At 37.0% G+C, this 72,089-nt stretch overlaps 5 protein-coding genes and 1 long non-coding RNA gene across 9 annotated transcripts; 3 read left to right on the plus strand and 3 right to left on the minus strand.

The window, feature by feature from the left end:
• Window positions 1-457: 457 nt before the first annotated feature.
• On the minus strand, window positions 458-4,815 carry oser1 (oxidative stress responsive serine-rich 1). Of its 2 annotated transcripts, XM_039691905.2 has the most exons (5): window positions 4,659-4,815; window positions 4,452-4,567; window positions 3,931-4,036; window positions 3,702-3,812; window positions 458-1,632 (listed from the first exon to the last, which is right to left on the minus strand). In XM_039691905.2, the coding sequence occupies exons 3-5, from the start codon at window positions 4,014-4,016 to the stop codon at window positions 945-947; spliced, it is 885 nt and encodes a 294-aa protein (XP_039547839.1). In that variant the 5' UTR covers window positions 4,017-4,036; window positions 4,452-4,567; window positions 4,659-4,815; the 3' UTR covers window positions 458-944. The 2 variants fall into 2 exon arrangements, with proteins under 2 accessions (XP_039547839.1, XP_039547838.1); XM_039691904.2 differs by having other exon boundaries at window positions 4,452-4,757.
• Window positions 4,816-11,611: 6,796 nt separating this feature from the next.
• LOC120493358 (uncharacterized) lies at window positions 11,612-13,975 on the minus strand. The gene is made up of 3 exons (XR_005625704.2): window positions 13,632-13,975; window positions 12,070-12,159; window positions 11,612-11,974 (listed from the first exon to the last, which is right to left on the minus strand). It is a non-coding gene; the product is annotated as an uncharacterized LOC120493358 (long non-coding RNA).
• Window positions 13,976-16,225: 2,250 nt separating this feature from the next.
• rbpjl (recombination signal binding protein for immunoglobulin kappa J region-like) lies at window positions 16,226-32,327 on the minus strand. The gene is made up of 12 exons (XM_039693155.2): window positions 32,137-32,327; window positions 30,149-30,218; window positions 28,727-28,861; window positions 27,829-27,899; window positions 27,638-27,753; window positions 25,933-26,107; window positions 24,376-24,513; window positions 21,759-21,871; window positions 19,501-19,641; window positions 19,254-19,409; window positions 17,675-17,778; window positions 16,226-16,897 (listed from the first exon to the last, which is right to left on the minus strand). Exons 1-12 carry the CDS (start codon window positions 32,168-32,170, stop codon window positions 16,624-16,626), a joined length of 1,527 nt encoding a protein of 508 aa, XP_039549089.1. The 5' UTR covers window positions 32,171-32,327; the 3' UTR covers window positions 16,226-16,623.
• matn4 (matrilin 4) lies at window positions 29,886-54,915 on the plus strand. 3 transcript variants are annotated; one of them, XM_039693146.2, is made up of 18 exons: window positions 29,886-30,153; window positions 35,663-35,779; window positions 37,130-37,693; window positions 38,649-38,771; window positions 38,861-38,983; window positions 40,045-40,167; window positions 41,105-41,227; window positions 41,916-42,038; window positions 42,495-42,617; window positions 42,883-43,005; window positions 43,297-43,419; window positions 44,224-44,346; window positions 44,812-44,934; window positions 46,050-46,172; window positions 47,565-47,978; window positions 48,681-48,833; window positions 49,065-49,169; window positions 54,078-54,915. In XM_039693146.2, exons 2-18 carry the CDS (start codon window positions 35,677-35,679, stop codon window positions 54,134-54,136), a joined length of 2,751 nt encoding a protein of 916 aa, XP_039549080.2. In that variant the 5' UTR covers window positions 29,886-30,153; window positions 35,663-35,676; the 3' UTR covers window positions 54,137-54,915. The 3 variants fall into 3 exon arrangements, with proteins under 3 accessions (XP_039549080.2, XP_088990599.1, XP_088990600.1); XM_089134473.1 differs by lacking the exon at window positions 54,078-54,915 and having other exon boundaries at window positions 29,890-30,153; window positions 49,065-49,247; XM_089134474.1 differs by lacking the exons at window positions 29,886-30,153; window positions 54,078-54,915 and having other exon boundaries at window positions 35,291-35,779; window positions 49,065-49,247.
• A 4,403-nt stretch (window positions 54,916-59,318) lies between these two features.
• On the plus strand, window positions 59,319-60,269 carry LOC120494062 (odorant receptor 131-2-like). Its single transcript, XM_039693157.2, has one exon. It carries the CDS (start codon window positions 59,319-59,321, stop codon window positions 60,267-60,269), a length of 951 nt encoding a protein of 316 aa, XP_039549091.1.
• Window positions 60,270-71,037: 10,768 nt separating this feature from the next.
• On the plus strand, window positions 71,038-71,988 carry LOC120494267 (odorant receptor 131-2-like). The gene has a single exon (XM_039693500.2). It carries the CDS (start codon window positions 71,038-71,040, stop codon window positions 71,986-71,988), a length of 951 nt encoding a protein of 316 aa, XP_039549434.2.
• The last annotated feature ends 101 nt before the right edge of the window (window positions 71,989-72,089 follow it).

The raw sequence follows: 72,089 nt of genomic DNA on the forward strand, positions 1-72,089 counted from the left end.
GTTTTGACTAAAATTCGACTACCAATTTATTACTTAAAATTAGGGCTGGGCAAGGATAAATCACAATTAATCCAAAATAAAAGTTTGGGTTTATATAATATATGTGTGTGTATAATTATTTTTCATATAAAAAAAATCACACACATGCGTGTATATATTTAAGAAATATTTTCATGTATATAGATTTATATATAATTTATATTAAATATAAATATTCATATTTTATATACAGTATTAATAACACATTTTTCCTAAATATATACATGCACGTGTGTGATTTTTTAATATACAAAATAATTAAACACAGTACACACACATATATTATGTAAACACAAACTTTTATTTTGGATGCGATTAATCATTGTCCAGCCCTAATTAAAATACATGTAGCAATATAGTTGATTATTTCTTTCCTACAGAAATAAAACATCTTGGTAAATCAGTCACAAAAGCCAAGCAGCAGTAAGACACAAAGCAAGATGTCCAAGACAACAAAGTCATGAACAATCCCCAAAATGCCGTTTTATTGAAAATTAAGATGACATCACAGCCTCGGTCATGGTGAACAGAATTATTACATGGCAATGGCATTGTGGAAGTTTGCATATATCAGTGAAATCAAACCTGCAGTCTCTAGAATAGACCTTTGGCAACTTTAAAATGTAAACCAAACATTACAGTTATCAAGATAAATCAAACAAAAACAAAGAAAAGTTAGCAGTAAATCACAGAATGAGTCATGCTCCCATGATTCTTAGTCAGCACGTGTTGTCCGGATGTTCTGGATAAAGAACAAACATCAGAAATCCTCAATGCAAGTAGAACTGCTTTTAGATAACATCTTCATTACTATTTCTTATTATTCTTTTTAAATAAATCAATGTTTTTTTTTCTTAAAAGTACCCATTATCCATCTTTAATGATACTTCGTTAATTTTCGTTTTTCAGGTGTACATCATCTCGGCCATGTGCGACATCTTCTTGGGGATGTAAAGGTAATATTCCATGTATCCGGAAAGGTCCTCTATTGTGATGTCATCCACGTAGGCGCGGGCCTGTTCGGAACAAGAACGAGGGGAGCTGGAAGATCCGTTATTACTCCCGATGGAAGTTCTGCTGTTCGGAAGTTCACATTCGGAGATCACGTCACGAAGGCCGGTGAATGAGTAAACCTCGACCCCCTGCCAACCAGGACAATGGCATTCTCGTTGCCCACACGGGCACTGACCGGCTTCCTGCAACTTGGACAGAGTTTTAAAGTCAGGCGGAACAGCCTTACCTTCGCCCGCCTCCTGAGACCCCGGCCCACATCCTAAAGCGGGCCTGTTTTCGGGAGAGCTCTCGTCATCCGACGGCTTTCTCGGACTGAGGGGCGATTCCTGACCCTTGGGATAAGGGAGATGGGTTTCATACCCAACGACCCCGAATACAGTGGAGCACGGGGCGGAGAACGCCACTTCTTTCTTGACGCCGCTGGTGTCGTCGGGCTCTGGCGGGGTCTTGTGTTTCAGGTGTCCAGGAGGAGGGGACATTTTGCTGCAGTAGGTAAACTTCGGAGGATGAAGGATCGGAGATTTTGATCGTCTGCGTCGCTGGCTTCTCACAATTCCTCTGGATGACTTTCTCGTACATCTATAGTGAAAAGTAAAAGGTGAAAACATATATTTTTACTAGTATATTTTTTATATTATCTGTAAAGCCTACTGTATCATATACGATACATGAATTTCTAATGTCTCTAACATTGATCACATGATCTACTACATGCCTTCTACCCTTATTTTTCAGTAGCACCTCATTGCAGTCCACGAGATCAAAACGCAGACATAAATGCCTGAAGTATCAAATATGATAACCAAACCTTTTACTTTATATTTTTAAATAAAATATCATCTTAAGGTTCAATAAGCTCTATTTAAAAACAAAAATTCAAACTGAGGCCATCCTTAAAAATATTTTGGTTTGCAGTAACAGCAATTTTTTTTTAAAAAAAGGGTCGGTAGGTAGGTCTATATTTTTTTTTCTCCAGGATTCAGTGTAAAAAAAAAAGTAAAATTTTGGTCATGGTGATCATGAATTTTTTTTTTTTTAATTGCATAGGCTACTGTGACGTCACTGACTGGGTCTTCAAACTGTGCATCCACCACTAGGTGTTATTGCAACCTACAACCGGTTACGTTTTTAGGCCAGTCACAAAATGAATAAATATCTACTGTATTTGTTATGCAGCAGTGTGCAGGCTTTTTTTCCCCAAATACATGAGATATAAGCAAAAACAAGTACAAACACATGGTGAAACAAAGAATACAATTAAACAAAGATAAAAAATAAGCCTATATACACAGTGCTTTAATTTCAGAAAGGTCTAAAATTAGCTACTTTTCAGTTAAGCGTGTTGCGCTGTCTGAAAAGAAATTTAATTTTGTAAATCAAATGTAAAATGACACTGCATGGTTTATCATAGTTAGATTAATGCTTATTAAAGTTTAAGTTAATAATTCAAGAGCTGCGAGTGATTTTTCTCTGCCTTTTGTTGTGTTTGATTCCCATTACTGGCTCAATCGTCACATGTTTATTAGACTACTGCCCCTTTAAGACCGAGTGCGGATCTAACAGATGACTGATGCACCACCATATCCTCCCAACTATTCACATCCATTTAAGACATAAACTGTGTTTAAATGAATCTCAGAGCAGGTCATTTTAGATTTTATGTATATTTGATAGTTTAGCTGCGCACATGAAGCCCAAAATGAGGCTATAGCCTACTTTTCTTGTCCCGTTGCAGTGCATTTCGGAGCACGCATCACCTTGTGAACAGCGTCTCTTGCGCAGACTTTTGTGCTTTTAATAGCTCTTTTAATGATTGAACCCGTACGCAGTTTAGCAACAGTACAGACTGCATTTTACAACAATTACCGATCGTGCTGATTCTGACGGTACGTTTGGGTTTTAGGAAGAAATGACAGCGCAACGCTGTGAAGGGAGAATGCGTCTGTAATGGTTTCATCTCAAATATCTTTTTATAATCTTTGAAAGCGGAAATCTAAAATACAATTAGAATAATATCCCAGATCTAAAGTGTAGGTAACCACGTTCTGTCCTCATTGTCACTCATTAAGCAGGGCTGTCATGTTGTTCGCGCTGTGGCTCCGGGTGAGAGATCGCTCTCTCTCTCTTCTGGACTGCGAATAGCAAAATTGCATCAGACAAATTGTTTAATATTATTATTATATATAGAAATGGTTGATATTCAGCCCATTTAATACCGGGTTTACCAAGCGGGAACACTGAATGAAACGAAGCGAACGTATAAGCCTTATAGACAGTGTGACACGGGTAAACCAATCGTGTAAACATAATCAGATGACTATGACGCCACGGGTTTTTATTTAAAAGAAAGAACGTAGCCTACGTTTGTAGACATAAGCAACTTTCACAATACTAACTAAAATATCATTTTATGGAATTTGAATTAGTCGTTTGAAGAGTAAAAAAAAAAAAAAATCGGTCGGTCTGAACGCAAGTTACAACCGGCAAGTCGGTCGGACTAAAAGGGAAAAAAAATAAAAAATTGGGTCGGCCCTAAATTGACAGGGTCGGTCGGGTTACGGCAAACAAGAATATTTTTAAGGGTGGCCTGATTTTTCATATATCAGGCTTTTTTAGGGTTGATTTGGGAATCTTTAAGAGGTTCCTACCCAAGCCAGTTATCTTTCGAGGAGGTCATCTTGGATTTGGCTCCGTCCGGACTGCCTCGAACAACCAATCTGGAAGCCAAAGACTCAGAGACGCGGACTGTGTTTGTGGAACTGGAAAGAAAAACGTGCAATTATTCGCAGAGTACAAAAACCCTCTCTGCCAAAATTATGAGCATCCACTTCACTTGTATGACAATCTGGAGCTGAAACAAATGAAAAGGCAACAAACCTTTCAGCATCCACACGCAGTTTCTTAAAAGCGGTCTGCAGGGTCTCCTCCTCACACTCCTTTTCTACTTTCTCCACAGCAGCCATAATGTTAGACAGCCTTAAAACTGAAACCAAAACCATAGAGAATAATACAAGTGAGCAGTTATCATGACAAACGCAAATACTTGTATTAAGTTACTACCTATAGATCTCAATAACATTAACACACTATTTCAGGTACTTTTTAAATATTTGCAAAGGTTATAAAAACTATACTATACAATATTAACTTAATTGCTTTTTTCAAATACACTCCAACATTGTATAATTTCCTCTAACACAAATTTTTCACCACACTGCAGTAACGTAACGTTAGTTGACAGGTTTTGTCTCATGTTGTGAAACGCTGATAACATACACACAATTCGCATAATGAAGTTTAGCTTAGCATCGAGTCCATCAAGGTGGCGCGGTTTACATCGTCAATTTTGCTTGAATAAAATACATCAACAAAATGGACCATTAGAGAAATATACTCACGGCCAAAGGACCAAACCCCGTGTAAAGCCTAGACATATAGGAGCTTGTTTCTCCTGTTATGAGGGTCTGTGTGCTCACAAAGCTAACGTTAGCCAGTTAGCATGCAGAAACGATATCTGTGAAAAAACTCGCATTAAATCGACCGATAACAGGCTGTCGTCGGGCATAACTTGACCTAGATACTACGTAAATGTAGTAACTACTCACAATTATTGGAAGTATTCAATAATGCATACACAATATTCTAGATTTTTCTCTCGCTCGTCTCATGTTTACACTCAACCCAAGAGTGACTCTGCAACAACGCAGATCTTGATGACGTACTACACGTACGCACAAACGTCACTAGATTACGAAAGTGCTCCTAGAAGTTTCTCGGGTTGTGCCTTTTAATTGATTTTTTTTTTTTTGTAAAGGATGCAATAACATTTCAAATATATAAAGTGGAATAATAAAATATGTATGTGCAATAATATAAATATATTTTTTTATAAAGAACTAAGACCATTTTCTACACTGCTATCTCAGCCATTATTGTGTTCCTATAATCAGAAGCAGTGCGCATTGCTGACTGGTGTCCTCTTGTGGTGATCAACTGAATTGTCTCTTCATTTGGGCTCCTTGCAAAGCCTGCTTGCAGTTGAACAGGAAGCTTTGAGTTGTAAAGAAGCCAGACACAAAGTGTATCATAAAGCTGGAATTTATAGCAAGGCTGCCATGGAAGAACCACTTATACTACTGTACAAAAAAACATTACCAGATGCAAAGCACATTAAAGCCAGATCCCTGAGGAATGGAAAAAGTTTGGTGAGCTCTTGTCTTGTTTACTTTTTTCCACACATGCATGAGTTTATGTTTGGAGAAAGCCATAGGAAGCCCTAAAACCCCAATGTCATGTGTGGACAGGATCTCACATGCAGACCAAGTGTTGCGCTTGTGGCACAAATACTCCTTGTAAAAAAAAAAAAAAAAAAAAACCTTTTTATCTTCCACTTTCCTCATCCCTCTATTCATGATTGGGTTTGATCTTGCAGAAAACATAATAATATCTTAAGGGAAATGAGCTGTGAAATTTAAATTGTAATGGCTAATGCCAAGACTTTTAGAGTTTCACAGACAGGTCTTAAGCCAGGATTAATCATTTAAGTAGCTTTTATAAACATGTCATAGAAAAAAGATGTAATATACACATACACCTATATTTTAGGTGCTAATATGTACATTTCATGAGCTAATATGTACATTTCAGGTGCTAATATTTACATTTTAGGTGCTAATATGTTAATTTTAGGTGCTAATATGTACATTTCATGAGCTAATATGTACATTTTAGGTGCTAATATGTACATTTCAGGAGCTAATATGTACATTTTAGGTGCTAATATGTGCATTTCATGAGCTAATATGTACATTTTATGAGCTAATATGTACATTTCAGGTGCTAATATGTACATTTTAGGTGCGAATATGTACATTTCCTGAGCTAATACATTGTATGAGCTAATATGTATATTTCAGGTGCTAATATGTACATTTTAGGTGCGAATATGTACATTTCATGAGCTAATATGTACATTTCAGGTGCTAATATGTACATTTTAGGTGCTATGTACATTTCAGGTGCTTATATTTATTTTAGGTGCTAATATGTTCATTTTAGGTGCTAATATGTACATTTCAGATGCTAAAATGTACATATTAGGTGCTAATATGTACATTTCGGGAGCTAATATGTGCATTTCAGGTGCTAATATTATGTGCCATTAAAATATGCAGCCTTTAGGTACAAAAGTGTATCTTTTGAAAAGGTACAGCCCCAGTGACAGCTTTTGTGCCTTTTTAGCTGAGAGTGTATACACGTATTAGAGGCTACATTATATCATTACGTTGGTCTGTTCAAGAAAAATGTACGCAATTTTATATTTGTAATATTTTATAGTTTATTTGAAAGCATTAAAAGACCAGGTTCATGTCTATCCTTCTATTGTTCAACTGGTGGAGGTTGGTATGTGATTTATAAAAGTAACTTAAATTTATGCAACAGAAGAACAGCAGTGGCAGCTAGAGCAACCACTAGGGGAGACTGTGTTAGCCTACCGTTTAGACGTAAGTTTGGCCAGTCTTCTCAATTACGGGCCGAAATCATTGGAACCGTCTTCCTACTGAACTCAGAGAAAGCACCATCTATCTATCATTTAAATTCACATTAAACAGATGAATTAAAAATAATCAAAACTGCAATTTGCCCTTCTTTACTGTACTTATTTAATTATTCTATTTGCTTCTTTCTCTTTTATCTCCCCTTTTCTGTCTTAATTGTTTCTATTTCTCATGTAGTCTTTTTATTTATTAATGTAATATGATGTGTTGACCTGCCAAGGGACAACAGATGAAAATTCGCTTTTCTGCTAACTCTGGCGCATTGACATTTTCAGTGTAAACAAAAAATGTCAAATGATGTGCATTGTCCCTTTTAAATAAATAATACAAATTTAAAAATATTAATAGTAATCCAATACTTTGGGGAGAGTAATTAGTATCAATCTAATTACACCGTTTAAGATGTTAGTGGCTAGCAATTAATGACTTTTTTATTTACCCAACACTGAAATTAATGACTTTTTTATTTACCCAACACAGAAATGGACTGCGTTTCTCAAAAGCAAGTAGATTGTAGAACCACTAGCTTCATATGATCAACTTAGCTCAATGTGCTTTTGAAGAAACGCAGCCCTGGTTGATACAATTTGATTATTTGCTTTTTTGTTGACCATTAAAATTGTCTGTTTACTAGATTTTGGACAATGCTGCAGTTTCTCGCTATGGCCTGCAGATGGCGCTGTAGTGCACGTGTTTGCCTGTGAAGAGCAACGTTTAAATAAAGGAGCCTTTTGCAATCTGTCATGTGTTGAAACGATGATCTGTTCTCTGCAGTAATCAGGAACGAGGTTCCTCCCAATCGAAACAAATTCCTCATCTTATTGAATTTTACCCCACATATCACATTACATTGTTAAACACAAACAGGAATTCTGGGCTTCACAATTACAGCTGATGGACGACAGTTTATCCGAGCTTGAAAGATTGAAGCCCAAACAGTACCACTGAAAGCCCAGTGATGGGTAATAATGAAATGTTTAGATTTTATCTTTCAGTTTAGTCATTTCTACTTGGCCAGGCAAAGACAAACACTGCATTGTTGAGCTCTTGAGGTTCTTTGAGGAGCCTTCATTCTAGTCCAAATGCTTGTGAAAACAAACGTATTGGCTTTATAAACCATCATTTCTCAATTTATAGAAATGTCAAAGCATGGTGCATATTACAGGCCTCTATTCATTAACACAATGGCAGCCTTTTCTTCCAGCGCTTTCACTCTGGCGCCCGTGTGATGGGCTTGCAACGGAGGAGGGATTTTACGCAGCTTTCTTTAAAATCATCAGATTTCAGCTCTCTCATGAGGTTTTTATGGATGTTGAGGTTGTGTGCTGAAACGTAAAGGCTTTCCTGCCCACATACTGTAGATTTGAGATTGTTGTGCTGCTTAAAGACTTAAAGGGATAGTTCAATAATTCAAATGAAAATTCTGTCATTATTTACTCGCCCTCATGTTGTTCCAAACCTGTAAGACTTTCTTTCATCTCAATCAATTTCGACTCAACTTTGAATGAAACCCTAAATTAAATCTGTTCATCATTTACATTTAAACATTGATCAGCAAACATAAACAAGCTCAACCAAACCTGCTTGGCTCGTGCAAACAAACCTCATTGGTTCTTGCTGAAGCTCAAACGTGATGCGTAACATGAGATTGAACCTCATTGGTTCTTATGGAAGCAAAAACGTGATGTGTAACACAAGAATGAACCTCATTGGTTCTTGCTGAAGCTGAAATGTGATGCGTAACACAAGAATGAACCTCATTGGTTCTTGCTGAAGCTCAAACGTGATGCGTAACACGAGATTGAACCTCATTGGTTCTTATGGAAGCTCAAACGTGATGTGTAACACGAGAATGAACCTCATTGGTTCTTGCTGAAGCTCAAATGTGATGCGTAGCACAAGATTGAACCTCATTGGTTCTTGCGGAAGCTTAAATGTGCTGCGTAACACGAGAATTAACCAGATTTAATCAAAAATATATTCATTTGTGTTCCAATAATGATTGAAACTCTTACGGGTTTAAAAGTGATAGTAGACAGAATTTTTGTTTTTGGCTGAACTATCCCTTTAAGAGTTTTGCTGTGGGGTAATTGCTAAGGTGTTTGGGTGGTTGCTAGGGTGTTCTGGGTATTTGTCACGACGTTGCTAGGGGATTGCTAGTGTGGTATGCCAAGTTCCCTAAGCTTACGTATGAGCAACAGTAGTGAAGTTTCTTCAGCAAGCACCACTAATGAAATGAAATGTAACCCCAGTCACTAGGCTAATGGGCTATATGCACGCATAAATTCCGCATTTGACGCAAGGATGCTCGTCCATTTCCGGTTGTGGAGATTAAAGCGGAGGAAAACCGAGGAAAACGGGATTATGGCAGAGTCTTCAAAATTTACTGTCCTCCAGTCTTTGAAATGAAACGTACGTTTAGATGTAATTTTATATATAGCCTAGTTATATTTATTTAATATAATTTTAAAAAGAAGCATAAACACAACGAGGGGTGTCTGTTTTATCTGTTTTTGTGACTAATGTTTCTTTAGCATAACCATGGAGTATAAAATTCAATATAAATTCTCGGTATTGCATTGGACTCTACGATCGGCGGAAGTTATCGAGCATCCCTAATGCTTCACCGGAAATACCGCCGTGCATAGAGCCCATTGGCAGGGTTAGTAGGTTTCCATCTTTTATCTGGGTGTCTGATGATTCTTAGTGTCTGCATACCTAAATAATTCGGGTTTATTAAATAATTTAATTTATATAATAATAGCTGAGGAAGGTTATGAAAACACTGAAGTAAGAATGTGACTTAACTGCCTTAAATGGACAATTTCAGTGCAAGCCTTCTCCACTAGCTGGAATATTCAGTTATATTATTTTTGGCTGCTGGGGGGGTATGAGAAATAAACATTAAATGAAAGATTACATTTTACAAGCTTGTCCTGGGCACAGTCACAATTCACTTGTGACTCTTTATGCTTGGTTCCAAAGCGAATAATATTGATGGTCATGCTTTTCAGATAACAGGATGGGAAAATATTCAATCTTGGTCCATCCTCTAAAGCTTGAGATCCATGGTTGGTGGAAAAAGTGACTTTATGCATTTATGAGAGTCACCAATCCATATATATATATATATATATATATATATATACATATACTGTATATATATATATATATATATATATATATGAAGAGTTCAGATGCAAAAGCCTCTAAGTGCCATTTGAAATTTTCTATATATATATATATATATATATATACTGTATGTCACAACACATCAGCATGTTGAAACTTTGCATGCATGTTCATGATGATAAATGAGAAAAACTCACAAAATATCAAAAAAAAAAAAAAACAAATGTTAACATTTACTAGAAAATGTAAACGGGTCAAATTGACCCGCAACATAACACAAGGGTTGTGCAGTGCTTGGTGTCAATAATTGGGTTTTAAGCGTCTAGCTGCAACAATTTTAAATCATACTCGTTAAATATTTTGCTGCATTTGCTAAAATCAAAGTTATGTGCTATTATCAAGACAGAAGCAGTGGTAGTTTTAACAATAGACAATAGACAAATTATAGCAAATTACAATAGACAAATGATCAAACTCTATCTTTTGTAGGAGCATTAATAGTGATGCTTGCTTTGTTTGATGGCTATTAATCTGTAGTTTAAATAATGGAGTATTTTCACTACTCTGTGCTGGAACAAAGCAGTTGATGGTGGAATGTCCTCCAACCCTTCAAACAAGCGGCTCCTAAGAGCCCACACACCCACAGCTGCCGGTCAGACCTACGCATACACACTGCTGTACATGTGAGTGCACACGCTGGGCTGGGGTCTGAGCAGAAAGGCTTATTGACTCTGAAAGGAAACCTGCTTCCTGAGAGGAAAGAGATTCCCACAGGAATACCAGCATACTGCCGCAAAGAGGAGGTACAAGGAAAGGAGAGCCACGCTGGGAGATGAGGTTCTGCTCTGGACTTAGATGTTTCTCCCTTGAAATCTCATTTCAACCCACAGGAAAGGAAAATCACAAATGGCATCTCATATCTGGTTTCTGCCTGATAGAGTAGCGCCTAAATGTATTTGGACACTCACCAGAAATGATCAGACCAAGTCAGACAACTTGAACATTTCTCATCAAATTCTTCCAAGACTAAATTATCTCTGCTGATATCCACATTTTTTTTGTACACTCTTAAAAATAAAGGTCCCAAAAGGAGTTTTTTTTTACCATTGAAGATCCCGTTTTTGGTTCCCCAAAGAATCTTTAAAGGAGTAATTCACTTTAAAAACAAAAACAAAAAAACTTTAGCTGATAATTTATTCACCCCCATGTCATCCAAGATGACTTCATTGGGAACCAAACGGTTCAAGGTCCAAAAGACAGTTTCAGTGCAAACTGTTCAAAGGGCTTTAAACGATTCATTTTGATGAACGAGTTTGAACAGGAGAGTCATGTGCATCACAGAACAGAGCAAGGCAAGCATTTGAGCTTATAAAACGAAATTGTTCGTTTAAATGCGCGATCGTTTCACGTGATACGACCCTTATTCATCGTCTGAAATCATTTAAAGCCCTTTTAACAGTTTGCACTGAAACTGTCTTTTGGACCTTGAACTGTTTGGTTCCCATTGAATTCCATTATATGGAGAAAATCCTGGAAAGTTTTCATCAAAAACCTTAATTTTTTTTCGACTGAAGAAAGAAAGACATGGACATCTTGGATGAGTAAATTATCAGCAAAAGTCTTTTGAAAAGTGAACTACTCCTTTAAGTAAACTGTTCTTATAAAAGGACTTTTTTCCTTAGTGTAAAGAACATTTTAATAATCTAAGGAACCCTTTTCCACTATAAAGAACCTTGAAAGGTTCTTCATGGAACCATAGATGCCAATAAAGAACCTTTATTTTTAAGAGTGATGTCAACATTTCTCTCATTTTCTCAGTTTCTTTCTTCACATACATTTTAAGAAAGAAAAAAAAAACACTGGAGACTTTGTTGATTCTTGAATGAGATCTAAAAAGAGCAGACTCTTGCCATTATAACATGGGAATGCTGGTGTTTACACCCTATGCTCTTAAACAAAACTTGGATGCTGGAAAATATTCTCATTCTGCATGAACAAAGCGGTGTTCTTTACAAAGTTCTGGGCTTTCTGCCCATGTTTTTGATCCAATTGGATTTAAGACATTCTGACAACATGGAACATTTGTGGGATTGCTGTAGGGAGCGATTCAGTTCCGGATGGCGGAAGGATGCGAGGTCAGCTGGTTCCCCTTCAAGTCAGGCATCATTACAGACGTCCTGCGGAGGCAGAAGGGCTTTCTAGAATGGACCTTTTCCAGGTTCTCATGCAGTCTGAACAAAAAGAGACTCCATCTCACACTTAGACACCTGCTATTAAGATACATTTTGATCGATCGCAAGTTTACGAGGGAGACACATAGGCCTACCTGTTCACGCCTGGTGTTTTAATCCATCTTTGTCCACTTTCAACCACCTAATTTCTTTAAGGAGGACGGGTATATGTATGGGTTTTCCATCTAATGGACAAAATAATTTTCGATTACCTCTGGAAGTGGAGGAAAGTGAACAAACTCAAAACGTTTTAGACCTTGCTTACACCTCGACCTAAACATATCTTAATACCAGGAGTAAACAGGGCCTTAGAGAGACAAATAAAGGCAACTACTAAAAAGCAAGCATTAATTCATTCAGTATCCTCTAAAGTGTGCATTAAAATCACCTCATAACTTTTTATGGCTTTCTCTAAGTTAATGTCTCCATCTTGTTGGTCTGGCAAATATGCCTCATTCTTTGCTGTCTAGTCACATAGTCTGTTTGAAAAATCTGTCAAACATCTGGAATCGGTCACTACAAGGGTGTCATGTCAACCTAAGTAGCATGTTATACTAGAGAACAGAATGTGGGTCATACATACCAGTCATGCTGATTAATGAAGATAATAAGGACTGAATGAATCATATTGAGTTGTTCAGTCAGTCTGCTAATAAAGTAGGGTTATTATTAACTTGTAATATGTCCTAGCAGGTGCAAAAGAGCGAGATGAATGGCTTAGTTCTTTGCTTTTAATAGGCATTGAAGGGATAGATCACCCAAAAATGTAATTACTCGCCCTCCTGTCGTTCCAAACTCGACTTTCGTTCAACGTTCGGAACACAAATTAAGATTTTTTTTTTTTTTAATCTGTGTGATTTCTTTCCCTCCATTGACAGATCCGCAACTACTACGTTGTCGTTGACACTTCAAAAAGTTCAAAAAGAGATCATAAAAATAATCCATATATGAATTGAGCAGTTAAGTCCAGATTTTCTGAAGAGATGATTGCTTTATATGATGAACAGATTGAATTTAGGCTTTTATTCTTAATTTTTGATTCATTTTTGGGTGAACTAACTCTACAAATGCCATATTTTACTGCAGTACAAGGGTAATATCACGGTAAAACACAGACTTAGTTGAACTTACAAAATTTATTGTTGTAACACTTTACAATAAGCTTTCATTAGTTAACATGAACTAACATTGAACAATACTTCAACAGCATTTATTAATCTTAGTCCATGTTAGTTAAACCCAACATTTAATCAATTTTTAAGATAATTTCTCCAGGCTTCAGTATTACATGATCCTTTGGGTATCATTCTTATTTTCTGATTTGCTGCTGAAGACACATTTCTGATTATTATCTGTCTACGTTTACATGCAGCCAATTTTCGGGTTATGGTCGGGTTAAGGTCACTATTCGGGTTTCTGAAACATTAGGAATAACCTGTTTACATGCGTGAGCAGAGAGAGTTACTCCTGTATACATGGAATTGCAATATCCCGATGTAAACGGCGACGCGCGGTTAGCGTCTAGACGTCAACGTACGGACATTTCAGATTCTTCTTCCTATATCCAAAGACAACAACAGCAGCACGCCGGTTTGAATAGTCCGGGGAAGATAGCGATCGCCTTTGTTTGCGCTCTGATGCTGGTAATGTTACTGACCTCGCTCCAAAAGTGTGCTGTGCTGTGTCTCGCCTGGTCTCGCCATGTTTACTTCCGGTATACTGCACGCGGATTTTTGTATGCGCCGAGAAGTTTCTCTACTCAAAAGACCAAGATTCCTTGCGAATAGAACATGCGCAGAACACAAATCACTATGGGGATATGCCGATACGTGTTTACATGACAAAAAAATCGGGTTAGAAAAGGGGTACCCCAGGTATTATCCTGGATTTTAAAATCCGGGATATGAGCATATTCGGGTTTTTGCCGGTGTTTACATGGCCGTTCGCGAACGGGTTATTGCTAATATCCTGGTTTTGAACGGGTTATTGGCTGCATGTAAACGTAGTTGAAAACCTTTTTTCAGGATACTCTGATGAATAGAAAATTGAAAAGAACACCATTGATTTGAAATAGAAATGTTTTATAATAGGCTATTATATGTCTTTATGGTCAGCTACCTTACTTCAACAAATACTTTGAAATTAGGCTGACTTTCAAGTCTGAACTACCCGTTGCACATGTTTTGCCTTTGAGCACTGTTCAGGAAGAAAAAATATAGAGGGAAATTCTATGTTGTCAAACATGACAAATCCTTCAAAGCATTTTTACTAATCCATTTCTTACCGTAGCAAAGGGTTTGATCTACTCCAAATATGTCCACTCTACCTTGTAGCACTAATTGGCTCACATTTGGCCCCTGAACACACAAGTCCTTCGGAAACAATGAGTACAAACATATTTTTCATACTTTTCCCATCTTCTCTGCCCAGGCACCGGCCTCTCGGACCTTAAAGGGCCCTTCTCAGAGCGGTAAATGAGCTGTCAATCACAGGCTAGATCACTTCACCGATTGAAGCAGAAGGCCGATCGGGGTGGAATGATGGGTGAGTGGTGATATATTAGACAAATGCTGGGCCAAAATAAAGGGACAGAGGTTTCTTTATGCTCCGAGCATAAGGAGACTGTTGATGCGCCACGTTACGTACGCATACCCGAAGTTTAAGTTTAAGCCACTCAGAGAGTTTCATTTCAAGCAGGAAGCAAAAGCTGAAAGAAATTTCCTTTTTATGGTATTGCATACTATCCGTCCTGTTACATAAGAGGTGTGAAGAACGGATAGATAGAAGAATAGGTCCCTTCATATCTCTTGTCTCAGAGCGGAATGGATTGATGTGAAAATAAATTCCGGGGGCCCGTTGGCAATGGTGGACACATGATAAAGATTAGTTGATATGCCGGTCCCTCTCACGCATATTTTCTTTTGTAATTAGAAGGAAACGATCCAAAGACCTCTAAGACCCCTAAAAAGTATGCGCAGACACGGTTTCACACTTTTCAACACAATTTATGGAGTATGTTCTGAGCTTTCATCCTTTGAAGATGATCTTGGATGTGATAGTGATGCTGTATAATAGGTGCTTTGTGTAAAGTTATGTGCTGTGTTGTGTAAAAGATATCGAGATAGACGACATAATAACATCAAATACTACAATAACTACATCATTGTGTTTTAGATAGAAATTCTGATCTAACTACTCATCAAAATATCTTTTGTTATAGTTTAAAATTCATTGCTATTTAATTCATGCTGGACTCTTGCACTGATGCACTTCTTGATGACAATAACATCATTTCTCTTATACAGCTCATACTTGTCGAATTGTACATTCATATACACTACCGTTCCAAGGTCTAGGGTTAGTGTTTTTAAAAAAAGAAAGAAATTAATACTTTTATTAGGAAGAATGCATTAAAGAAGTAGTTCACTTTTAAAAAAAACATTTGCTGATAATTTACTCTCCCCCATGTCATCCAAGATGTCCATGTCTTTCTTTCTTCAGTCGAAAAGATATTAAGGTTTTTGATGAAAACATTCCAGGATTTTCTCCATATAATGCACTTCAATGGGAATCAAACGGTTCAAGGTCCAAATGAGAGTTTCAGTGCAAACTCCAAACTGTTCAAAGGGCTTTTAACGACACCAGACGATGAATAAGGGTCTTATCTAGCAAAACGATCGGTAATTTGACAAATAAATAACAAAGTTTAAGTTTTATAAGCACAAATGCTCGCCTTGCTCTGTGCGTTCGTGACTATCCTGTTCAAACTCTTTCATCAAAACAAACAAATCTTTATTTCGAGTCATTTGGTTCATTCAACAAACGAAATGACACAAAAAAGATTCGTTCATTTTGATGAACGAGTTCGAACAGGAGAGTCACGAACGCACAGAGCAAGGCGAGCATTTGTGCTAATAAAACTTAAACTTTGTTATTTATTTGTCAAATGACCGATAGTTTCGCTAGATAAGACCCTTATTCATCGTCTGGAATCGTTTAAAGCCCTTTGAAGCTGCACTGAAACTCTCATTTGGACCTTGAACCGTTTGGTTCCCACTGAAGTTCATTAAATGGAGAAAAACCTGAATTTCTTAAGTTTTCATCAAAAACCTTAATTTCTTTTCGACTGAAGAAAGAAAGACATGGACACCTTGGATGACATGGGGTGAGTAAATTATCAGCAAAAGTTGTTCTTTTAAGTGACCTAATCCTTTAAATGAATCAAAAGTGACTGTAAAAATTTGTTGATGAATAAATGTATTTATTTGAAACTGAAATCTTTTGTTACATTATAAATGACTTTACTGTCAAGGCATAGAAAACAAACTGGTTTCCTGAATTTAAACTATTGCTACGACACACTCTGACATGCGCATCCATTGACCGATGAGAACCTGTCACGAATCTAAATGAACTGTATTCCAACTTTATTTCAGACTGACTAGCCTCTCTCCACAGCCTCAATACAAGGGTGTTGTGCATTCATACATGTCAAACGCTCCATCACAGCGCTCACTAGTGTGTAAGCTCCATGTGATTCCATGCTGGGAGAGTTTTTCTTGTTAGCGTTAGTGTTAACAACTGAGTAATCTGACATAAATATTCGCCTGGACTAATCCTTGGTTCACGGTGTGTGTGTGTGTGTGTTGTCAGCTCTGCATAAATAGGTGAAAGTTCATCCGAGTGAACTCCTGGTGTATGGTGTCAATGAGCGAGTCCGAGTCTGCAGATCTCTCCGCTGTAACGATTGCTTGAGAGGGGGCGCTGTGTTCTGGTGTGTAAGTAAATGAGTATGAACTCCTGTAGATCAGCCCGTCAAATCGGATCAGAGATAAGGGCACTGTGATTGGTTGCCTCATCCATCTCCACTCGCCACTCAATATAGACACATCAGGAACGACACTCAGCAAAGACCTAGAGGACCTGAGATGGACAAAGTGTCATATTTAGATGTTTGCTTTGATTAAATACCCTTATTGTACATTCTGTAAAAATATATAGTTATTTAGATTGATTTTGTTTTTATTTATTTCAACTTCAACCTCAGTTTATTGCCAAGGCATATCATTTTAATAATATTAATATTTTATTTAAGATTTATTTCAATTAAAATAGTTTAAATAGTCTAATTTAACAATATTTTGAGTGCGATCACTGTCAAACTTTGACGTATTAAATGTTTTCCTCCTGAAACTTAAGATGAAGGAAGTTACAGCTCACTGATTTGCAGATTTGCAGATCACCCGCTGACCTTCCTGACACTCGACTACAGCGCTAAGTACCTCCCTACAAGGACCTGAGAGAGACCATCATTCCCCTCCAGCCCGCTGAGACAGGAATGTCACACCACGGCATCCCTGGAGCCTTGGCAAGGTGGACACAACAAACTAAATGATTGCACAGGGAACCGTCTAGTATGAGTAGGAAGTTTGTTTTTTGTCTTGCTATGAACCCTCATGCTGTATTATTTACATAGTGAGTGACTAATTTCAATTTATTAAATAGATACTAATTCTAAAATAGTTATAATAAATAGGTCAAAGCCATATAAAATATCTGCACATCAGTTTGTTTCAGTTTTTTATTTCGGTTGTTATCTCAGAATAAACCCAGACAGGTTGATCAGCGGAGGGGACTGAAGGGGTTTGTTCTGACATAACAACCAGCAGGACGCACATTATATTTATGAAACATTCTTACCTGAACATGGTCTCTGCCTCCATGTCACCGAACCAGACCTTTAAGTGTGGACTGAAGTTTTCTCCGTGAAGCTCCAACATGGCCACATGCCCCCCTCCATTTAGCTAAATCACAAAAATCACTTGTTAGTGTTGTTTAGGTAACCACAGCTGATATTAAATTACACTCTTCGAAAGAACTTGTAAACATTTGATCATTAGAAATAAAAGTATTATGGAATCATTTAAAGGGATACTCCACTTTTTTGGGGAAATAGGCTCATTTTACAACTCCCAGTCGGGTTTTAAACAGTTGGGTTCTCTTTACTGTCACTTTTTATTAATTTAATGTGCCCTTGTTAAATAATAGTATTATTTTTTTAGCAGTATATATTTTAAACCTTTGAATGGCATTTATCATGATTTCCACAACAACAACAAAAAATTAAAGCAACAATTAAGAAATTAAGCCACACAACTGTTTTCAACACTGATAATAAGAAATACTGATATTAAATTACACTCTTCGAAAGAACTTGCAAACATTTGATCATTAGAAATAAAAGTATTATGCAATCATTTAAAGGGATACTCCACTTTTTTTGGGAAATAGGCTCAACAACTCCCTCAGAGTTAAACAGTTGGGTTTTACTGTTTTCGAATCCATTCAGATGATTTTCTGATATTTAGAAGAATATCAGTAACCAGACAGTTTCTGGTACCATTGACTTCCTGTATATGGTATGGAAGTCAATGGGACCAGAAACTGTTTAACTCTGGGGGAGTTGTAATCAGTGTTGGGTGTAACTAATTACTAAGTAATTAGTTACTGTAATTTAATTTCCCTTAAAATGGTAAAGTAAGGGATTACTCTTAATTTATCTGTAATTTAATTACAGTTACTTCTGATGTAATTGAGGTAAATAGCTACTGTGTATAGATCAATCCGATCTCAGGGATTCGTATGCATTTTATGAGGTGTCTAAATATTACGACCGCACTCGTACAAATTCGTATGAATTATTGTAAAATATGTATGAAAGAAGTGTGAAATGTAATGAGATCAGACATAAAACAATAGTGGGTTTAACATCAAAATGTATTGTCTGATGCTAAAAAGTATGTTTTTATAATGTAAAGGATAATTCATGCAATTTTATAGAATTTATTTGAAAGAATTAAAACAGATTCATGTCTATCCTTGTATTATTCAGCTGGTTGAGATTGATATGGGATTTTGAAAGTAATTAAAAGTAATTACATACTTTTTAGAGAGAGTAATTAGTACAGTAATCTAATTACACTGTTGAAGAGGTAATTAGTAACTAGTAATTAATTACTTTTTTAGAGTAACTTACCCAACACTGGTTGGTTGTAATATGAGCCTATTTCCAAAAAACAGTGGAGTATCCCTTTAAGACATTTCTCCTGCTATAGAACCTTTTGGGAATAAATAGTTCAACAACCCTAGAGTTTTATATAGAACCCCAGTGAACACTAAAAACTGAAGTGAACAATTCAATTTTTCTCTTGAATTAGTTTTTTAAAATTGATTTGAAGAGGTGTAATGAAGAAACGTTATTGAGTGCTTGATTTCTGACCTCGAGTCCATTGATCACAGGCACAGGGCTGATGGTGGTCGGGTGCCCGGCTAGACTCTCACTGAAGGTGTATTCAACCACCTCTGTTCCGATGATGGTCCAACAGGATCCGTCATTCAACAACACCTTATTACTTTCCTTAGGGCACGGAGAGGCCTACGAGTGTGGAATCACATGAGGGTAAGTGAATGCATTTTCATTGTGGGGTGAACTATTCTTTTAACCAAATATCATGGCCTGTGTTCACCTCGAACTGTATGATTTTCTCATTGGACAGGCAGAGGTACATGTGGTTGCTGTCTCTGAACTGGAAAGCACATTTATGAAGCTGAGACACGGGCTCATCCACGTCTAGACATGCGTGCTGCTTGTTCACCTTGCGTATTACCTGCAAAGAAGGTTTTGCGTTTTCCATTTGATATGACTTTAATAGAGCAACAGTGATCCTCAACCTTTTCTCATTCTTGCTTCTAAAAGTTTTAGTCTTTAATTCAGTTTAAAAAAAGAAACTGAAATCTTTGACGTATGGCTTGTACAGATCTAATCAGAAGAGATCATGGTATTTCTTTTAAGAAACATTTATATGGTTTTGTTAAAAAGCAATTATTTAAAGAATGAGATTTTACTTCCATTTTTAATTACGTTTTTTGGCTCACCAAGGCCGTATTTATTTAATCAAAAATAGAGCAAAAAAAAAAAAAACTGTAATATTGTGAAATATTATTACAATTTAAAAGGACTGTTTTCTTTTTTAATATAATTTAAAATCTAATTTATTTCTGTGATGCAAATATGACATTTCAGCATCATTACTCCAGTCTTCAGTGTCACATGATCCTTCAGAAATCATTTTAATATGATGATTTGCTGCTTTATTATCAATATTATCGGTGCTCAATTATAAATAATGGTATAAATAATAATATTTAAATCTCTTTACTGTTACTTTTTATTAATTTAATGTGCCCTTGTTAAATAATAGTATTATTTTTTAGCAGTATATATTTTAAACCTTTGAATGGCATTTATCTTTGGCATTTATGATTTCCACAACAACAACAACAACAACAACAACAACAAATTAAAGCAACAATTGAGAAATTATTAAGCAACACAACTGTTTTAAACACTAAATCATCATATTATAATGATTTCTGAAGGATCATGTGACACTGAAGACTGGAGTAATAATGATGCTGAAAATACAGCTTTGCATCACAGGAATAAATTAAAAGATAAATTTCATTATGAAAACAGAAAATAGTTATTTTAAATTGTAAATAATTTTTTCACAATATTACTGTTTTTAATATAGTTTTTTTTTACTTGCCTTTTGGCATTTTATTTTAAAAACTGTTCACAGAAAGGTTCTTTGGGGAACCGAAAATGGTTCTCCTATGGCATCATTGAGATTGAAACCTCTATTTTTAAGAGTATAATTGCATAAAGTCCTCTTCGTTTTCGTTCTCAGAAATCTGATATGAGCCGGCCTAAAAAAAAAAAGATTCATCGCCCTTCTATCATGCACCTGGTCTCATTCGACTGGCCCCCACAACACCTGTGTGCTGCACAATATGCCTGACTGTTCACACTCCTCCAAAACTGCAGCTCGGGGATCACAAATCCTGCTGCACGAGGGCTTCAAATACACCCTTGCAAACCAACACAAACCAGTCAGCAATTTCAAACAACTAAAACAACATTGTGAAGGTCTATTCTGTTTGCTAGTCTGCTAAATGTGGTATTTAAACGTTGTCCTTGGCATTTTGATCAAGTGCTTTATCAGCAAATTGAGGCGCAGGCTGGTAGCAGACCAGCTTCCCAAAAACACCACATGGATGGAAATTTGTACAGAACAGACTTCAGAGACATGGGTGAAAAAAAAAATAGATTAAAAATACACAGAACATTCAGATTCAATCCAACAAGGTTTTTAAAATAAAAAAGTGCATGGTTTTATTTACACTTTGTTAGCATGCAGTAGAGAAGAGCACCAATACATTCCAGTAAGATATTGTTACTGAACAATAAACACCGGGAAACTGATTAAAATATCTTATCAGATATGAATTGTAAAACTACCTAGATTTTTATATTCTCTGACCTGTACAATATTTGTAGCCATAATGCCAAGTGGCAGCAAGGCTTTTGCACTTTTCAGTAATATTATTGATTTGATTGAGAGAACCAAACTTGAGCTGAATTGAGCTGAACCATGTCGAATCAACACCGAACTGACTCAGAAGTGAAAAACAACACTATTGCCTTCTGTAGAGCTGCTTATAGCTGAATTTAACTTCATTTCATTATTGATTACTTTAACAGTTATTGATCTGACCTGAATCAACTGTGACAACAGCGACTTGAGTTGAATGATATTGTCTTTTTATAGAGCTGAATTTTGTTTGCATCATTAATCATTTTCTTGTTTATCACTGTTTTTTTTATAAAGTGCTACATAAAAAAGATGACTTGAAAATGTAATGGAAAGAAAAACTTGCATACCATTGGTGGCAGCGCCACTCCTGAGTCAGTGCATACCAGCCGAACCACACAGCCATAACAGATGTAGCTGTCACACATGCTGTAGTCGCTGTGAATCGCTTGCATCTCCTCCACTAGGAACAGAGTTGAAACAGAGTGAGGGTATAGGATTAGGGTATTACGGAGGCGTATTGCATTCACTTGAAGAAAAAAAAATCTACTCTGTTTTTCTGAATTAACAAGTTAATTATCTCAGAATTACGAGTTAACGAGATAATTAATATCGTTAATATTAATAATATTACGAGATATACGAGATAATTAACTCGTTAATTTCTGAATTAATGAGTTAATTTAGAAAAACAGAAAAATGAACTCGTTAATTCAGAAAAACAGAGCAAAAACTTTTTTTCTCATGAAAAATTAACTCATTAATTCAGAAAAACAGAGCAAAAACTTTTTTTCTCATGAAAAATTAACTCATTAATTCAGAAAAACAGAGCAAAACATTTTTTTCTCATGAAAAATTAACTCATTAATTCAGAAAAACAGAGCAAAACATTTTTTTCTCATGAAAAATTAACTCATTAATTCAGAAAAACAAAGCAAAAAAAAAAAAAATTCCATGAAAAATTTACTCATTAATTCAGAAAAACAAAGCAAAAAAAAAAAAAAAATTCCATGAAAAATTAACTCATTAATTCAGAAAAACAGAGCAAAACATTTTTTTCTCATGAAAAATTAACTCATTAATTCAGAAAAACAAAGCAAAAAAAAAAAAAAAAAATCCATGAAAAATTAACTCATTAATTCAGAAAAACAAAGCAAAAAAAAAAAATTCCATGAAAAATTAACTCATTAATTCAGAAAAACAGAGCAATTTTTTTTTCTCATGAAAAATTAACTCGTAAATTCAGAAAAACAGAGTGGATTTTTTTTTTTCTGAATGCAATACGCCTCCGTAGGGTATAGTGCTGTAGGGGGCGAGAGAGAAAGTTAGACCTCACTCAGACCAGGATTTGGCCTTGGGCGCCGTACAGGGGTTAAACCCATTTATGCTACATTTATACCAGCTGCTGAACACATGCTGCTGACATTTACAATTGAAGCTTTTACAATTTTCATTCTTTGGGTGAAGTGTCGTATTCTGGGAAACTGATTTTACTCTCGAACGCGGCGAGACATTAAGCATTTGTAAGAGTTTATTTACTTATTCACGCTGGACGTCCAGCACGGAGATGTGGCCAGTTGTTTCTAGACTTGTTTGGGTTTCTTGTGTTTATTTAGCTACTGTGGTGGTGAACGGTGAGTTAGTCCTAACAACATACACTGGGTCTGTGTATACGCATGGGTGAACCTGGGCTAAAGGAAATACTTCCGCAAAAAGGGTTTTCCCGTCATTAGAAGATGCACAGCAAGTTGTTATAATAATACTGTTAGGTGTGTATGCATCAATTTTTTTGAGATCAATTATTGAGATATTATTATATAGAGATTTTCTGAGATAATTTTTTTTGAGATACATCAATTATTACTAAATGAGTCCCAATGTTGGTAACCTTGTAAACATATGAATGCACACAGACTTATACAAAGATTCTCAACTACGGTATGAAACATTTTAGAAAATGATTTGATTAACTATTTTACTATTTTAAGCCAAAAATGTCTTTTCCCATTGTATATAATGGTGATCTTTTGGGCAACATGTAAAAAAATAAAGTAGCAGCTATAAAAATGAGATTAATAACTTACCAACATTTTCATAATATCGTATATTTCAAACAAATTACTTAATAACAAAGTTTTATAAGCGCAAATGATCGCCTTGTTCTGTTCTGTGACGCACCTTCTTGACTCTCCTGTTCGAACTTGTTTATCAAAATGAACTAATCTTTTTCAGAGTCATTTGGTTCATTCAACGAACGAAACGAATGAATTGATTTGGAAAAAGATTCATTCATTTTGATAAACGAGTTCGAACAGGAGAGTCAAGAACGTGCGTCACAGAACAGAGCAAGGCAAGCATTTGCGCTTATAAAACTTAAACTTTGTTATTTATTTATTAAATTAGTGATCGTTTCGCTTGATAAGACCCTTATTCATTGTCTGGAATCGTTTAAAGCCCTTTGAACAGTTTACAGTTGGTACTGAAAGTGTCTTTTGGACCTTGAACCGTTTGGTTCCCATTGAAGTCTATTATATGGAGAAAAATCCTGGAATGTTTTCATCAAAAACCTAAATATCTTTTCGACTGAAGAAAGAAAGACATGGACATATTGGATGACATGGGGGTGAGTAAATTATCAGCAAAAGTTTTTTCAAAAGTGAACTACTCCTTTAAAACTGTGGCTCATATGGTCTCAATATAGTGAGGAAAAAACTTCATTACAACTCTCAGGAGGATATAAAAGACTGTTAACCCAGGGTTCACAAACATGTAGTGTGAAATCTTGACATGATTCATTACTAACCACCAGTGTGAAATATGAACCCTGTGTTAGCAATTTCATGTGTGAAAAGCTCATAATTTATAGTTTTGGTCATTAAACATTGTTTTATTCAGTTATTTGTATGAAGGACTGAGATAATAAAGGATTAAAGTAGAATTAAAGAGACAAAGCATTGCATCTCAAACCTAAAGTGACAGTGAATGCCGTCCATTGTCTCGCGCTGGCGACAAAAGCCCCGTCTTCAACCGCCAGGTAACGTGTACTGACCGTCTGTGACCGCAAGCGGTTAAACAACGACACTTTTGAGCCTGAGGATATACACACTGCAGAAACAAACACACATGAGAACATGTGAGAACAAAAAAAACACCATAATATTTAAACACTCACTGACATGTATGCATACACATTCATACTGACAGGAAGACAGCAAACACAAATGACTGATTGTACTTTGACTAATGCCAGTCTGTTCTTTTTCTAGGACTTTGTCTCATTGTCCGTCTCTCCCACAAGACGGTGAGGAATTCATCGTCACTTGACTGCTGCTCTCAGATGTCAAGCGCCTCTTTCTTCCCGTAGAACCTCACTGTGGATTCAATAGTCAATGTCAACAGCAGCTGACCTCTTAGTGTGTGCTTTAGGATCAAAAGGTTAGAGGTCAAATGTCTGACTTCTGTGGCAATGGCTGCTGGGTGACACTATTTAGCAGCTTGACCTCACTTCTCATACATGAGGACACCACAACACAAACTTACAGGGGTTCGGTTTCTACTCCGGATGACCCTTTTATGTAACGGCACTTAGTCAGTGTAGATGTCATAATGGATTTGATCCAAATGAGGGATAGATCAACAGTCCATTCAATAGGTTGTACTGTTTTGTATTGTGATGTCAAAAAACTTTTGCTGATAATATACTCCCCCCATGTCACCCAAGATGTCCATGTCTTTCTTTCTTCAGTCGAAAAGAAATTAAGGATCCAGGATTTTTCTCCATATAATGGACTTCAATGGGCACCAAACCGTTCAAGGTCCAAATGAGAGTTTCAGTGCAGCTTCAAAGCGCTTTACACGATTTCAGACGATGAATAAGGATCTTATTTAGCGAAACGATCGCTCATTTCAAAAATAAATAAAAAAATTGTATTAGCACAAATGCTCACAATTGTTCTGTTCTGTGATGCGCGTCTCTCCTGTTCGAACTCGTTCATGAAAATGAACAAATCTGTTTTCGATTCATTTCGAGTGAACCAAATGACATTTTGATGAACGAGTTTGAACGAGTCACTCATCACAGAACAGAGCAAGACGAGCATTTGTGCTTATAAAACTTAAACTTTTTTATCTATTTTTGAAATGAGCGACCGTTTCGCTAGATAAGACCCTTATTCATCGTCTGAAATGGATTAAAGCCGTTTGAAGCTGCACTGAAACTCTCATTTGGACCTTGAACCGTTTGGTGCCCAATGAAGGCCATTATATGGAGAAAAATCCTGGAATGTTTTCATCAAAAACCTTCATTTCTTTTCGACTGAAGAAAGAAAGACGTGGACATCTTAGATGGCATGGGGGTGAGTAAATTTAAGTGAACTACTCCTTTAACAACACAAAACAAAAAATTATAATTTGGGGAAAAAACATGGGAAACTGGGTGGAGTGAAAAATAGTCATGACTTATATGTGGACTAAATGTCTATAGTTTGCATCAAATTATATATAAACTTTCAGGCACAGACTCACGGTCAGCATTCTTCATGGACTGTCTCTTCTGTGATGGTTTGGAGATGACTTTAATGAGTCTGCTGTTAAACATGCCAATTTCTTGCCCTCCGCTGTGAAACAGGTGTAGAAGCAGGCGGAAGTGCTTTCGTTTGTCAGTATCTGAGATATACAAGGTTTTAGTGCAGGCAAACATCTGAAAGATAGAACGAAATAGACACAAATGAGTCAGTTGTTAACCTTTACAAAAGTTGAAAAGTCTCAAGGCTGCATTTATTTAATAACATTTTTTGTAAAACTGTAATATTGTGCAGTATTCTAATTAAATTATTTTAATTTTTTTAACTGAAATTTATTCCTGTAATGCAAAGATGAATTTTTAGCATCATTATTTCAGTCTTCAGTGTCACATGAGTCCTCAGAAATCTTTCTAATATGCAAATGTGTTGCTCAAGAAACATTTCTCCTTATCTATACTGAAACTGCTTAACATTTTTGTGGAAAATGTCATTCATTTCCCCCCAGAATTCTTTGCTGAATAGAAAAATCAAGAAAACTAAATTTATTATAAAATAAATATTTTGTAACATTATACACTCTAAACAATGCTGAGTTGTTTGAACCCAAATTTGGGTAAAATATATATAAAAATGTTGGGTTAAAAACATAATTTCAAATTTTAACCCAACTTCAACTTTAATTTTTTGATTGCATTTTGATTGCATTTTCAAATTTGGGTTGAAACAAATTGTTGGGTTTTAGAGTGTACATCTTTACTGGCTTCAGTTTTTACTGATCAAATTAATGCATCCATGCTGAATAATACATATTAATTTCTTACTGAGCCCAAACTTTTGAACAGAAGTGTAACTGTATATACAGTCTTAGAAGAAATACTGTAAAATGTCAGTTCATATTGACTTTTGGTAGCAGACTTTGATTTCTTGGTAAATCTGAACACAGTTTGTGACATTTTTAATAGTGCAGCAGCGCTACGTCAGAACGTAGGCTCACTATTGGCCAGCATCACACTCATGACCAGCATCGGCCAATAGTGAGCCTTCGTTCTGACGTAGCGCTGCACTGTTCTCCCTCTAGCCCACAGAGAAGAAAACGAATAGTTGAATAAAGTTGTTTTTTTTATTATTATTATTCTCGTCGCTTGATAAACTTAAGGTTGAGCCACTGTAGTAACTCGGACTATTTTAACGATGTCTTGACTAACTTTCTGGGCTGGCAGTGGCCAGTTTCAATTACAATAGAAGCCTATGGAGGAGTGAGACAGCTCTCAGATTTCATCAAAAATATCTTAATTTGTGTTCCGACGATGAATTAAAGTCTTACGTGGTTTGAACAACTAATTACTGACAGAGTTTTCATTTTTGGGTGAACTATCACTTTAAGAGGAGGCTTGTGGGGGTTTTCCACAGAATACATATCTAAGATCTCAAATAACCATTTAATCTCATTGCAGTTTTTGGAGAGATATTAAAGAGATCTTGTTTATGATTATTATCTCCTGTGGGCAGGAATAAAGCAACTAAAAGATCAAGCCCTTAAAGATCTTTGTTCATCCAACTGCTCTCCTTAAATAAACCTAGTGGTAATCCAGGTAGAATAAACATATGATCCCAGCTCCAAATCTCTCTGAGCACACAGAAGTCATGTTCTCTCAAGCCTGACAGACTCTCTCCTCTTTGATCGCCATGTTTTGCCAATGTCTCACCCTCTTGTCTGTCTGCTCTTCAAAGCTCAGCTTGAAACTGTCTGTCCGTGGATCAGTGGAGCTGTCCAGACCCATGTACCCGAAAAGCTGACAACTGGACTCACCTAGACCTGATGCTGAGTGAATATAAATGGGAAAATTTGAGTGAATTAACAATGGTAAGAATGAAGATGCTCTCACAAGCCACTGACCTTTCAGCTGCTCCTGTCTGAGTTTCCATCCGTGTCCAGTGAGGTACACACAAGGAGGGGGGCAGAAAAACCTATGGAAACACAAACCATTATTTTTGGAATGAGACATGAAGAAAGAGGTGTGCAATAGTCTTACTTTCTGTAAATTCTGTTCCTGTGAGTGATATAAACCTGGCTAAAACAACCATTTGGAACATGGTAGGTGGTTTCTAGCTAGGCATAATCTCGTCCAAGCTGATTAGTCAATCTTTATCAATCTAGACAGAACTGGTAGACCTTCTTTAACCAGGAACAAACCAGCTTCCATGTCTCTCACCCCCCCAAAAAAACAAATTTTTCCAGCAAAGATTTGGTTTTAGACATTTTCACAAAAGCTAAACCAGCTGATTTTCAGTACATTTTGTGTGTGCTGGTAAACCCTACATAATGTGGACAAAATGTCCCCACAAAGATGGTAATATCTAAAAATTTTAGAGATATTATTTGGTCCCCATGAGGAAAACAGCTTATAAATCCTACTAATAAATCCTGTTTTTTTAAAAAAATGCAGAAAGTTTTCTGTTTAGGGTTAGTGTAGGGGGATAGCATATACAGTTTATACAGTATACAATTCATTAGGTCTATGAAAAGTCCCCATAAAACATGAAAATGTGTGTGTGTGTGTGCATGCATATTTGAAGAGTTCAGATGCAAAAGCCTCTAAGTGCCATTTGAAATTCATTTTGTCTTCTAGAATGATATTTTTTTTTTTTATCAAGCTTGTATATTTAAGTTCAGTAAATTCACTTAAATGACAATTAATATGGAAGAAAATTTCAAATGGCACCTTTGAGGCTTCTGCATCTGAACTCATTTCATTTTTTGAACATGTAAATGCACAAGTGTAAATCATTTTTACCTTTTCTCATTCCCATAAGACTTCTGAGCAACTTTGGCATGCAAGATGATCACTGATTGGTCAGGTCTGAATTGAAGGTATTGCCTCACTGAATCTCTGGTTACTTTTTGCAACATGGAGAAATTTTGTTCCTCCCTAGTGATGGACGAAAATATTTCTTTTAAACTGGCAATGCCATCCTCTCCAAAGTAAACTATCTGTGCTTTTCACAAATATCATATCATAGTAGTTCTTAAGATTGTGACACAATTTAAACATTAAAATGAATATAGAAAATTGGGGCATTAACAGCCTTTTTTGGCTGTCCTTGACTTTTGTGGTTAGTTTTGCTGAGCTTTCTGACATTAACCACACTTTGATTTCTCGAGTTCATCACCCCTTTAAGTATCTCGTTTTATTGCTCAATCCAAAATGGTTTATTTAATAAAATTTATGGTAATCTCCTGCCCTAATTTTGTTCAGTATTTTTAACAGTCTGATTAGGAGCCCAATTATTTAGATTTTATTGAAATCACACCTAATTCCCCATTGGCTTCGAGTGTTTCATTCTGTCCGCCTCTTTATATTTGAGGCATTCCCAAGAGGATTTGGGGTCAAAGGTAGTAATGTTAGGCTACTTCCTACTTTGAGCGCATTAGGATGGAGGTCAAATTGGATCCCAGTGTTTGGCTGATATTTTAAAGAATGTTGGTAACCACTGATTTCCATAGAAATGAGGGGAAACAACTATGCTAAAACTGTTTGGTTACCAAGATTCAACAACATTATTTTGTGTTCAGCACAAATGAATACAAGAAATTAATACAGGCTTGAACAACTTGAGGGTGAGTAGCCTAAATGTTGACAGTATTTTCATTTTTGGGTGAACTGCCACTTTAAACGACCAGTTACAGTAGGCCAATCTAAAACACACTTTCCTTTATAGCTATAAACTGCATTCTAAGATCTTAAACGTTATATGTCGACTACCCTAATACAGGAACTATTAATATTTCATAGAAAGCCTAAGAAAATATCATCAAATAAAATTCAAACTGATAAAGTCAGCTCTGTGTTCACTTCAAGAGCTCGTGCATCAATCGTGGATTTAAGCAGAACCGCAAGGAATTTCTGAAGGCTCACTAAAAGAAAGCTAATGTTCTCTCTCCTGCAGCAAGCAACCCCCCAACGAAATCCTGCCTGCTCTTCCCATTTCGGACGGGGGTGGGATCTACATTTCAAACGTGCTCTGTAGATTTAATACCTGGCCAATGTCCTGACTGTTCACTCTATCCCAGAATAATCGCCTGGAGAGGTAACTACTGACCTTAAGGAACGGCTTGACTGTTTTAATCGGCTTCTTGGACCACTTCAGCCTCATTTTGTCATATTTCTGGATACCGTTGCATACTTCTACCATAGAGTTTGTCCCTGTGAGATTACCTGAGGTGAGTGAAGCACGCGTCTGATGTGTACAGGTGAGAGGCTTCAGTAGAGTCCACGATGGCCAACCCTGGAGAATTCAGAGGAAAATATCTTTGTTTCTTGTGTTTTAGTAGTTTTGTTGAGTTGTAAATTAAGCAAAACTACGGAAACTGTTTGTTTAATGACATAGAGACTGACCTTCTAAAAAATATTTATTATTAGCAGTTGCGAAATGGTTAAATAAATCTATAATCAATATGCTTAGCCGAGAAATATTTTTTTTCGTGCTATTTTTTAAACGGTGCTTTCAGGCTAAACATCTTATGCAATTTTCCCTGAGGAAAAATATTGTTAACCAGGCTTTATAAAAAATACTGCATTTTAAACACATCAACGTCCACGTAAAGTTCAATCGATGAACTAAATTAAAAGTTTAAGCTAAGTTAAAAGTTTATGTAAGTTTTGAGAATGATGATTGCTACTTGGAAATAAATAATTAACTTGGAAATAAAAATACACGTGATTTGAATATAAAATCTAAATGTTATGTAAAACATTTTCAAGATAATTATATTGTTATGGTCGCATTTCGTGCTCCTTAGCATTTGTTTAAAATAGCATATTAACATACTATTTCTACAGTATGTAGGCCTAGTGTGCACAGTAACTGTTCTGTATCCATTAAATATGATAGTTTGCAATATAATACTATGCGAACTGTGGAATACTGACCTCCCACAATGCAATGTTCTCAAATTGGCCTATGATTTCCAAGTCGCTGCTAGAGAATATTTCTCTCAAAGCTGTTAACTGTAAATGTTATACCATTGTTTGTAATCTAGACAAAGTTGAATATAAATTGCAACATTTATTTAATGATTGATTAATTGATTGATGACCTGAATCGTTAAATTAAACATGCAACATATCTGACAAGAATGGGGTTGACTAATGTTTGAAACTTTTATTCTTGTATATTTTATTCTGTTAAACATATTAAAGCAAATGTGACCGTAAATAGTAGCCTATACTGTGCAGCAAGCACTCTGAACACAACCAAGAGCTGAACAAACCTAAATATAGATCAGACTGTGTCTCAAAATCTAGTGTGCCGGCTACCTAAACAGCATTTCCACAATGCTGTCTAGATAGGCAGCTCCCTTGTTTTAGGACACCAGTATATGCTTTAGGTGCGCAGTGGTTGGCTGGAGGCGAAATCGCTATTAGTAGCAAAGCGTCACATCTGCTTTCAATCCTGCTTTAACAAGAAGCTGCTGTTTAACTGTGAAGCTGTCAGTCAATCTGCTGCCACAGAAACCATGCTTGTCATTTTCCTCCATATGCCCTCTTCCTCTAATGTTCCTGTCTTCTCTGTCACTGGGTTTTTCTTTGGTCTGTCTGAGAGAAACGTTTACACTGTGAGGCTTTAACCCATGGAGATCCCTTTGGGCTAGACCTGGGATCTGGGAAGCTTGATATACTCAGCACACTGAAAGAAATGTGCTGTCACTCTTCTTTTTTTACTGCCTGTCACCTTTTTCACTCCTCTACCATGTTGGGAGGCACTGTCAATCTCTCAAGACTTTTTTTTTTTTTTTTTTTGAAATGCCTAGAGATTGCTGAAACGAAATGATAGGGTCATATTTCACACCAGAATCAAAACTTATACTTTAGTTAAATAATATATAGCATATTTTTTGTGACCATTAAGTTTAAGACAACTTTTATGAAGTAAGAACATTTCCCCCACCATGCAGTTTTGCACTGCCTTTAGAATGCTGAGAATTATTTATTAATTAATTATTTTTAATAATAATATTATATAAAGTAATATAAATAAAAATATAATTATAAATAAAATATGTTTTTATTAAATGAATGCACACCATTGTTAACACGCATTAATCAAATAAATAAAAAATATTATGTAATTTAAATTTAGATTTTTTTAAAAAATTTCTTTTGTTTAAAAGAATGTCCCCCTTTAACATATTTCCCACACTGACCTGTTTCTCTATCTCCTTTCCTTTGGTCCTGCATGACGCTCAGGTGTACGACAGCCGTTTTGAAATCTTCATAAAGTCCTCTACAGTGCCATACACTCCACTGTTGTTGTTCATGCTTCCTGCTTTTACTTTATTCTCTCCTTTCGCAATGTGACGACAGTGTAACTGTCAGAGCTCTGTTGTAAGAAGACTTCTCCATCTCCAATTCCAATAACTGTGTTATCAGCCTCATAGGAGTATTTGTAAATCTATATAGATGTTTGCTTTTAGAGATAGTCACCTGTACTCAGGTGCATGAATTCTCACGCCTCCCTCCACGTGGCAAGCAGTTACTGACACAAGTGAACATAGAATGAGCCGTAAAGTCCAAATAAAAATAAATGTGGGTGACACTTATTGCTGATTATGTTTTGGAGAGAAAGCATGGACACCAAACCATCTGGCTTTTCAGTTACAACCAACAAGCAAACAGGATTCATATTGAAAAGTGATTTTACACAACTTGGTTGTCACATGGATTTTGCATTATTTCCAGATGCAGGGCCTAACATTTTTAAATATGGGGGGTACAGTGTGTGTGTTCATTAAACCAGCAACCCTCTTTTACAAGGTCCTGCATGTTCTTCAAAGGCAGTGTAATAGAAAAATTTGCAAAGTCAAAAATTGAATTCAGCACATGCCTCTTTATATGTCTGCTATGTTGTGCACCATGACTTTTGGATGGCAGCCCATGTCATCTTTAACTGCACTACATTAAAAGAGTAGTTCACTTTAAAAAAAAAAAAAATTTTGCTGATAATTTATTCACCCCCATGTCATCCAAGATGTCCATGTCTTTCCTTCTTCAGTCGAAAATAAATTAAGGTTTTTGATGAAAACATTCCAGGATTTTCTGCATATAATGGACTTCAGTGGGAACCAAACGGTTCAAGGTCCAAATGAGAGTTTACGTGCTGCTTTAAATGACACCAGACGATGAATTGGGGTCTTATCTAGGACCCTTCGAGTCATGACTCGAAAAAAGATCATTTCATTTTGATGAACGAGTTCGAACTGGAGAGTCACACAGAAAAGAGCAAGGCGAACATTTGTGCTTATAAAACGTAATTTTTTTTATTTATTTCTTAAATGAGCAATCGTTTCACTAGATAAGACCCTTATTCATCGTCTGGAATCGTTTAAAGCCCTTTGAAGCTGCACTGAAACTCTTTTGGACCTTGAACCGTTTGGTTCCCAGTGAACTCCATTATATGGAGAAAATCCTGGAATGTTTTCATCAAAAACCTTAATTTATTTTCGACTGAAGAAAGAAAGACGTGGACATCTTGGATGACATGGGGGTGAGTAAATTATCAGCAAATTTTTTTTTTTTTTAAAGTGAACTACTCTTTTAATGTAGTGCAGTTAAAGATGACATGGGCTGCCATCCAAAAGTCATGGTGCTATAAACATTAAATAACCACTTTAATCTTCTGAATTTATTGGCTCTCAGCCAGCATGATGTGTGTGACCATACAGAGTTAAGGGTCTCCGCAGCTCGTACACACACACTCAAAGTATATAATGACCACATGTAGCACAGAAGGCTTCATTGTATTTTGCACAGAGGGCTGAGGTCTGACGTTCACCTGGATGCCACTGAAACCGACAGTTATGTGCTGAGTCTTAATCAAGGCTTGGAGAAACCACAAACCAGCACTGGTCATAGAGGTCACTCTATTTCATGCTGAGAGTAGTATATAGACATGCACGTGGCGTGCAATATCTTTTCCCGTCTTTGTCTTTCTGAGAAAAAAAAAAATAGAAGGATTGTAGGACTGTAGGATTTGATCTTCCAGATTGACCAAAAATGACCATAAGATGCATGTCTGATGTCAACGAGGCACATTTGAAGATGTAATATGTATAAGCAGTGCATATTTTTACAGCACCAACACTCTAAAAAATAATAAGTTATGACAACATTTGTTTTTACATTGCTTTAACTCATTAAAATAAGTTAAGGAATTTTAGATGAACAAGATTCAACTCGTTGTTTTTAAGTCAATTTGATGTAATTTAAGTTGAAATCACTTAAACATCTTAGTTGATTGTTCATAAAAAATTAAGGCAGCAGGAGTAGTTCACTTTTAAAAAAACGTTTGCTGATAATTTACTCACCCCCATGTCATCCAAGATATCCATGTCATTCTTTCTTCAGTCGAAAAGAAATTAAGGATTTTTCTCCATATAATGGACTTCAATGGGAACCAAATGGTTCAAGGTCCAAAAGACAGTTTCAGTGCAAACTGCAAACTGTTCAAAGGGCTTTAAATTATTCCTTTCTATAGACCCTTTTACAGTTGGTAAACATGGTGACGTTTTTCTGTGGGCGGAGCTTAGGTGGAGGCAGAAAGATCCATCTGGCAGCTTCACTAATGCTAGTTAGCAAGGATTGTTAGCTTGTTTTTTAACAATGACTGGAGAAAATCCGATATTATCTTAATGTGTAAGGTCACTCAGTGTTCAGGACCGCGATTGTTATTTCCAAAAGTTATTTTTAACGGACGGAACCAGATTGGCCGACCTGTAGTCGCCTACACGCTCACTCAATGCATGGATGATCTGACAGGATTAACGTACGTTACCTCGGTTGAGTGGCCTGACTTCTATACAGCTAATGTTACCTTATAGAGAAACCGATCGTAAATAGAAACTAAGGGCATATACTGTAAATCTTTAGATGCCTATATGGTCCTGTACAAGACTTGTGTGTACGATCCGCAGTTCTGCCGAGCCAGCGCCGAGACCACGACAATGTAAAGAGTGACATTACAGTGCGATTTTAATGATGTGAATATTTTCTAGAAATAAAAGTTCCAGATACAGCATATTCATTTTTCATCAATTCTTGCACCAAACAACACAACAAGATGACATTTAATAATAGTAACAATTAAATAAGCTCCTTATTATGTAGCCGAATCTGTGCTGTTTTGTATTGGCCGCCTCCATTTTTCACTTTGTTTTGCCTCCAGCTAGAGGCAAAAGGGGTCTATAAGCATGTCAGCTTCAACTCTGCAAATTGTACTGCTGCAAATTCTGTTTTTAGTTGAATAGATATGAATGCAGCACAGCAGTAATCTGTCTGGCTGTTTTATCTGCTGGGTTCAGAGAGTAAAATTCATGCCAAACCATGACCCACTCTAGTGATACCATGACCACTGATAGTGCTAACTCTTATCCGGCCCTTGGAGAGAAAGTCAAAGTGACTGACAGCACTCTGTTTACAGCGCCAGTGTCCCAGACGCAGTTATTTTCCAGCAATTACTTCACACAGCGTTTGAACTCTGAGCCTGTGGTGATGTGATTGGCCCAAAAGTCTATTAGCTCTTCCACGTTAACAGCCTGTTTAGAAGTGCTGCTGTGGACCATCTGTTTGGTGTCGCCGGTTTATTGCAAGCTCAGACTGGAATGTATGGCTGCCTTTAAAGCACAGATTTCCCTTGACCTGCAATTTTTCTTTCTTTCTCTTCTCCACCTACAGCCAGTGGGATTTTTATGGCGAGATTGGGCCTTTGTCGACGAAACATGACACGTGTGTTGGTGTATGTTGGTGTGCTAATAGCCATAATTGCTGCAACAGAAGCAAGACCTAAATCAGGTTGGTTGAACCATCGTAATAACACTAATAAATCAATCTTGACAGTAACAGCAGTAGACACTACCTCAGAGTCTGTTTATTACACTAAGCATTTAGTGGTGGCGCAATTGTGTTGGTGTTGGCAAATCAGATGGCCATTGTAGAGCATGTTTTGTTTTTTTTATCAGCTAGATCTGTGGTTCTGAAATAATTCAGGATCCAGATTTTACAAGCAAAGATAAACCAAAATGTATACATTTACATGAACTGCATCGGCTCAATATGCAAAATTATGAACATGAGGTTTGGCTGAAAAGTAAAATGGACTGTATAAAATTGTCTTTATCTTTTGAGTGTTTGGTTTCTAAATGCCTCTTAAATTTTGATGGTTTTATGCTCTTAGCAGCCATTAATTCACCACACATTAATTCATGGTTACCAAGGAGCAGGTCAACCATCTTCCTAATTTGACTACTAAATGACAGATTAATTTGGACCTGAAAAGTCAAAGTGTTTTCTACTCCCTTTTAAAATTTATTACAAAAAAAAGTCATTAAAACCATTTTGGGGTTCCCTAACGAATCTTTCAGTGATCAGTTCTCATAAGAACTATTTTTTCCCCTAAGTGTCAAGAAAATTTTAGTAATCTATAGAATCCTTTTCCACTGTAAAGAACCTTTTGTACGCTGGGAAGGTTCTATGGATGATAAAGGTTCGATTCCAAAAAAGAACCTTGTACTTGTGTAACCCCTCCACCCGGGTCCTACTCGACCTCGAACCCAAGTCTCTGGCATGAGAGTCGGGCGCTCTAACAAGGAGGCGACTGCAGCCTCTAGTGCCTATTGAGATCAGAGGAGTGAGGTTTACTTGCACAGCAACTACTAGCTGGCCTCCGTTACACTCACGCCCCTAAACCACACTCCCATCCGGGTCACGGCACCAATATAACCCCTCCACCCGGGTCCCCCTCGAACCCGGTCTCCGGCATGAGAGTCAGGCGCTCTAACAAGGAGGCGACTGCAGCCTCTAGTGCCTATTGTGATCAGAGGAGTGAGGTTTACTTGCACAGCAACTACTAGCTGGCCTGCGTTACACTCACGCCCCTAAACCACACTCTCATCCGGGTCACGGCACCAATATAACCCCTCCACCCGGGTCCTCCTCGACCCGCTCAGGCGCTCTAACACGGAGGCTAAAGACTGCATCCCCTAGCGTCTGTCGCTAGAGCACTTATTGAGATCAGGGGAGTAAGGTTTACTTGCACAGCAACTACTAACTGGCCTCCGTTACACTTCCATTCTCATACTCACTTTAAACCGTGTCAATATTGCCATTATGTGCTTTTTAATTCTATTTCCCCACATTTTACAGCTGAACCAAAGTGCAAATCTGGTCCGGTTGACCTTGTGTTCATCATCGACGGATCTCGCAGCGTTCGCCCCCATGAGTTTGAGACTATGCGCAAGTTCATGATTGACATCATCCATGAGATGGACATTGGCCTGGAAGCTACAAGAGTTGGTGTGGTCCAATACTCCAGCCAGGTCCAGAACGTCTTCTCCCTCAAAGCCTTCAGCAAGCCAGCGCAGATGGTCAAAGCCATCAATGAGATCATTCCATTGGCACAGGGCACAATGACCGGCCTGGCCATCCGCTACGCCATGAATGTAGCCTTCTCTGCCGAGGAAGGCGCCCGCCCCAACGTTCCCCACGTAGCTGTTATCGTGACGGACGGTCGCCCTCAGGACCGCGTGGCTGAAGTGGCAGCTGCTGCGAGAGAGTCTGGGATTGAGATCTACGCCATCGGTGTCGCCAGGGCCGATATGACGTCACTGCGAGCAATGGCATCGCCACCGTTTGAGGATCACGTGTTCCTCGTGGAGAGCTTTGACCTTATTCACCAGTTTGGGCTTCAGTTCCAAGACAAGCTTTGTGGTAAAGTGTTTCTCCTTGTGATGTAGGCTCAAAAACCACATTGAATGAATCCAGACATTTGTGTTGAACTTTTCAACTTTTCGGATTCTTTTCTACCTCTATTCTTTTCCTCAGCAATAACAACAGATATACAGTATTGTTTGAAAGTTTCGGGTTGGTAAAAATTTGAAAGTTAAAATTGCATTATTTTTACAATTAAACATGCAATTTATTTATGTGACTTATTTGAAAATCTTTTGGGTAACAATTTAGATTAGTGTCCAATTCTCAATATTAACTAGTTGCTTATAAGAATGCATATTACAAGGATATTGGTTGTTTTTTTTAGCACTCATAAAGCACATATTAATGCCTTATTCTGCTTGACTTTATTCTACAACAACTATTAATAAACAGTAATTAGGAGTTTTATTAAAGCAAAATTCATAGTTATCAGTTAATAAATAGAGAGAATTGTACCCTAATCTAAAGTGTTACCACCTTTTTAATTATAAATTATTTTACTGTCACTTTTGATATGATGCATCCATGCTGAATTAAAGTATACATTTCTTTAAAAAGGATTACTGACCCCAAACTTTTAAATAGTACTGTATACATTTAAGATACATCGTGAAATAAAATATATTTAAATTATTTAATCCAATTTATAACAAACTTAAACTTTTTTTATTCTTTATTGTTATTTTTTTTCAACAAAAATTTACTAAAGATCATGGATTTTGAGGAAATTTTTGTCAAAAGAAAAAAAATTAAAACATTGGTCATGAACATTGGTTCGCGTTGTCCTTTTGATCTTTAAATCAGTCCCACCTTTAATTTTTTTCTCATTGAATATCCGATTTCAACAAGGATTCAAATGCTTAAATCTTATGCACATGAATGCAGTTGCTTTTATGCCCTGTGATTGTGAACGCTATGATTTAGTTTTCTCTTATGTGCATTGAATGTGCAGGGATGGACTTGTGTCTGGAGTCAGATCATGGCTGTGAGCACATCTGTGAGAGTTCGCCTGGTTCCTACCACTGTCTGTGTCTGCCTGGATACACACTCAATGAGGACGGCAAGACCTGCACGCGTGTGTACCCTTACAAATTACACATCACAGAAGTATGATATATTTATCATTCCAGTGGTGCTCAACAGGTGTGTGTTTGCTTCTTGCAGCCATTGATTTATGTGCTGAAGGCAAGCACGATTGTCAGCAGATTTGCATCGCTTCCCCTGGGTCATTCACATGCGACTGTAACACGGGATACACACTCAACGACGACAAGAGAACTTGCACAAGTTAGTGATGCACGTGCTTGATATTTTTTGTGTTTATGAGCTGGACTAAAATCCAGAAAGCATGGTGTCTTTAAAGGATTAGTTCACTTTTGAAAAAACTTTTGCTGATAATTTACTCACCCCCATGTCATCCAAGATGTCCATGTCTTTCTTTCCTCGGTCGAAAAGAAATTAAGGTTTTTGATGAAAACATTCCAGGATTTTTCTCCTTATAATGGACTTCAATGGGAACCAGGTCCAACCGAGGTCCAAACGACAGTTATAACAGTTACAGATGCAGCTTCAAATGTCTTTAAACGACACCAGACGATGAATAAGGGTCTTATCATGCGAAACGATCGCTTATTTCAAAGCTTATTCCAAAAATGTAACTTTTCTAAGGACAAATGCTAGCCTTGTAATATATTGTGAGGCGCGTTTGCAACGTCACGTAATACGTAATTACGTTCAAAAGGTCACGGGCGACGTAGCCGGAAGTACAGAATCAAAATCGTCCGATTTTGACATCGACATCGTTGTTTTACCTTTTAATTCCTTTTTTGTAAACGGCGTTTGAGTTAGTTTTCACGTTCAACCTATGCGTTCAACTTGTAAACACTCTGACTCTGTACTTTCGGCTACGTCGCCCGTGACCTTTTGAACGTAATTACGTATTACGTGACGTTGCAAACGCGCCTCACAGAATAGAGCAAGGCTAGCATTTTTCCTTAGAAAAGTTACATTTTTGGAATAAGCTTTGAAATAACCGATCGTTTCGCATGATAAGACCCTTATTCATCGTCTGGTGTCGTTTAAAGACATTTGAGCTGCATCTGTAACTGTTATAACTGTCGTTTGGACCTCGGTTGGACCTGGTTCCCATGGAAGTCCATTATAAGGAGAAAAATCCTGGAATGTTTTCATCAAAAACCTTAATTTCTTTTCGACTGAGGAAAGAAAGACATGGACATCTTGGATGACATGGGGGTGAGTAAATTATCAGCAAAAGTTTTTTCAAAAGTGAACTAATCCTTTAACACCTGATTACTCAGACTTCTCTCACTGTTCTCTGCCCGTTCCAGTGATCGACTACTGCTCGTTTGGGAATGATAGCTGTGAGCACCAGTGTGTGAGTGTCCTCAACGGTTTTAATTGTCGCTGTCAGGAAGGATACTCACTCAACGATGACCTGAAAACCTGCACAAGTTAGTGAGAGCAACCAGGACACAAATAGTTCCTCTCTGAACATACAACATTTTTGATAAATTAGTATGCTGTGTAGCATGCATTATGTGACTCATTAGTATTCTGCATTGCATATTAATACAGAGCAGGTGATTAAAGAGAAACTGACATTGTTGGATGTTTGCATAGTAGCTCTGTGCTCAAATGCACACTTAGACCCCATTTACACCTGGTATTAAAATGCGATCTGTATCCAGATAAGTTATCTTATCTGATAACTTAAAAACGAATGTTAATGCAAGGTGTAAATGCGTTGTGATCGGATCGTGATCGGATCTGCCTGACCACATCTGGAGGTAGTCTGGCTCGCATTGTGTCCGGATCTTTACTAGGTGTAAACGCAATCTGGTTGTTGAAACCACATATGTATATTTTACTCCTCCCAAAAATGCTAAAAAATAAACGAGTGAGAGCGTGTTATATAGGCTATATGTCATGTTATAGCCTAGTCAGATGCGACACGCATCACCGCAGATGAGCAGCTGAGCGTCTATTCAACGTGCAAACATCGCAAATAAAATTGAAAGTAAGTCACAGACGCAGTTAACACATCTTCAAGTAAAGAAACGAAATTATCTTACCAGGCCTGTTGCCACTCTCTCTTATTGATGTCTCTGATTTGGAAATTAGCTGATGATCAATAAAATGCCGCTCAGATCTGTTGCTTTTGGTGGCGTGCAATCCAATAAATCTGCATATAACGCAGGAGGTGAAGATCGGATTTATATCCGTTTTGCAAAAACACATTTATGTGGGCAGGTGTAAATGGAATCAGTACTTATTATCCGGATAACTTATCTGGATACAGATCGCATTTTAATACCAGGTGTCTTAGAGATGAATCTCGCATGTGTTTTCTCATCACCAAAGTTTCATGCTTTTGTATGCTTGTTCCAGTGATCGACTACTGCTCATTTGGGAATGATAGCTGTGAGCACGAGTGTGTGAGCGTGCTTCAGAGCTTTTATTGCCAATGCCGTGAAGGATACACACTCAATGAGGATGAAACAACGTGCACAAGTCAGTGAGGGCACACATAATTCACATATGAACTTTTTATATACCCATAACACTAGGCTACAAGCCTATAATCACATGCTAGACATAGACATTATCCTTACTAACATTTTTTCACATGGAACAGTCTCTAAAGCAAAAGAGAACGTTTGCAATGTCATCACAGCTTCCGCATGGCTGCGTTATGCTGCTATAAAGCACACGCTTTATACTTATCTATCCATCTCCTGCTATTACCAGCTGGTGAACAAAAACAAAGTATTTTAGTGTTTTAGCTTCTAGTTCTACACAGATTTTATAGGAAACAGTAAAAACTGCCAAACAATTCATTGCTGAGTATAAGCAGCATGGAGAAGCTAATTGATTAGCCTATTAGCTACAGTCAAGTTACTTTTTGTTAGCTGTGCTACAAGCTACTATCAAAAAGTAGCAAACTAAATTAAGGCTATTCTTGCCAAAATAAAAGTAGTTATCTAGACTGGAACAAAATTTGTAAACAAATTGTAGGCAAAAGTAGCTTGTTACTGGGAAAGCTTAACTGTTTTAAATGCTAAGCTATCTCTGAAGCTAGTTATTCTCATCGTTTTTGCAGCTTAACTATTCTGAAACACAGCGTGTATGTACTTTGATGTGGTTTATTTGCTCTTCCTGCTTTGCCAAAAGCTTTCTAACTCTTCTCTGCCCGTTCCAGTGATCGATTACTGCTCATTTGGGAATGATAGCTGCGAGCACGAGTGTGTGAGTGTCCTCAACGGCTTTCACTGCCATTGTAACGATGGATACTCACTCAACGATGACATGAAGACCTGTACAAGTTAGTGAAGGCCATCATCAGTTTTTAAATTCATGGAATCAACGGAATTCCTTCAAAATCTGTTTTCCTTCTATTTTTCTTAATTGTCTACTATTAGTATTGGGGCAACCCATTGCTAAATTGAACACCAACAGATGTGGTTTAATGGTCTAATATGCTTCCTCTCACTGCAGTCTGTTCTTTCTCAAAGAACTTACAGCTTCTGTGAGGGATTTTAGATGTTTAGCAGGTAAATTTAGCTCTCCAAAACACTGTCCTTCTGTTTCACCCCCCAAAAAACAGTATATAAAAGTCTCCAATGTGAGCATGTGATGACCAAATCAAGATCATTGGTAGACACTTAAGAAACTATTTGAAGGAATCTTAACTTAGAGCATTTAAACACTGCAAATCGCAAGTTATATATGAGATTAATTCGAATATAATTGAATTCTAATCCATCTAATCCATATTTAGTGATCGATTACTGCTCATTTGGGAATGATAGCTGCGAGCATGAGTGTGTGAGTGTCCTCAAAGGCTTTCACTGCCGCTGTAATGATGGATACTCACTCAACGATGACAAGAAGACCTGCACAAGTTAGTGAAGGCTCACAGTACATTTATACATTCACTCGTTTTAATTTCCTCTCCGTTTTTTAGCATTAATATTTGGGCCATCCATGAAGTGTTTCCAATGTTTAAGCAAGGGTTTCCAAATTTAACTCCAACAGACTTGGTCACAAAAAGAGCTGTTATAGTCTAATCATGATTTATTTAAGGAACTGCGCAAATTTCGTTTAATTAAAAGAGAAATGTTTATCCTGTTTGGTAATTTCCCTAAATCTATCTAATCCATATTTAGTGATCGATTACTGCTCATTTGGGAATGATAGCTGCGAGCACGAGTGTGTGAGTGTCCTCAAAGGCTTTCACTGCATTTGTAACGATGGATACTCACTCAACGATGACAAGAAGACCTGCACAAGTTAGTGAAGGCCACATTATTCAAATCCACACACACACACACACACACACACAGCCCAGTATGACAGTACAAAACCAAAATACTTCATAATATGATTCCCGTAAGTCCATGCTTAACTCCAAATCCATAAAACAAGCACATCTCAGTAGGAAAAATAAATGTAATAACATTTTTTCAAGTTTCCTTTCTATGCTTCTTCCTCTTACAAAACATATTGCTCTTTGCCAACTACTTTGGCTGCTCGTCTTACTCCAGATTTTGAGCTTCTCTGCTTCTTTCTGCCCGTTCCAGTGATCGATTACTGCTCATTTGGGAATGATAGCTGCGAGCACGAGTGTGTGAGTGTCCTCAAAGGCTTTCACTGCATTTGTAACGATGGATACTCACTCAACGATGACAAGAAGACCTGCACAAGTTAGTGAGGGCAACATATCATACATGCATACTATTAATTAGAAATAAAATGAGATATTCACTACCATTCAAATATTTTTTTGAAAGATATTAGCACTTTTATTCAGTAAATATGTACTTAATTGATGAAATATGACAGTTTTTGTAAAAAAAAAATAAAAAAATCTCTATTTCCACAAATATATGAGGCTTTATCATCATAGGAATAAATTACATTTTAAAATATATTCAAACTGAAATTTTGTTTTAAATTGTAATATTATTTCTCAGTATTCCTGTTTTTTGAACAGAAGTTGCAATTGTAAAAAGTCAAGTCACAAAGTTATTATTTATTATTATTATTATTATTATTTTTATGAGGCAGCAATTGGCTTCCACAGGGTTTGCTGGTAAAAAATCAACCAGTACCAAAACAAGAATTTACAGCAAGGACAAAAAACAATCAATCAATCAATAAAACATTGCAAGGACAACAAAACAACCAGGGCTCGGATTAGGAGTAGGCCATAGTTAAATTAGGACATTTAAGTAGCTAGATGTGCATCTACAATGACACTGACATATTTTAAGATATATCAGTGCAAATTTGCTTTCAGTTAAAACAGTTGATACATCCATTTTAGTCTGGGACTAACTTAAGCCTAGTCTGTGAGACCGGCATTTGAGCTTTAAATGTTAAAAGTCTTTAACAACAACTTAAAACAGTAACTTATGGGTGCTTATCTGTGCATACAACTTGTGTATTGCTTGCAGTGTTCTCTGCTTTTGTAAAGTGTGTTTCTTGCCATCCTCTTCCTGTTCCAGTGATCGATTACTGCTCATTTGGGAATGATAGCTGCGAGCATGAGTGTGTGAGTGTCCTCAAAGGCTTTAACTGCCGTTGTAAGGACGGATACACTCTCAATGATGACAAGAAGACCTGCACAAGTTAGTGATAGTCCACACGATCACTGTTCCAGATCTATGCACACAAAACTAACTCAATGCTAATCATGCATGCTTGCTCTGCTTAACCTGGCAACAGGCTTCTTAAATCGTTTTTTTTTTTTTTTTTTTGCCATAATAATGGACAGCTACCTCATGATCTTGCATGTTTTGTTTTTTTGGTCACAACAGGGGTTGCTATTCATAAAATATTTCGTTCTAATAATGATTTTTAAATTTTACCTTTTCCGAATCATTAAAATATAATATTTAATACCTTTTTGAAGCAATTGACTTTTGATGGTAGTTCGTTTTGCATGACAGATTTTAAGGAGATACCCCATTTAAGTATAAATCTTATTCTTAAGGGGGGAAATGCTTGCATTATGATCAGACCCCTCAAGTCATTTCCAATTTAGTGTATATTTTGCTCACTAAAACACTATTTCCTTTGTTTTTATCTCTTAGTGATCGATTACTGTTCATTTGGGAATCACAGTTGTGATCATCACTGTGTTGGTGTGCTCAATGGTTTCTACTGTCGCTGCAATGAGGGATACACTCTTCAGGAGAACGGAAAGACCTGCCTGTGTACGTATCAAGCACCGCACCGATCCTGTTATTTTGACTGCATTAAAGTGGATTATAGGGGTCCCATTATCCCTTTTTCATGTTCTTTTTTTCTTTAGTTGACTTTGCTACCTGTCAATCGTATTGACGATAGTGGTCCTGACTGAAATGCGTTACTGACTGACTGGGAAGAGTGGTGCTGCAACAATGTAAAATATGCGAAAACTAATGTGTAATTTGAACATTCAAGTATGAAAAAGAGCATAAATCTCCCCTTAAAGAAGTTTTGGAAATTAATATAGTTTCTCTTTTCCCAGTGTAATGCACATAAACAGCTGTTAGTAGGTTTTTCTCAAAACAGTTGCGAAACATAATAGTTCTAGTAGGTCTTAGGACATATTAATGTCTATATTTTATTGGTTACAACAACAGCATGCTAAAGCAAAACATTTACTTTTCTAACTATCATTCAAGCTTTTTTTGCTTTCATGACATGTGAGATAAGATTTATTGACCTTCCGAGTTGATTATCTGATTTATCCACCTCATAAATAAAATCTGTTCCCAAATTGGGCTCAAATTGCTCAACACTGTATGGTTAGCTTTAAAAGTGTTCAAAATCAGCTGGCAAGGAAGTGAAGCGCCCCCTCTTTAAGCCTGATGGCCTTCCCAGACCTTGGCCTTGAACAGCTGGAAAGGCCAAAAAATATCAAGTGTGTCGTTTATCACTTTTTAAGTTTACCTAAAAGCTCTGGACATTTGCTTTAAAGAGTCCGGTCATCTTTTCACCAGATTTCCTCTCTGTCTGCTAACAATGTTGTATTTTTATTGTTTTCCATTTTGAAAAATTGTCAAAAACATTTCTTAAAATGATGCATGTATGCATTTATGAGTTAAATATGCATTCACTCTTCAATGTCACATGATCCTTCAGAAATCATTCTAATATGCTGATTTTTCTGCTCAAGAAACATTCCTTATTATTATCAATGTTGAAAACAGTTGTGCTGCTTAATATTAATGTATTTGTTGATCAATTTAATGCATCCTTGCTGAAGAAAAGTATTCATTCTTACTGACCCTCAATGATTTCGATGTGGTTTAAGACGCGCTCTTCATTGTTATGTCTTCTGCAGCGGATAACTTATGCAACACAGTCGAACATGGTTGCGAACACCAGTGTGTGAGCACTCCCGGATCATACCACTGCATATGTCCCGAGGGCCATGAGCTTCAGGACGACGGCAAGACCTGCGGATGTAAGGCGCGCTTTCATTCGGACGACCTTTATTACAGATGAGGTTGTCCTAAACATTAGTTTAAAAGGGAAAATGCCTAAAGCTGAATTCCTAAAGCCTATTTGCGATGTATAGCTTGGTGTCTGCAAGAACTGCATGCTTTGTTGTTAAAGGTGAAGTATGTAATTTTTTCAGTGTTGAAACACTTTCTTTTATCTCAGTTTAATTTTCAGAGATCACTTTAATTAAGTAAGCTTAGTATTACTATTGCTCATACTTTTATGAAAACCAACGTATTTGTTTCTAAACCGAGGCTAAATATTAAACTTTGCACATTTCGCCAATGAGTTTTGCACAGAGAAGTATGGAAGCTTGTTTCCGCTACACAATGAAAAATAAAAAAGGTAATTGCAATTTTTTTTATCTCAGTTCTGACTATATTTCTCAGAATTGCGTGTTATGAAGTCAGAATTGTGTGATATAAAGTCAGAATTGTGTGATATAAAGTCGCAATTGCGTGTTATGAAGTCAGAATTGTGTGATATAAAGTCAGAATTGCATGATATCAAGTCGCAATTGTGTTATAAAGTCAGAATTGCGAGATATAAAGTCACAATTGCTTGATATAAAGTTGCAATTGTGTGTTATAAAGTCAGAATTGTGAGATATAGTCAGAATTGCGTGATTTAAAGTCGCAAATGCGTGATATAAAGTTGCAATTGTGTGTTATAAAGTCAGAATTGTGAGATATAAACTATTCGAGGGGAAGTTAGTCTTTTTTTCCCTTAGAATTGGCCCGATAACTCACAATTGTGATTTTATATCTCACAATTCTGAGAAACGATGTCAGAATTTTGACAAAAAAACTCGCAATTATGTGTTATAGTCAGAATTGCAAGATGTAAACTCGCAATTGTGAGCAACTCACAAAAAAGTCCGAATTGTGAGATAGACACTCACGCAATTCTGACTATATCTCGCAATTCTGATTGTAACTTTATATCACGCAATTTTGACTTTGTATCTTGCAATTCTGGCTTTATAACACCCAATTGCAACTTTATATCATGCAATTCTGACTTTATATCTCGTAATTCTGACTTTATAACGCAATTCTGACTTTATATCTTGCAATTGCGGCTTTATTTCTCTCAATTCTGACTTCATATCTTGCAATTGTGAGATAAAAAGTCGCATTTATTTTTTATTCATTTTATTCAGTGGCGGAAACAAGCTTCCATTGAGAAGCACCTGGTAGAATATGAAAAATTATTTTTGCAGTTCTATTTTACACAATAAAGACACTTTAAGGCACCTTTATAAATCAAAAAAAGTTCCACTTTCTCTGCTTAGCATTAAAAATATGTGTCACAGTTCAGAAATACATGTTTTGTCTCTTCTGCCCTCTTCAAGCCTGTCGATCCTCCAACATCGACCTAGTCCTCCTCATCGATGGTTCCAAGAGTGTGCGGCCACAGAATTTCGAGCTTGTCAAGCAGTTTGTCAACCAGGTGGTGGATCAGCTGGACGTCTCCCCGAAAGGAACACGCGTGGGTCTCGTCCAGTACTCAAGCCGAGTGCGGACAGAGTTCACGCTCGGCATGTATCAGACAAAAGAAGAGATCAAAAAGGCTGTGATGAATGTGGAATACATGGAGAAGGGAACCATGACAGGCTTGGCTCTCAAACACATGGTGGAGAACAGCTTCACCGAGGCTGAAGGAGCCCGTCCCGCTGGGAAGAACATCCCACGGGTCGGCCTGGTCTTTACGGATGGCCGTTCACAGGATGACATTCAAGAGTGGGCCAAGAAGGCCAAGGAAGCAGGTATTATTAATTAAGGACAAAAGTGTTCAGTCACAGAAATGATAAAAACACTTTAGAATATTTTTTGTACACTAATTGTAGTTAAATAATTTATCTTTTATATTAAATATTTATTTGTTTTCTTTATCAAAATCGAAAAAAAAACACATTCTAGTCTAGTCAAGCTAACATTTTGTTTTGTTGTTGTAAATTTTATAATCATTTATATACTTATAAATGTTTTATATTTTTATTTATTTTTATATTTTTATTTATTTCTAGAACAGATTATAACAAATTAGATAAATATTTAATATATATATATATATATTTTTTTTGATCAAACTTGAAAAAAAGTCACATTTCGTCTAGTTTTTTAGGTTTAGGTTTTTTTGTAAATATTAAATTCATTTATATATTTTGAAATATTTTAGATTATGTACATCTAGGACAAATTGAAAGATAGATTATTTTTTAATTTGATCAGATATGTCTCTAATTGTCAAAAACAATTGTGAATATTTTAATGTATAAAGATGTACATTTTGACAAAAATGTACAGTCAAAAAGGCTTAAGCTTAAAGCATAAGCATCTTCTCACTTACTATTTTATTGAAAAATAACAAATTAGATACTTTCGTTTGCTTAATTTATACCTTTTTTAATCATTCCATGAAAGGTCTGTCCGTTGGAACATTGGATGTGTGTGTTTGTGTGTTTCAGGCATCACCATGTATGCTGTTGGTGTGGGTAAAGCAGTGGAGGATGAGCTGAGAGAGATTGCCTCTGAGCCCGTGGAAAAACACTTCTTCTACAGCGCCGACTTCACTGCCATCAGCCAGATCGCTGAGAACCTCAAACTCAATGTCTGCGCAGGTGCGTGTGAAACACACACATAGATCTGTATTAGATGCTGTTCTTTAGCACCATCTAGAGCCTGATATACAGTACACACATGCATACATTCTTTACCTAAGAAGGTGCCAGTGAGTATCCTATACATACTGTATATTCATTATAAAAAGCATTTCCGTCATGCACATGCAAATTTGAGGGAAATTCACAATCAAGATTGATTATTTCATTCTCACTTCTCTTATTTTTCAGCTGAGAGTCAAGGAGAGATCGAGGTGAAGAACCCCTGCGCCTGTGAAAGTCTTGTGGAGTTCCAACAGGTTACGATGTCCACCCTAGACCAGCTCACCCAGAAACATATCCTTTATATATTTATTACAAATATGCTTTCTTTTCAGCACATGCAACTCCACTGTTTTGCTCATTAGTGCTGTTTGTTTATTAAGACCAGCATCATTACTACTATTTTGAAAAATCCCCAACCATAAGAATGATTTCTGAAGGTAATGACGCTGAAAATTCAGCTTTGATCATCACAGGAGTAAATCACATTTTCAAATATACAGTATTAAAATAGAAAACGGTCATTTTAAATGTACTGTAATAATATTCCAATTTTTGCAGACACCAAACTTTTGAACGCTAGTGTATAACTAGTGGATTTACGCATTATTACAACCAGCTAAAGTGTTTAAAGGGACACTTCACCCATGTACATTAAGCTTTGTATCTTTAGAAACCCAGTCATATTTTTGAGTGGTCATGGTTTATTCCCTTATTTTCCGCTGAGATGGGAGGAATAAAGATTTAAGTGTTCCACTTTCTGCTTTTTATGACGTAAAAATCGTCATTTTGCGTCATAAAAAGCAGGAAGTCCCACTTCTTTGTATAAGGGTTGAGACTACAAACACTAGCTCATCATTTATCCAGGGTGTGGGACCCACTCACGGCCTGTTACAGATCAATGGGTGGGACTTCACTTGCAGATACTGAATCGATATCCGCCATCTTGTTTGGAAGCTAAGCTAACAAGCGCTGTGGAGATAGGAAGTAACGACAATGACGGAAGAAACTAAACATGATATGAAAGAGGATTTTGAAAATCCGATGTCCGTGGCTATCACATGGTGCGTTCTATTATTCATCCGTCTCGGAGATCCGAATCGGACGACAGACGTTGCCTAGCAACCAGTGGTGGAGGAAGTACTGAATCTCAGTACTTAAGTAAAAGTACAAATACCCAGATAAATATTTACTTTAGTAAAAGTAGAAGTAACACAATGACAACCATACTTAAGTAAAAAGTAAAAAGTACTTTATTTTAAATGTACTTTAAGTATTAAAAGTAAAAGTACTTGCATAACAATTTATTATCTTAATGTCTATTTTCTAATGATTAATAAAACATTTAATTCTAACTCATTCAACCTAATAGCCTACTCCTATAATGATGTTCAATAATGATGGAAAAAAATGTCACCATTTCTGAAACAAGCTTGCAATTAGGAAATATACACATCATGCTATCCTTACTATATGTTAATGTTTGGCAGTAAACGAGATTAATTTATGGTGTAATTCTGAACCTCTTGGCTTGCCATAATCCTAACCAAACCAAACATATATTACACACGGTGTGTTTCCTATGCACGTAAAAACAAATTTTCGCGTATGAGTTGCACGATAAACACACTGCGAGCGAGACACATTTAGTGTGATCGGGTTGATACTGTATCTATGGCAACCAAACGTCACTGGTGAGACAAGACGGTCAGATTACGTTTTGGCAGGGGAAAAACTGATCAGAAAATGTAACGAAAATGTAACAGAAGTTGTAGAAATGTAGTGGAGTAGAAAGTATAATAATTGCTGCAAAATGTAACGAAGTAAAAGTAAAAAGTAGGCACTATTTATTGTACTTAAGTAAAGTAAAGATACGTGAAAAATGTACTTAAGTAAAGTAACGAAGTATTTGTACTTCGTTACATTCCACCACTGCTAGCAACACGCCCTATTTACTCGGATTTCTCCTCTCGGACGTCGGACAACCGCGAGGACACCGAGCAAGAATTCCGTTTCGGAATTCAAGATGGCTGCACCCTGTGACTTGTAAGAATGAATTGTTTTCATTGTTTTTGAAGCGCTTTGGTATTTTAAATGACGATTATAATCACTCGTATTACTGCGTCCCCTGTAGGTATGGGAATCGGTTGTTGTGAGTGCAATTACTGACGTTGCTAGCGTTGCTAACAGAAGATTAACATGAAAAACATTAATAAAGTGAACATTTTCAAGTTCAAATGGCTGTGTTTTAATAAGGTGTAGTCATAATAATTTTTTTTACATGTAAGTACCAGGTACTCGGCCAGTGCTACCATTATAACAGGTTTCCGCATGGCGTCCATTTTTTTGTCCGACTCGGACGCGCAAAACAAATAGAACGCTTGAAGTGTGGACGTGACGTCAAATCCGAGGTCCGAGTCGGTTCGTTGGCTATAAAAGAACGCACCAATAGATCGAGTCCGTCTGCTGCAGCGAATATGAACGATGGCAATTTCTCCTGGAGGAAAACTCTGAATCAGACGAGCACACGGACGTTTGTGTTATGATGTGAACTATCCTAGTGTCGCACCGCATATGTTCTGACACCATATAGAAAGAAATACAAACTAGGAGTAATTCACTAATGAGTTTACCAACTAACTAGAAATTTTGTGTGAAATGAATTTTAAACTCTGGTGGCAGCTAACGTTCTGCCTCTGATGTTTGTGCTGTTCTGGATTAGTGGGAGTGGCTCGCGGAGCAATGTGGTGCATTGTGGGAGTTGTTGTCTTGCATACAAATGCAAAAGCAAAACATTTACTTTTCTAACTATCATTCAAGCTTGTTTTGCTTTCACTACATGAGATAAGATTTATTGACCTTCCGAGTTGATTATCAGATCAGCCTTGTAGACGGAAGAGTGATCTCTCTGATGTTTTCTCTGAATTGGTGCATTGTGGGAGTTGTGGTCTTAAATACAAATGCGCCCTAAAGTTAGTCTTTTCTCAGTCAAGAGGGCACCAAATTCAAAATTTCTTTTACATTTCGACCCACTTTCAATAAAGATTAATGTTGAAATGGGTGAAATGCTCCTTTAACAGCGGAGAGAGTCTAGATTGTGTCTGATCTGTTCCAGACTGCTTTGGCTCCTGACTTAAACCTCTGTGACCACACGCTTCAATGGCTCTTTGTTTCAGATCTCTCACTCAGCATCATTTATCCAAGCTCAAAAGAGCCCTTGTCCGTGTCTGAGGCCAGAAACAGATGTTTCTCCACTACTAGATGCAGATGCACGTCTCCGCTGGATCCATTTAACTGGAATTTGCTGAGATTACTAAGGAAGGATGATGCTTCACGGCTCTCATCACAGCTAGATATTGCTGATAGATGTCCTTCACAGTTTGATGAAGTAGTGGTTTGCATGCTTGCTTTGATACTTTGAGCTTTGTTGCTCTCAAGTGATACAGTTCCCAATCTAATTCCCACATCTTCTCATCGTCTGTCTTTTCTCTCTACTGCATCTATAAATTAAAGTGGCAGTGAGGCCACTGAACACCGCATTTTTTCTATTTATTTTTCCCATAGTTTTTAAAAAAAATGTCTTTGTTAAAGCGTTATAGGACATGAACCATCAGTTATGATCAGTTCTGATGGTTCAGATCAGTTATCAGACCATCAGATCAGTTATGAGGTGAATCATAACATCACAAACTTTCATTTGAAGCAAGAAAGTATTTTAAAATCGGACAAAAAATAGTGACTACCTGGGAGTTGGTGGAGCTAAAGAGCTCATAGGCGCGTTTTTCTTCTTGTGACGCTGAGATTGGTGGTGTTTTCTGTACAGCATCATGGGTAATGCAGTTTTTCACGACAAATGTATCTGTTAAGCAGGATTATTTAGAAAATAATGCAGACTGATGGCTTCAACAGAAGCAAATGTGCATAATCAGAGTGTGCACATGGGCTGATTAAGAGCTACAGGCAAAACAAGTGAAAAATGTCAATTTAGGTTTAGGTTTTCACAAAAATTAGTTCATTAAAGCCTTGTCTAGTGATCCCAATCCTCCAAATAGCAATTAAGCATCTAAAAGTATCTATATTTGTATGTTTTCGGAGAGGTGTACCTTCCTAAATCATTAATAACTGCAGTTTTTCTCTACTTTCTTCTCGCAACATTCCAACTTTGTGAACCAATGATCCAAGCTAGTTTTCAGTCCATTGAGTGCAAGGATAAATTAATACCAAATACATTTCCAAATAAAGTCAAATAAAAGGTATAACAGCTTATCTTGCCTCATGCGCTATTTTTCCTCCTCAGTTTCCCACAAATAAACAAGGAGGAAGCACCTTTGGCGTTAGAAATTATTACAAATGCGCGTGAGCCCCGTAAGGTCCGCCATGCTGGTTTGTTTACATCTAGGTAGTTTGGCGTGAATGACCCGGAATGCTACAAAGTCGTGGTTTGAAGTCGTGACTTACGTGCTCAAAAACCTGCCTGGAACGCAGCATTACACGCAAATGAACTGCGTATCAAATGCACATGGAAACTGCGTATAATTATGCACGTAAAAACTCATTTTCGCATATAAATTGCACGACAATACCAAATGTGTGTTATAGAGATGCATTTACGTGAGAACAGACTGGGTGATGAGACCACAATGGTGGTGCATTGTGGTATCATTGAAGCATCCACCCTCTGAAAACACGAAAAGTCATTTTCGAGCTTTTATTTAAATTTTTCGTCAATATGCATCCCTGTTTTGTAATGGATATGAACGATAGTGAGAGTACTCAGTAGGTGGCTAATGCTTTAAATGCACCGCGTTCGGCGAATCTTGTCGGAGCAATTGACATTAATGGCTCACCTTAATGGCTACTTCAGTGATAATGTGCCACCACCTAACAAGATGATTGTGGACATTAATGTGGCAAATCATGAACAATGGTTGGGCATGGACACAATATCTGTATTAAAATGAATTTAACTGACTGTGCTTCTAAGGAACCCCTAAAAAATAACCCAGGATGTGCAAACAAGTGATTTGAAACCACCTAGAACACATTAGACTTGTATCAGCAAGTTTTTGCACTGGCAAACATCTCTCACATCGTCTTAAGAAAATGTAAAAAAAAAAGAGTAATGCCTTTAACAGCCAGAAATGCTGAAAGGTAAGATGCTTGATGATTGTATGATCATTTATTTCCTTAACTGTATGTCACTGTCAGCTATGACCAAGCGATTGGAAGTGCTGGAGAACCAGTTGCTCACAAGAAAATGAAAGAGCACGTCACACAACCGTATGGAGGAGGAAGAGGCCCGCTGGGGGTCAAGGGCCCTACAATCAAAAGATCTACAGGTGTAGATGTCCGAGGCATGAGGCCAAATCATTCTGCTGCCGTGTTTGGACATGGCTAATGTTGTTCCCTATTTATACATGATCTGTATTGTATGGTTTATACAGAGGTTCGTATTTATGGCAAATTTGATATTCGCATTTATACACTAAAAAGGGAAATGAAGTGTTTGGTACCACTCTGAGATAGTCATTATTATCATGTTTGAATCTGATTTTTATCGGCACCAAATTTGTGGGGATCTATAAAACCTTCCGTTTATGCACATGTATATTACCAAAAAAAAAACAAATAGTTACAAATGACACTGTTAGAGACACAATGAGCCAAATGAGGCACTCACTCCATATTACCAAAGCTGTTTCTCATCAATGTTGTGTCTGAATATTTGAAATAGAGGAACATGTCTGATATTTGTTAATTGTTTAACTGGACTGCAAACTGATGTTTTGACTCAAGAATGACCTGAATGGTTTATTAACACTAAAATGAGATTTATGTAAACAGGGTAGTGTGTACAAGTGCCCCTTAAGATTGCAGTTTTTTTTAATTATTGAAATGTAATTTACTCATACAGAATCCAGTTAAGATACCTCAGAGTACTCTGGCCTCAGGTTTTTATGTTGCAAAAAGGCCCCATTATAAGGCTCTTATATGTGAATTCTTGTATGTTTTTGGATATTTCCTAATAACACTCTTTTTTTAAAACAATCAAACTGTGTCTGTATTCTTTCACATTGGGAGAATAAAAAAGGTGTAAAGATGTCTTAAAAAAGAACAAGTTTCATAACTTAATTGATCAGCCCGAGGCGTTGTATACTGACGATTTTGACATTGCGTCTACATCCAATGCACATGGCACCCTTTAGCGTCAATATGAGACGCAGATATATATGGGCCAGAAGGCGCCTCCTAGTGGTCTAACTCTAACACTACCCTAAACCAACAAAGCTCTGTTTGTGTTATATTGACGCTAAAGGGTGCCATGTGCGTTGGATTTAGACGAAATTTCAAGTGTCACTATATGACGCCCAGGATGAATTGCTGTATGTTAAATATAATACCTTGGCTATATCGGGATATCAAAAGATGTCAAATGTAGAAGCAACTAAATCAAACCAATTTCACATATATATTGAAACTTTACAAACACAGGACCACTATTTTTATTTATTTCTATCTACCGTATTCGACTGAATATGTTAAATCTAATCAATAAAATCTAATAATCATTAAATTATTAATTAAATTTAACAAATTAGAATTGAGTAATAATAAACCAAATTAATTACTTAAAAGTTAACCATTTAAAATAAGTAGAATTCAGTGATTCAGGTCAAATGTTTGTGAAATAATGATTATGTTAAAACATAACCAACACCATCAGACCACCTTTTCTATTTGTTCATCTGGTTGTTATAATTCACGTATAACAGCCAAACAATATCTCAAGTTAGCGATTTAAGGGTCAAGAGCCCAACTAAAATACAAACTCATCTTAATGGTGACTAAAAAATGACGGTTTTCTCCTTCAGTGATTCTGCTTGTTAAGATCAGATGTCTTCAATGATGGCAATAAAAAAATTAGTTCTTAATTCATCTTAGAAAAATGTGTCAATTTTATTCTTTTTAAATGGTTAACTTTTAAGTAATTCATTTGGTTACTAATTTGTTAAATTTAATTAATAATATTGATTGTAATCTGTTGCCTCAATTTTATTGATTAGATTTAACATATTCAGTCGTATTCATTTTTACAGTGTAAACTTGTGTTATAAAATAAATGTCACTTGTTTTGACATGTTATGTAGCATTAAAGTGTTTTAAGTGTGGATTTATTGTCACAATGTTTGACACTGAGTATTAAATACGATAAAGGATATTATTACTTGGATATGACATGCATACTCAATTTTTTTCAGACTTGCTGATTGATCAACATTTACATCAAAGCCTTTGCATTAACATCTCAAAACAGGATCTCTCTTGATGCCAACAGACCTTTAAACATCTAAAACAATCTCTCTTATTATGTTCCATGATCTTTTCTGCATCTCCCCATAGACGTGCTAATCACTCCCAGGAATACAAGCTTCAGAACAACAAGTGTTCCTGACTGCGTTGACCTTCTGCTTGCGGGTCTCAAGGGCGTCGCTCGGGCTCAGACTAGACTCAGTGGAGGTGGTGAAATGTCAAAGATTCCTGCTAGTCTCGGTGGAAGCGTTAATTACCCCAAACACACTGCAGATCAGATGCTGAAAGGGCAAATGTCTTGTTATCCCAATAATGCTCCCTTCTGTGAATGATCGGCTGTTTTAGGATCACAAACACTTGCTGAGGGAAAGGGCGCAGGTTTCCAGAAAGGCTTGAGTTAATTGCGTGTTTGTTTTTTTAACAGCCGTGTGATATGAAGATGACACAGTGATGCAACTTTACAGCCTTATTGGGATATTCACTAATATGTATTTAACTGATGATAAGACTATATCACAATCATGGATTTGGCTAAACCTACAAAGCCAAAAATGAAATAAATCCAGTCATTTTTATATCATTCATCATTCAAATTTGCTGAATTGATGCGCATAACATTTCTTTGAAGGCAAATAAGAAAATGCATAAAAACAAAACTAATAAGACAATGCATAATTAGCAGGGATGTTCTTTGTTGCATTTTTTTTCCAGTAGTGATAATAGATAGTTGCTATTCCAGAGGTTAGGTGTTTTTATCTATAAAAACTACAATAAGAGAAAGGTTCAAATGCCATGTTGGTCTGGATGTTATACTCTAAAAACTAAAAATGCTGGGTTGTTATATTTGGCTCAAATATGGACAAACCCAAATGTTGGTTTAAATTAACCTTTCAAAATGTTTAATTTAAATCAACACTTGGGTTTGTCCATATTTTACCCAAACAAGTGTAATATCACACCCTAAACTGTTAAAAATGCATGTTAAAGATCTGAGGAAAAAAAGATCTCTAAGATCTTTATCATGGCGCTTTCTTTGCCACATCAAATGTTCTTTTTCTTTATTATGTTTCATATGGCCAAAGGATATTTGCAGCTTTATCATTCGGTTATCCTATACTCTTCGATTCTGATTCAATCTGAATAATACAGTCACCATCAGTTCAGTAAGGCCTATTGGCGGTCAGTTTAGATCCTGCGTAAATCAATATTTGCACAGACAGGCTGCAAACTCTAAAGTGCACTGAGATGAAAATGTGTTTGTATGCCGCATCACTACATTAAACAAAACACAACTTTAAAATGTGAAATATGACATTTGATGATTGCATTTTTAAACCTTGATAAAGAGTGTGATCATTATTCTCTATAATTAGAGACTTATTGTCGCTTTTATTTTAACTGTTGCTTACAAACATTGGTCTTGTAACAGAATATACAGTTTTGAATGGCTGTAGGTGGAGAAAGATGTGTTTTGCACAATGGCGCAATCACAGAACTTCATAGAAGAAGAAAAAATAGGCAAAAATGTTACCTTTAGGGGTACAACAGCTTATTACTGGCACTGGAGGAGGACAAATTTGCACCTTATTTAGCCCTAAAATTGATATTTGAGTAGTAATATGTACCCTTAAGATAATAAGGTACAAAGATGCCCCTTTAAAAAGTCAAAAGTTTGTCCTGAGGTCATGCCATTTTGCTTTAAATGGATTGTTCACTTTAAAATTAAGTTTTGATATGTTTTAGCTTACCTCAAGGGCATCCAAGATGTAGGTGTCTTTGTTTCCATAGTATTTTCAATTTTGATATTCTTAGGCCAAACCGTTCTTGTCTGGAAGTCATATGCAGATCTATGGGGTTCACAAATGGGTCCACCTCAAAGAGCATGCACAGAGAAGCCCAAGTAAAACATGATTTAATGACTCGTAAATGGAAGTACACATTGATGGCCTAGGACACAAAACGTTTGTGTGAGAAAACGAACAGTATTTATATCGTTTTTACCTCTTGTAATGGACGTGACTTGAAGTTGTGACCACAGTCATGTCCAATGTGCGCTACGGTCTGCCCATGCGCCGGAAGTGATCTCTCTCTCTCTCTCTCTCTTTCTCTCTCGCGTGTACATCGCTCATTGTTTACACAGAGTTTTCGGAAGTTTTACCTTTCACTGTGAAGATCCAAATATCAAAATCGTCTTCCATTGCAATTTCCTGTATATCTAAATATCTTTAGATATTTTTTCGTGTCATTTGGTTCATTCAATGAACGAATTGACTCGGGAAAAGATTCGCTCATTTTGATGTACAAGTTCGAACAGGAGAGTCACGAACGCGCATCACAGAACAGAGCAAGGCGAGCATTTGAGCTTATGAAACTTAAACTTTGTTGCTGTTGTTTTTAAATGAGCAATCGTTTCGCTTGATAAGACCCTTATTCATTGTCTGGAATAGTTTAAAGCCCTTTGAGCAGTTTGCACTTAAACTCTCATTTGGACCGTTAACCGTTTGGTTACCAGTAATATCCATAATCCATAATATAGTAAATAATATAATATAATATATATATAAATAATATAATATAATAAAGTCCATAATATGGTGAAAAATCCTAGAATGTTTTCATCAAAAACCTTAATTTCTTTTCGACTGAAGAAAGAAAGACATGGACATCTTGGATGACATGGGGGTGAGTAAATTATCAGCAAATGTTTTTTTTTTTTTAAAGTGAACTACTCCTTTAAAGGGATAGTTTTCATTTTTGGGTGAATTATCGCTTTAAGATAATATGGTACAAAGATGTCCCTTTATAAAGTCAAAAGTTTGTCCTGAGGTCATGCCATTTTGCTTTGTCTCTTCTGACGTCACATGAGGTTAGTCATGCGCAGTTACCATCCTCTAGCTATTACCAAGTTGAGCATCACATATAAAATGAGACTCCTTTTCGTCAGACTCCTTTATAACAGGCTGGGAAGTCCGCAGAGGTATTACTGTAAAAACATCTGAGCTTTATTTGACTCTTTGATCCATTTAATGTTAATTTACTGAATTTCATTGTTCTATAGACAATCTTGATGCACAATGCTTAACCTTTCATGTTCTCTCTTTTTTTTTTTCCAGAAAGTTGTGTTATTAAAAGATGAACGTGTCACTGGTGGGTAACATCACCCAACCCAAGATTTTGCGGGACAGCTTCAGCACGGCGGTGGCTAAGAATGTGATAGTGGTTAGTTTGTGCATCTCCATCAACTACATCAACGGCACCCTCATCCACACATTCATCAAACATGACATCTTCAACGGAAACCCTCGGTACATTCTCTTCATTCACATGGTCTTCAGCGACATGATTCAGCTGATGATAACAGTCCTACTTCATGTGTTGAGCTACATTGTGTTTACTATCAATGTCTCTTTCTGCTGTGTTCTATTGATGAGCGCTATGTTCACAACGCTCAACACACCGCTGAACCTGGCCGCCATGGCTATAGAGCGCTACATCGCCATCTGCAACCCTCTGCATCACTCTCAGATCTGTACCGTACCTAAAACGTACATCCTCATCGGACTAATCTGGAGCCTGAATGCCATCCAGGCTCTTCCAGACCTGTTCGTCCTGTTGGCTGCACAACCGCCAACCTTCTTCTACAGCAATATCTTCTGCTACAGAGATTATCTGTTCAATAACCCATATATGATAGAGAAGAGAAAATATGTGTATATCATTTACCTGGCATTTGTCGGGCTGACTATAGTGTACACTTACATAAAGATCATGTTTGTTGCAAAGGCCACAAGCTTGGATGCTGGCAAAGCTCGAAGCACCATCATCCTGCATGGGATCCAGCTTCTGATGTGCATGCTAACGTTTGTCGGGCCCTTCCTGGACAATCTGCTTCCGGAAATGTTTCCTATGTTCATTCTGGAGATGAGATTTTTAAATTATTTAGTCATCCAGATAATGCCCAGGTTTGTCAGTCCTATTGTGTATGGCTTGAGAGATCAAACATTTTGTAAGTACCTGAAAAGATACTTACTGTGTACAATGTTTGAGATGAGGAGGACAATTAAAAACTCCCCAACCCAATAGGAATTTGGCGAAAGTTTCTGATAAATTCATATGAAGGTTCACTATGTGTGTGAATGGAAATAATACTGGTGTACATATGCAGCCGTAAAAAAAAAAAAATGTTGTTGGTTTAACTTAAAAAAAAATAAGTAACCTGGCTGCCTTAAAATTTTAAGCTCATTGAAATGGAAAAAATGAGTTATTACAATGAAGGAGATTGATTTAATCATCAGAAACTCGAAATATTATGTTATCTGAACTATATAAATTATTATAAGTTGATCTGAGAAAAGATTACAAATCATGAAAATATTTTTCTACAGTGTGCAAGCATATAAAGTAAAAAGGAGTGTATGCATGGCAGCTGTATGTGGCACTTTACAGATGTAAAATTGTGAATGGTAAAAGTCCCTTCATGAAAAAGATAACACACATGACTAAATCTGCAGTTTCAACCAAAATAAGTGTTTCATGTTTCATTCACGGCAACTGCACTGTAAAAAAATGTGTTGGTTTAACTTAAAAAAAAATGAAGTTTTAAGCTAATTGAAATGGAAAAAATTGAGTTAATACAATGAATGAGACTGATTTAATCATCAGAAACTCAAAATATGAACTACGTAAATTATTTAAGTTGATTTGACAAAAGAAAAAATGTTGTGAAAATATTTTTTTTACAGTGTGCCTTTCATAAAGCTCCTACTACTTTTTCTTCCCATTCAGTTCAATACATATGTCTAATCTTTAATCCATCTAAACTTAATGGTTAATCAATGAATCATTTGGTAAACCTACAGATTTCTATAGATATTGATTCTATGGACAGTTTCTGTACAACTTGTTAACAATTTTCAATAACTAAATGTAAGGAATTATTTTTACATGAGTGATTTATAATAACCAGAAAACAGACTGTGTAACATCAGATTGACCAAAGATGCATCAGGGGAGGCAAATACATCAAATAAAGCATTTTACATACAGTAACAGCGTATATATTCCATATTACAGAATCAGTATGCCACAGTGTATATTTACTGTTTTGGCAGTAAACTCTGTTCTAGCACAAAACCTCATGGCAGTTTCACAACTTCATAACAACACTGGATACTCTTACAAACTTTATGAATTCAATTGCATAAGTTGTGTATTTTCTAATGTGATTACTGTATTGTTATTTCAGTAACGAGGGTGATTTGAAAAATGTATCTTGCATTGTTTGCTGTTGAATGAACTGATTGTTAAAATTGAAATTTAAAAGATCATACTGTTGTGTTTCGGTGATTAAACCAAATTTTCTCATGACATATTACAATAATCATGTGTTTGAAACAAGCAGGGACAAGAGTTGTGTAACAAATGTGATCATTCTTGAAAATGTACCCCTACTTGTGAAAAGAGTAGCAAAGCGAAATTTAAAAAAAACTGTAATAATCTGTAATTCTCTCATCAGATCACATCATGTTTTTTTCTCATTAATATGATCTGTAATGATGACAACAAAAACATTACTGACCTATTACTAAAAACCAGGTGCGGATGATGGTGGAGCGTGTGCAGGTGGTGAGCAGGGAGGATTCTGGGAAGTGTAGTGCGCACAGAAGTGATGAACTGGTGACTGAGGATGTGACGATTATAAAGCCATTTTTCCATGGCCTCCAAATATTGTTCTTCTCCTCTGCTTAAAGGAGTAGTTCACTTTTGAAAAAACTTTTGCTGATAATTTACTCACCCCCATGTCATCCAAGATGTCCATGTCTTTCTTTCTTCAGTCGAAAAGAAATTAAGGTTTTTGATGAAAACATTCCAGGATTTTTCTCCATATAATGGACTTCAGTGGGAACCAAACGGTTCAAGGTCCAAAAGACAGTTTCAGTGCAAACTGTTCAAAGGGCTTTAAACGATTCCAGACAATGAATAAGGGTCTTATCAAGCAAAACGATCACTCATTTAAAAAAAGAAAAAGAACGAAGTTTAAGTTTTATAAGCTCAAATGGTCACCTTGCTCTGTTATGTGATGCGCGTTCATGACTCTCCTGTTCGAACTCGTTTATCAAAATGAATGAATCTTTGATGAGTGAACCAAATGAGTTGATTTGGTCATTTTGATGAACGAGTTCGAACAGGAGAGTCACAAACGTGCGTCACAAGACGAGCATTTGTGCTTATAAAACTTAAACTTTGTTATTTATTTATTAAATGACCAATTCGCTTGATAAGACCCTTATTCATCGTCTGGAATCGTTTAAAGCCCTTTGAACAGTTTGCAATTTGCACTGAAACTGTCTTTTGGACCTTGAACCGTTTGGTTCCCATTGAAGTCCATTATATGGAGAAAAAATCCTGGAATGTTTTCATCAAAAACCTTCATTTCTTTTCGACTGAAAAAAAGAAAGACATGGACATCTTGGATGACATGGGGGTGAGTAAATTATCAGCAAAAGTTTTTTCAACAGTGAACTACTCCTTTAACCCTTTTCTAAGTAGGCAAAAATGGCCTATTCCATATGAATGGCAGCAGATTCTGATATGTATTTATATCTGACTTGATCCTGCTGTAGAAGAAACCATGATGAATCACTGTACAATATACATTTTCCTACGCCTTTGTGTTTTCCCCCCTTTACCCCAGTGACATATGGGTCTAAATGATGTCATCGTCTACAATCAGAGTGTGAGCATTTAAAAAGCTGCCATTTCTTCAGTGGTGCTGGTGCTTGCCAGACAGGGGCAAGTGCTGGACAAGGGTGAGTACTGGGTCTGACTAGTTACCTAAATGCAGGTCTATTTTTCCATTCATTCGCTCTATTTCTATTCATTCTTTCTGTGCTAACTGTGAAAGACATCTTGACTGAATAGGGATTTCTTCAACAGAGTTGCATTACAGGTATAGCAGATTTCTGCTACAGTTAATGGTTTTCACATCATAAACCCAAAATACAAAATCATACACATTTTTTGCTTAGGAACTGGAAGCATGATGTAGAATTTAGCTGATTTATGCATAATTCATTAGTTGTGTCTTATACAAGAATGTTGAAGGAAGATTATCTTCTGCTTTTTAAAAACACGTGATAACATTAATATTGAATGTTTTAATGCAATATGTTTTTTCAGTGGTTTATTTGGTGCACCACCATTCATGTGTGTTCTTATGTATCTTGAATGCAATGTAAGTCACTTTGGATTAAAGCATCAAACAACTGAAAAATACAAATAAATATTTATGTATAAAACCCCCAAACAATACATTGAAATGGTTGTTGTTAAACACCTTAATTAAAAAAAAACATATATTTTTATTTAAAAATATACGTATTTATAAGAAAAAAAATCAGAATAATTAAAATATGAATGGTTGTAAAAAAAAATGTATTTTGTAATTCTAAATATAAATATCTATGTCTAAAATCCCACAAACACTATCTTGAAAAATTAAAACTTGTTAAAAAAGGCTTTTACTTATGATTTTGTTTTGTTTTTTCGATTCGGGAAAAAAACATACTAGCCTATATAAATACAAACACTATCTTAGAATATTAAAAGTTGTTATAAAAGGCTTTTATATATATATATATATATATATATATATATATATATATATATATATATATATATTTTTTTTTTTTTTTTCGACTCCAAATAAACAACCACAAATAATATCTTGAAATATTACAAGTTGTTAAAAAAGGCTTTACTTTATATATATATATTGAAGAGTTCAGATGCAAAAGCCTCTAAATGCCATTTGAAATTTTCTTCTTTAATGATGATTTTTATCAAACTTGTATATTTAAGTCCAGTAATTTCACTTAAATAACAATTAATAGGTAACTATCATTGCCATTTAAGTGAAATCACTGAACTTAAATATACAAGTTTGATAAAAATCATCATTAAAGAAGAAAATTTCAAAAGGCATTTAGAGGCTTTTGCATCTGAACTCTTCAATATATATATATATATATATATATATATATATATATATATATATATATATGATTGGCAATCTTGTCATGCATTTATCTTATTAGGGCCCAAGCCCTGAAAGGGCGAAGGCCCTATTGTTTTCCTTAGGATTATTATTATTATTATTAGGGCCCAAGCCCTGAAAGGGCGAAGGCCCTATTGTTTTCCTTCCGATTATTTTTTTTTTTTTTTTTCTTTTATTTTTCTAACGACTATTCGGGCACTTTTGGGGCCCTTAACATGCTCAAAAACTCTTGAAACTTTGCACACGGGTCAGAACCCGCGGCCATCAGGGCCGGGCTGAAGCTGGTACCCGGGCGTGGCAGGGGGGCTCGACAGCGCCCCCTGGAACGGGGTCCGAACACTTGGTCCATAACTCAAACACGCTTGCATGTAATAATATGAAACTCGGTACACATGTTGATCTCATCGTTTCATCTATACCTCGCGCTTTTACTTTTTACCCCAGCCCAACAGGAAGTCGGCTATTTAGGGTTGTTCATAAAACACTCGCAATGGAATTTTTAATACTCCTCCTAGAGCTTTGATCCAAATTCGACGAAAACTCGGTCAGCGTGAAGTCAAGACATTGAGGATGAAAGTTTGCGAGGGGATTTTTGATATCTCGAACGGTTTGGCCGTGGCGAGGAAACAAAATTATGGCGAGAAACGTGAAACAGGAAGTGTATCATAACTTCAGCACACATCAACCGATCTTGATGAAACTTCAGCAGTGTGTTCGCTGTAAGAGGACGATCACATGGATGTGACTATTGTGAGTCAAAGTTATAGCGCCACCAACTGGCAGCAGGAAGTGTGTCATTTTCAAAATGCTTTGAAATCACCCTCTAATTTTAACTCGATTTGCTTCAAACTTCATCTGTATAATGCAAATACATGGCAGATGAAGACCTGTAAATGGATTCTTGATATCTTTGAAACTGTTGCCGTGGCAACGCATCAAACTTTACCATTCTTTTAGGATGCTTTTGAGACTCTTAGCATGCTTCAAATTGCATGAAACTCGACAGACACATCACATTTATTAGCCATTAGACATGTGCAACGTTTCAGAAACGGGTGTGGTGAGGGCTCAGTAGCGCCACCTTTTGACAAAAGTGGGGTTGTTAGTTTTATCTACAGTTACAAAAATCAGTATGTATATTGTACTCCTCGAGCCGGACAACTTTCTAATTGACACTCATTAGCTAGGACCCACAGAAAGTCAGATATGTTTGTTTGAATGTAGAGAAAATCTCAGAATTTTGCCAGTCTCTCAGTGTCTCTCTGTGTGAGTGAGAGGAGGGGCGCCTGTCAGGTTAATTTTAACCCTTTATTTGCTGTGTGCAACTTCTCTGGCATTTTCGGGGGCCTTAACATCCTCTAAAACTCTTGAAACTTTGCACACGGGTCAGAACCCATGGCCATCAGGGCCAGGCTGAAGCTGGTAACCGGGCGTGGCAGGGCGGCTCGACAGCGCCCCCTGGACTGGGATTCAAAAATTTGTCCATAAATCAAACACACTTGCATGAATTAATATGAAACTCGGTACAATTAAAGATCACATCAGGCCAAACAACTTTCGTGCTCTAAGTTTTATGACAGTTCAAATGGAAGTTATTTATGAATTATGAATTATGGGTTGTTTGAATAATTGTCCTAGGAGAAATACATCAAATCACAAGGCATGTGTTTACCAATCACAACCAAACTCGGTGTGCATGAAGTCAAGAAACTGAGGATGAAATTTTGCGAGGGGATTTTTGATATCTTGAACGGTTTGGCCGTGGCGAGGAAATAAAATTATGGCGAGAAACGTGAAACAGGAAGTGTGTCATAACTTCAGCATACATTAACTGATCTTGATGAAACTTCAGCAGTGTGTTCGCTGTAAGAGGACGATCACATGGATGTGACTATTGTGAGTCAAAGTTATAGCGCCACCAACTGGCAGCAGGAAGTGTGTCACTTTCCAAATGCTTTAAAATCATCCTTTTATTTTGACCCGATTTGCTTCAAACTTCATCTGTATAATGTAAATACATGGCAGATGAAGACCTGAGAATGAATTCTTGATATATCTGATACTGTTGCCGTGGCAACGCATCAAACTTTGAAATTATTTTAGGATGCTTTTGAGACTCTTAGCATGCTTGAAATTGCATGAAAATCAACAGAAACATCACATTTATTAGCCAGTAGACATGTGCAAAGTTTCAGAAACGGGCATGGTGCAGGGACTAAATAGCGCCACCTTTTGACAAAAGTGGCGTTGTTAGTTTTATCTACAGTTACAAAAATCGGTATATACATTTTACTCCTCAAGCCGGACAACTTTCTAATTCAAAGTCATTAGTTTGGATCAAGAGGAAGTCAGATATTTTGGTTTGAATATGGTGAGCCTCTCTCTGAGCCTACTGTACGTCCCTATATGGCAAGCCCTTTTAACATTTAAAAGCTAAGTTTGCCTATCCGGAATTAACATTGTAGATATCAACACGCCACCTTTTGACAAAAGTGACTAGTCTTAATTACATTTTGAATAGTTTGTATTATCATTTAAGATATCTGTAATGTAATTGTGACTAGTCGAAACGACAGATAGAGTATGGCAAGCTGTTTTAACATTTCATTTAATCATGAAAGGGCTAAAGCCTGCGACACCGCCACCCCGGTGCCTTTAGGTAACTAAAGGAACCGGGGTTGCGGTGCCACCGGCTTGGGCCCGCCATCGCTGCTCGCAGCTATATTTATTATTATTATTATTATTTATACGACTATTCGGGCACTTTTGGGGCCCTTAACATGCTCAAAAACTCTTGAAACTTTGCACACGGGTCAGAACCCGCGGCCATCAGGGCCGGGCTGAAGATGGTACCCGGGCGTGGCAGGGGGGCTAGACAGCGCCCCCTGGAACGGGGTCCGAAAACTTGGTCCATAACTCAAACACGCTTGTATGTAATAATATGAATCTCGGTACACATGTTGATCTCATCGTTCATATATACCTCATACTATTACTTTTTAGCCCAGCCCAACAGGAAGTCGGTTATTTAGGGTTGTTCATAAAACACTCGCAATGGAATTTGAAGTACTCCTCCTAGAGAATTCAAACACACGGCACGAAACTCGGTCAGCATGAAGTCAAGGCATTGAGGATGAAAGTTTGCGAGGGGATTTTTGATATCTCGAACGGTTTGGCCGTGGCGAGGAAACGAAATTATGGCGAGAATCGTGAAACAGGAAGTGTGTTATAACTTCAGCATACATTAACTGATCTTGATGAAACTTCAGCAGATTGTTCGCTGTAAGAGGACGATCACATGGATGTGAATATTGTGAGTCAAAGTTATAGCGCCACCAACTGGCAGCAGGAAGTGTGTCACTTTCAAAATGCTTTAAAATCACCCTCTTATTTTTACCCGATTTGCTTCAAACTTAATCTGTATAATGTAAATACACGGCAGATGAAGACCTGTGAATGGATTCTTGATATCTTTGATACTGTTGCCGTGGCAACGCATCAAACTTTAAAATTCTTTTTTTTGATGATTTTGAGACTCTTAGCGGCTTTTGGGGCCCTTAACGGGTTTGAAAACTCTTGAAACTTTGCACACAGGTCAGATCCCACAGCCATCAGAGCCGGGCTGAAGATGGTACCTGGGTGTGGCAGGGGGGCTAGACAGCGCCCCCTGGAAGGGGGTCCGAACACTTGGTCCATAAATCAAACACGCTTGAATGTAATAATATGAAACTCGGTACACATGTTGATCTCATCGTTTCATCTATACCTCACACTCTTACTTTTTACCCCAGCCCAACAGGAAGTCGGCTATTGAGGTTTGTTTGTAAAACGCTCGCAATGGAATGTGCAATACTCCTCCTAGAGAATTCAAACACACGGCACGAAACTCGGTCAGCATGAAGTCAAGGCATTGAGGATGAAAGTTTGCGAGGGGATTTTTGATATCTCGAACGGTTTGGCCGTGGCGAGGAAACGAAATTATGGCGAGAAACGTGAAACAGGAAGTGTGTTATAACTTCAGCATACATTAACTGATCTTGATGAAACTTCAGCAGTGTGTTCGCTGTAAGAGGACGATCACATGGATGTGACTATTGTGAGTCAAAGTTATAGCGCCACCAACTGGCAGCAGGAAGTGTGTCACTTTCAAAATGCTTTGAAATCACCCTTTTATTTTTACCCGATTTGCTTCAAACTTAATCTGTATAATGTAAATATACGGCAGATGTAGACCTGTGAATGGATTCTTGATATCTTTTAAACTGTTGCCGTGGCAACGCATCAAACTTTACCATTCTTTTAGGATGCTTTTGAGACCCTTAGCATGCTTGAAATTGCATGAAACTTGACAGACACATCACATTTATTAGCCAGTAGACATGTGCAAAGTTTCAGAAACGGGCGTGGTGAGGGCTCAGTAGCACCACCTTTTGACAAAAGTGGGGTTGTTAGTTTTAACTAGAGTTACAAAAATCGGTATGTATATTGTACTCCTCGAGCCGGACAACTTTCTAATTGATACTCATTAGCTAGGACCCACAGAAAGTCAGATATCTTTGTTTGAATGTAGAGAAAATCTTAGAATTTTGCCAGTCTCTCAGTGTCTCTCTGTGTGAGTGAGAGGAGGGGCGCCTGTCAGGTTAATTTCAACCCTTTATTTGCTGTGTGCGACTTCTCTGGCATTTTCGGGGGCCTTAACATCCTCTAAAACTCTTGAAACTTTGCACACGGGTCAGAACCCATGGCCATCAGGGCCGGGCTGAAGCTGGTCATCGGGCGTGGCAGGGCGGCTCGACAGCGCCCCCTGGACTGGGATTCGAACATTTGTCCATAAATCAAACACACTTGCGTGAATTAATATGAAACTCGGTACAATTATAGATCACATCAGGCCAAACAACTTTCGTGCTCTAAGTTTTATGACAGTTCAAATGGAAGTTATTTATGAATTATGAATTATGGGTTGTTTGAATAATTGTCCTAGGAGAAATACATCAAATCACAATGCATGTGTTTACCAATCACAACCAAACTCGGTGTGCATGAAGTCAAGACATTGAGGATGCTCAATTCCGGACGGATTTTTGATATCTCGAACGGTCTGGCCGTGGCGAGGAAATTAATTTTATGACTAAAAAAGGACACATAAAGTGTGTTATAACTTTGCTCAATTTACCTACAGTTACAAAACTTACCACGTATATTGTTCTCGTCAAGCCGATCAACTTTCCAATTTAAAGTCATTCGCTCTGAGCAACAGAAAGTCAGATATTGTAGTTTGAATGGATTTATTTCCCCTGCGATTCTCTCTCTCTCTCTCTCTCTCTCTCTCTCTCTCTCTCTCTGTGTGTGTGTGTGTGTGTGTGTGTGTATGGGTGTGTGTGTGTGGGGAAGGGAGGGCTGTTGTCTGTGTTTATGTGTGTGTGTGTGGCTGGCTGTGATTTTTCCTACAAGTCTTTGTCTCTAAGTCCTTGTCTTTTTGCATAACAATTTTGCATAACAATTTTTTTAAATGACAAAATAGGCATATAACCCCCATCTTTTAAATGTATAGATTGCTTTAAATAAAAGTAAGATTGTATTTGTAATTGAAGTTGAATGAATTTAAAATTCATGTGCTATATTTCAATATATTTGTTTTCCTTAAGATTTTAAAACACTAACTTCATTCTTATCTGAATTACAAATATTTGTTTCTGTATAAAATAATACTCTGACTAAAAACACATTTGATGGTTTTTTTTTTGGTATTTTTATTTACATGTATTTATGTGTGTGTGTGTGTGTGTGTGTGTGTGTGTGTGTGTGTGTGTGTGTGTGTGTGTGTGTGTGTGTGTGTGTTTATAAAGTGCAGGGTTTTTTTTAGATAAAGTAGAATTTCTATAACTATGTGTTGAACTAATAAATCACTCTTGTGTGTGTTAAACACAATCTACTTAATACAGACAACTTCATTATAAAGATAAATAACAAATCCAAAAAATATATGATTATAATCTATGACAAAAAAAGCCATTACAAACTATATTATTGGAAAATACACATTGCTCTTTGTATTGTTGTAAAATATTCATGAAAAACAAGATAACAAAAATCAAAAAGATAAATTATTTTAGATATAGCCATGTTTTAAATGTATAGCAGAGATGTTAATTGAGGCAGCAACATACAAACTTTCTAGAACAACATGGACCTGAATAGCTGGTTTTTATGGAGGACAGTGAAGAGGAAGAGGGTGCAAATCAAACAGCTCATTCTCAGACTACACAGCAAACAGCTTAAGTTTTTAGTGCTTTGTTTGAGGTTTTTAGTGCTCTGTCCTATCTATTATCAACATATAATAGATGGAACAGAACAAGAAAGGCAATTAATAATCTGTCATTGCGTCACTGCATTATGATATGAAAGGCTCAGTACAGTGTGGCACAAAACGCTTATGCGCATCCCGAGTGGAGAATGATGCGCTTAAAGCCACATGGAGTTACAGCGCACAGCGCATCGAGTCCGCATTGATGCAAGCTCTACAATACACTTCTTTTTGATAGTCAAAGCGGGGGTTACGTTTTTACACGTCGTACAGAATAACCCTAAAGGCACCAAGGTGGCGGTGCCACCGGCTTTATATTAAATATAAATATAGCTGTGAGCAGCGATAAAGGGCCAAAGCCGGCGGTACCACCATCCCGGTGCCTTTGGGTAGCTAAAGGCATCGGGGTTGCGGTGCCACCGGCTTGGGCCCGCAATCGCTGCTCGCAGCTATATTTTATTTATTTATTTTTCAGATTCCAGTCCTGAATGATGAATTCAACAGCGGGCCAACAACTCCTCTTGCGAGACACATTCACTGTGGCCTTCATGAAGAACTTGATCGTGGTGCTTGTGTGGTTCCTCCTCAGCTACATCAACGGCAGCGTAGTGGCCACGTTCTTCAGACACCAAGTCTTTTACGAGGACCCTCGCTATATTCTCTTCATACACATGGTCATTAATGACGCAGTGCAGCTCACTGTAACCATTGCTCTGTTTGTGGTCAGTTACGCCTTGTACACAATCACTGTAGGAGTGTGTTGCTTCTTCATCCTGGTGGCAGTGTTCACCACCCGCAGCACACCTGTGAACCTGGCCGGCATGGCCCTCGAACGCTACATCGCCATCTGCCATCCTCTACGCCACGCCCAGATCTGCACCGTGCGCCGTGCCTACATGCTCATAGGGGCCATTTGGTTCGTATCTGTGGTTCCTGACATCACTGACCTATTCGTGACCTTAGCCACAGAACCTCTGAGTTTCTTCCAAACCTATGTTTTTTGCCTCAGGCCGAATGTGTTCAAAGACCCGGTGCTCCTGTATAAGCGGCAAGCGTTCGATGGGATTTATTTCTCGCTGGTGTTTCTCACGCTGCTGTGCACGTATCTGCGGGTCGTGTTCGCGGCTCGTGCGCTCTCCACGGAGAGAACGTCTGCCAAGCGGGCCACCAACACCATCTTGCTCCACGGGGTGCAGTTGCTCATGTGCCTGCTCTCTTACGTGTCTCCCAGTGTGGAGGGCGTTTTACACATCATCTTCCCGGGACACATCCTAGAAATTCGCTTTGCCAACTATTTAATTGTCTATATTTTGCCACGCTTTTTGAGTCCAATCATATACGGAGTGCGGGATAAAAAGTTCCGCAAGCATCTGAAGAGGTATTTTGTTTGTGGTCGTCCTGTAGACACAAGAGTAGAATGCAAAGGTGAAGAAGATTAAATAGATCGTTAGTTTTCTAATATTATAATGTGCCAAGGGCTTGGAATCTGATATGTGACACATTGTGTTTCTGTCTTGGCAAATGTTTAGTTTTAAATGAT

This window comes from Pimephales promelas, chromosome 8, assembly GCF_988280905.1.
Source record: "Pimephales promelas chromosome 8, fPimPro1.hap1.1, whole genome shotgun sequence".
Classification (NCBI taxonomy): Eukaryota; Metazoa; Chordata; class Actinopteri; order Cypriniformes; family Leuciscidae; genus Pimephales; species Pimephales promelas.

Bases quoted from the DNA above. Each gene is read 5' to 3' on its own strand.
- oser1 (XM_039691905.2), bottom strand. From the start codon at position 4,016: ATGGCTGCTGTGGAGAAAGTAGAAAAGGAGTGTGAGGAGGAGACCCTG. The intron at 3,813-3,930 runs GTTTGTTGCCTT...TTTTCTTTCCAG, and splicing joins CTGCGTGTGGATGCTGAAAG to TTCCACAAACACAGTCCGCG. The intron at 1,633-3,701 runs GTAGGAACCTCT...TTTTCACTATAG, and splicing joins TCGAAAGATAACTGGCTTGG to ATGTACGAGAAAGTCATCCA.
- rbpjl (XM_039693155.2), bottom strand. From the start codon at position 32,170: ATGCAGGACCAAAGGAAAGGAGATAGAGAAACAG. The intron at 30,219-32,136 runs GTCAGTGTGGGA...TGAATTCTCCAG, and splicing joins GAAAGGAGATAGAGAAACAG to GGTTGGCCATCGTGGACTCT. The intron at 19,642-21,758 runs GTATGCAAGTTT...CCTTCTTTGCAG, and splicing joins GAGTGGCGCTGCCACCAATG to GTAATACGCAAGGTGAACAA.
- matn4 (XM_089134473.1), top strand. From the start codon at position 35,677: ATGGCGAGATTGGGCCTTTGTCGACGAAACATGACACGTGTGTTGGTG. The intron at 37,694-38,648 runs GTAAAGTGTTTC...TTGAATGTGCAG, and splicing joins GTTCCAAGACAAGCTTTGTG to GGATGGACTTGTGTCTGGAG. The intron at 43,006-43,296 runs GTTAGTGAAGGC...TGCCCGTTCCAG, and splicing joins TGACAAGAAGACCTGCACAA to TGATCGATTACTGCTCATTT.
- LOC120494062 (XM_039693157.2), top strand. From the start codon at position 59,319: ATGAACGTGTCACTGGTGGGTAACATCACCCAACCCAAGATTTTGCGG.
- LOC120494267 (XM_039693500.2), top strand. From the start codon at position 71,038: ATGATGAATTCAACAGCGGGCCAACAACTCCTCTTGCGAGACACATTC.